General features: G+C 47.9%; 1 protein-coding gene across 1 annotated transcript; it reads right to left on the bottom strand.

Moving 5' to 3' along the window:
* Window positions 1-22,626: 22,626 nt before the first annotated feature.
* C1H1orf94 (chromosome 1 C1orf94 homolog) lies at window positions 22,627-58,366 on the bottom strand. The gene is made up of 7 exons (XM_059896740.1): window positions 58,038-58,366; window positions 40,956-41,653; window positions 37,663-37,923; window positions 36,425-36,600; window positions 31,941-32,018; window positions 28,145-28,341; window positions 22,627-22,702 (listed from the first exon to the last, which is right to left on the bottom strand). The coding sequence occupies exons 1-7, from the start codon at window positions 58,364-58,366 to the stop codon at window positions 22,627-22,629; spliced, it is 1,815 nt and encodes a 604-aa protein (XP_059752723.1).
* Between the last annotated feature and the right edge of the window lie 13,476 nt (window positions 58,367-71,842).

The raw sequence follows: 71,842 nt of genomic DNA, 5'->3' as shown, positions 1-71,842 counted from the left end.
GCATAAACATATATATCATCTACGTGCTTATGTATGTGGGAGAACTATAAAGAAAAGCAAGAGAACGACAAACATAAAATGCAATAAACTGGTTACCTCTGGGAGGGTTAGGAAGGAATATGGGTTTGCAGTGCGGCATGAAGAAAAAGTTAGAGGTGTTGGCAATACTCTACTTATGCTGAATGATGGTAACATACATTTTTATTCTTCTTCTTTGGAAACATACATTATAATTATTCTTTTGTATGAATATAATATTTGTGAATATAAAATTTTAAAATCACATAGCATTTCAATGGCAGAACTGGAACTTGAACCCAAACCTCTTGACCCTTGAGACCCCTGAATCTATGGACCCTGAGCAGAATAGATCTTACCATCCTGCTTCCAGGTTGGAGTTGAATTTTGGGGTGGCAGGCAGTGCTGTAGCTGGCTGGGGAAACAGCCTTCACCCTGCCATTTCCATCATCCATGGATATTGTTAATATCATCTGCCTCTTCTCTCCATCAAATATCTCCTCTGAATACTAGGATGTTAGACAATAGATTAGATCCTACACAGGTTAGATCCCTGTCACATGGGGACTTTTCTAGTGCAAGTAATGGACAGTGAAGGTGCTGGCTACCAGCACGTGTTCATTTTATCCTGAGGCAGCTGGGATCTCAGGGGCAAATTCTCCAAAAATGAGGAGCAGTCCACTGGGTTCCTTTCTAAAGCCACAATCAGAAAATCACCTCTGATACAAAGGTGCCATGTGCCACCCATCCTCCTGGATGGCATGAGAGACCCAACATCTATTACTCCTCCAGGGCTGTATCAAAATGCACATCCTTTACCTTGGACAGCCTGTTGGCTCTCTCCCATTAGCACATCTGCACCAATGAGATCAAATCTCTTTAGAGACTGTTCCTTCCTCCACTCATTAGTCCAACATTTATCAAGCACCTACCAATTGTAGGAGCTGTGTCAGTGGATGAGGTGCAAAGATGATGAAGCAGGCAAGGTATCTTCCCATAAAAAGTTTATAAAGATAGAAAAAGATATATCAACATATAATTCCAACACACTAAGCTTGGTGCTAATTGAGTTTTGTATAGAGGGAAAAGTAGCAAAATGTCAGAGGAGATGACATTTGAGATGGGGTTAAAAGGGGTAGGGATTTGCCAGAGAGAAGGGTGGAGGCAGAGACCCTCTGAGAAGGCGTGGAAGGTTCTGGGGTGCCCTGAAGAAACAAAGAGATTCCCACAACTGGAGTTTGGCTGTACATGGGAAGGCAGTGTGCACAAAAGCCTTTTAGGAGAGCTAGAGGGAACAAGAGCTTAGAGTTTAAGTTCTAGGCCAACTGTTTTTATCCTATGAGCCCCCAGAGAACTTTTGGGGGAATCATAAAGTTATGTGGAAGGAGTTCTCAAATTCTTAGGTGCACCAAATATTGCCTGTTGAATGAATAAAGACTGTAAATACATATGCTACTATTTTTAAATGTAAATAAATATTGCCATGATTTTTATAATTCAGAGGCACTTAATGGTCCTAGTATGTTTGGGCACTATGCATTTTCCCTTTTGACAGTGACCAAAAGTACAATCTCTGTCATGGGCTGAGTTGCAGGGAAGTGTTTAGAAACATTTTCTATGTGAAAGGTGGGGAGCGATGGTCCTCCTCATTGAAATCTGGGCATTCTCTGAGGCAATGAGGGGAAATGAGATAGTTTTAAGTAGGGGAAGGACAGAGTCAGGTTTCTGTTTTGGAAAGGTCACATTGGCCACCACAGAGGCAGGATGGATTACAGAAGGGAAGCCCCATTGGAGACAGAGCCATCAGTCTCTGGGGACTCTTGCAGAGATGGGATGAGAGATACAGGTGGTCTGAGCTAGACAGATGGTGGTGAAGATGGCAGAGAGAGGCATATTCAGGAGGCATTCAAAAGTCAGACTTGGGTTGTGGGAGGGATGAATAAGTGGAGCACCAAGGATTTTTAGGGCAGTAAAAATTCTCTGAATGATACCATAGTGATGGATACATGTCATTCTACATCTGTCCAAGTCCATAGAATGTACAACATCAAGAGTGAACTTTAGGTGATTACAATGTGTCAGTGTAGGTTCATCAATTGTAACAAATGCACCACTCTGGTGGGAGACATTAATAATGAAGAGGAGGTAGAGGGGAAATGAGAACTCTCTGTACTTTCCTCGCAATTTTTCTGCTCTTAAAAATTGTCTTAAAAAATTATAAATGTTTGGGGCTTCCCTGGTGGCGCAGTGGTTGAGAATCTGCCTGCTAATGCAGGGGACACGGGTTCGAGCCCTGGTCTGGGAAGATCCCACATGCCGCGGAGCAACTGGGCCCGTGAGCCACAGCTACTGAGCCTGCGCGTCTGGAGCCTGTGCTCCGCAACAAGAGAGGCCACGATAGTGAAGAGACCCGTGCACGGCGATGATGAGTGACCCCCGCTTGCCACAACTGGAGAAAGCCCTTGCACAGAAACGAAGACCCAACACAGCCAAAAATAAATATAAAAATAAAAATAAATAAATAAGATCCGGTGCAACCAAATAAATAAATAAATATTTTAAAAAATATATAAATGTTTAAAAGTCCAAATTGATGGAACTTAGTGACCAGCTGGATGTCAGAGGTGAAGGAAAGGAAGGAGTCCAGGATGGCTCCCTGTTTGCAGCTCTGATAGTTGCCGAGGCCATTCATCCAGGCTGCCTGCAATACCTCCTGTAATCCTATGATTAACCCCATTCTTGAGATGGCCTGGGCTTTGCATTTGGAAATCACAAAACTCTGCATTAAAAAAAAAAAACAAAAAACAGGCATGAAATCTTGACCAAAAGTTTAGTTTGAGACAGAAGGAGGCAAAAGGAATGAAGTATAAAAGTGTAGCTCCTGGGGCTTCCCAGGTGGCGCAGTGGTTGAGAATCTGCCTGCCAATGCAGGGGACACGGGTTCGAGCCCTGGTCTGGGAAGATCCCACATGCCGCGGAGCAACTAGGCCCGTGAGCCACAGCTACTGAGCCTGCGCGTCTGGAGCCTGTGCTCCGCAACAAGAGAGGCCGCGATAGTGAGAGGCCCGCGCACCGCGATGAAGAGTGGCCCCCGCTTGCCGCAACTAGAGAAAGCCCTCGCACAGAAACTAAGACCCAACACAGCCAAAAATAAATAAATAAATATATTTATTAAAAAAAAAAAAAAAAGTGTAGCTCCTGACAAATCCTTCAGGGAGAGAAGAGACTGAATGACACAAGTTACTAAATACAGGTGAGTAGTCATTATCTGGGTCATGGCCCAACCAATAGAAAACATTCTGAGCCTAGAGGACAAGGCTTGTCTGTTAATCACTCCTGTTTGCTCATGGGAATGAATGCGCGGCTGCAGGGGAACAAGGAAGTAAGTGTTGAAGCTGGAACTTAGACTAAATCACGTGCATGAGGTTTCACAGCTGGCACCTGGTAGGGAGAGGATTCAAATAATAGTATCTAACATACACGGAATGCTTACTAGGTGTCCAAAACTGTTCTCAGTTCTTAATATGTATGAATTCATTTCATAAACCCCTCAGCTCCCAGAGGTAGGTAACATTTTTATCCCCATTTTACAGATGAGAAAACTGAGGCTCACAGATGTGAGCTAACCTATCCAAGATAGCACACTGATTTTATTTTTATGGTGGTAAGTGGGGGAAGCTAGGAATTAGACCCCAGCAACCTGGCACCAAAGCTTGCTCTCTTAGCCACTACTCAAAACGCTAGGTCTGTCTGTCCAACGCCAGATACTGGTTGAGACGCTATGCTTAACTACTGAGCCGCACTGCCCTGACACGGGAGAGAGTCCAGGTGTCAGAGGAGATGGTGATGCCAGTCCAAGTTCCAGGCAGTCAGAGGCCAGGAGGGGTGGGGTGGCACACGGGAGGTGCCTTTGCTCAGTGAGGTGGGTCTGGTGGACCTCTGGACCCAGAGGGCCTAGGATGGGGAGGGGGCAGCAGCAGGACTGATGGCCCCAGCCCACCCTGGACAAAGGCAGGTGAGGGATGGAGAGACTGCAAATTTCCACGGAGGCTGGAGCAAAGGCACAGTGGTGGGAGGGGCTAGGAGACCGGAGATGTCTAAGCTTGTTGAGATTCTGTGAGGGCACTTCACAAGAATCAGGCTTTCTGGGTCTTGTGAAATTGATTTTATTTTTATGTCTTAAGTTTGTGCCAGGATGTTATTTCTCAGTTGAATTCCTTTGACTACTTCTATCTCCAAATTACACTCTCATCTTCCTCCTGTGCATTCATTTCCACGTGCAGACAGGGATGGCAAGCCGACAAGCCTTGCTTCCTGTAGGCGAAGCATGTTGTCTGCCTTTTGGCCATGACCCAGGAAAGGAGCGCTCCTGAGTCTAGTAACCTGTGTTAAGTCAGACTTCCTCCCTTAACCATCAGTCACCGGTTTTGCTTTTTCTTTCTTTCCTTTTTTTTTAAATTCCTATTTGCCTCATTAACCCTTCACTCCACGGTCCCTCTTTTTTTTTAACGGTAGTTCAGTGACTATGAAAGTTTCAAAGTACACAGAGCACATGCCTTTGCTTCCTGCCTTTGGCCTCAGCTAACAGGCTCCATCTAAACTTCAGTGCCCTTGGGCAAGGCTACGTCCTACTTAAGACTCCACTGTCCCTGGAGGCTCCTTCTGACAGAAGCAGCCTCAGGAACAAGCAGAGGGCAAAGGGGGTGGAGATGCACATTTACTGAGCCCCAGTTTTGTACCTGCTGCACATAGTGGGCATTCTCCAATTTAATACTCACATTTACTAGGTGCTGGACTCCATGCTAAGTGCGATGCAAAAACCACAGTGGTCTTTAAAAACACAAATCTAGGCCTGCCACCCTCCTCCTCAAAATCAGTCAAGGATTTCCCATTGCCCTTCGGATGGAGCTCAAAATGGAATTCTTACCAAAGTCTACAAGGCATCTGCAGTCTGGTCCCTGAGGACATCTGTAGCCTCGTCACATTGCCCCCTCCTCCCTCATCTGCTATCTTTAACTCTGCTAGTCATCGTTCAGCTCTCAGCTCAAAAGCCACAGTATATGGGAGAGAGGGGAGTACAGTGGTTTGGGGCATGACCTCTGCAGTGATGGGATGAGAGATACAGGTGGTCTGAGGATGGTCTGATGGCCTGGGCTTTGCATTTGGAAATCACAAAACTCTGCATTAAAAAAAACCCAAAAAACAGGCATGAAATCTTGACCAAAAGTTTGAGACAGAAGGAGGCAAAAGGAATGAAGTATAAAAGTGTAGCTCCTGACAAATCCTTCAGGGAGAGAAGAGACTGAATGACACAAGTTACTAAGTACTGGTGAGTAGTCATTATCTGGGTCATGGCCCAACCAGTAGGCCAAACTGCCTGGTTTCAAATCCCAGCTCTGGGCCTGATTGGCCCGGTTTGGATCAAGTGTCCATCTATAAGCCAATCAATGGTCAAGGTGATGGAACACCCAGTGCTGTTCCCTGGGACCCAGGAATGAAATCAATTTTCCTGAGAGCATGGTGGTCTGAGAGTAGGGGAGAGATGATTCACCAGAGGAAATCAAGAACTGTTGCCCCAAGAAGGGAAAGCAGATGCAGGAATAGAAATTGTCACTCAGTTGTCATGCTATGTTTGCCAGAATTTGATCACTGTGTTCCTCCCTGATACTTGCCATATTCCTGTACCGCTTGCGCTATTATTTAATTTGCATTATCACCACTCCCTTTTTGGACTCTCAGCCTTATTTTTAAATAAATTTATTTATATCACTGCTGCAAATGAAAAACGAGTATTACTTACCATAAATAGGAGGTAATCTTAAACTTTTTTTTACAGTGAAAACAAAACAATGTTATTAAATTCCAACTAGAGACTGTGGCCTGCTAAAATGCTTTGAGATTGTGGCCTTGTTCTCTCTTTGTTAAAAAGAGAGATTATCAAGTCTTAGAGAGGTGTAAAGACATACTAACACCAAACTGAGCCTTTCTCCCTGATGTAATCAAAAAGCCTAAGAAAGCATTGAAAAGGAAATTACTTTCTCACTCTGTGATTCAATGTGATGTGATGCCATATCCATATAGCATTGAAAAGTCATTTTCCGTGCCACTTACAAACATCTGGTAAACCTCTAATGCTCCCTGCCTGACACTTTAAGGAGCACTGTCTTGGAGTGTTTGAACTTGGTCAAAATTGTTGAATGAATGGCCAAAGAGAGTGAGATTGAGGACAAGTTGGCTAGTGGAGGGATTGGGAGGCAAAACAGCACATTTTATTAACAGAAAATTACCTCTTGGTCTGCTTGGTCCTTTCCAATGAGATATGAAAGGAGTTAGTTCAAGTCATCTTGTTTCTCTCCTTGCTTCCTGCAGAGCTGCCTCTCCCCTGTGTCAGACACTGTCCTTCTAGGCTGGTGCCTACACCATCTTTTCAATGAACAACCCCTCCTTCTGCCAACCTCCATCCTGTACACCCCCTGTTCACTCATCCCCTTCACCATGACAGTTTCCCCCACATATTCAGTCATTTCCACCTCCTAAATATTTCCTCATATCTGTCCATTTCCATTCTTCCCCACTGCAATCACCACAGTTCAGACCACCATTACCTCCATTCTGGGCGAATACAGTCGCCTCCTAACTCTCATTGTGCTTCTCCTTTGGCCCTAATTCCCCAATCCATTTTCCTATCATCTAGAGGGCTCTTTTTAGAAAGTGAATTGGAACACTCATTCCCCTGCCTTAAGACTTCAATGGCTTATTGAGGTTCGAATAAAAGCTGTAGCAAGGCTTACCTGACTGGCACGTGGACCTGAGTCCACCTCACAGCTCACCTCATTCTCCTCACCTCCTCCATCCCTGCTTTGGAGATTTCTCATTTTTCCTAAGGTCCTGAATAAGAGGTTCCCTCTCCCTGGAGCCCTCTTCCCCACACTCTGCCCCTACTCCTCTCGCTGTTTCCTTTTCATCCTTCAGGAATGCCTTCTCTAGCCCCCAGTACAAACTATATCCCCTCATCATAGGGCTCCATTCTTTGCCCTTAAAGCACTATTCACCATTTTAACTCTACATATTTGTGTGTGTGTTTGCTTAATGTCATTCTCCTCCATCAGACTAAAAGCTTCATAAGAGGAGGGAACAGGTCTGTCTTTCTTATTCACCGATACATCCCCAACCATTAGCCCAGAGCCTGGCACTCATTCAAGTTTGTTAAAAAGCATAAGTAAATACTTTCCATAAAGCAAATAATGTCCTTAATGTCTAAAATTGGCTAAGAGGGAAATGCATGGCATTAGAAGAAGAGAATTTGTAGGTTAAGCATTAAGTGTATTGAATACATTTAGTAAGAGGTTTGGTAGTGGATAAGGTATAATTATGTGGCTAAATATGCTTAGGGATGATTTGTGTTTTGTGTTTAGCTTGTGGAAAATTTTAAAATCTGTTAAGACAGGGAATTCAAGAAAACATGAAGATTTCACTAAGGCATTGGACAAAACAGGCAGGTTAATTCAGAGGATGCTGTGTTTACCTCCTTGAGACCACAGGAGTGAAGTGAGCCACAGACATGGCTGGATTCCAAATAAGTAGAAAAAAGGACCTCAAAGCAAAGGCTCAACAATGTGGCCACCACTCCACTTGCTCTGCTCCTCCTGCTAATTACAACAGAAATGGAAAATCCTCCTTCAAATGGGACCGCTACAACAAGAAGTCAAGCTAGCTTCACCCTGAAGAGGAATTGGGTGGAAATAGGAGGGGTTTAGGGAGAGGATGAAACATGACAGCATATGGGGATGACACTGAGGGGTGATTAATAAAAGAATATACTGAGCCTTGAAATTGTCTTGAGGAGGTAAATTCTTGCATGTTTCTCCTGCAAGAATGTGGCAGCCAGTGTTAATATATTAAGGACTTGGGAAGCCACATTTCCTCCTCTGTCCTGCTCACCACTACTGCTGCCTGGAAGAGAACCCCACAGGGAGCCGGGCAAGGAAAAGCCAAGAGTCTCCACCAGTTTAAAACAAAAGTCAGATATCTTCTTCTTCTTATGCTGATAAGGCCAACAGGACCGGCAGACATGAAATGGTGAGAGGATGGGCTCCTATGTGGTCATTACATTCACACTGTCTGTGTATAGTCAGTGTATGATCCCCAGAACTCAGACATAAGATAACTCTTCATGAGTGCATCTGTTGAAAGTGTTAATTAGAGAGTAAGCTTTACTATCAGCACAGGGCCCTAAATAGGTAAAGCAGAGATGTGCTACAACCAGCCCATACCAGCTTCCAAAAGTCAACTGTTACATTTTCTGGAATTTTGTGAACCAGTTGCTAAGCACAGACATTGTTAAAAATTCAATTCTCTAAACCTACAATTAAGTACATTTTATTAAAAACAAAGATAACAAATACTCAGGACTCATATACTTCCCAATTATTTTGCATTTTACTACCATCTATTCTTTTAAAGTTACTTACTTCTATTATACCTGTATGGTGGAAATACCATATAAATGTGTGCGATTACGATCTCTTCCCAATTCAGTGACATCACTTTGATGGCTTGACATCGGCCAAGGTGGGAGTATTTACACCCATGTAAATCAGAAAATGCTACAAATCAGGACTTGATTTATTGTTCTGTTGATTGGACTTAAGAAAGTGATGAAGAAAATGTCAATAATGCAGATTAAACTTAAAAGCCTGTCATGTCTGTAAATGTTGCATTGTGAATGGCATAAAAATGGAGGAAATATTCTTCCAGTATTTGAAAATGATTATCTGGTTCAGCAAAGCAGTCGGTCACATCGTTGATGAACGAATGGCGTTCCAGCATGCCCTTGTAGTTTCACTTTCATCTCACTCGTTAATGTAAAAGAAAATATCAGCCAGTATTCATGTCAGAACTACACCCATTCACCAAAGCTTCCTTAGGTTGGCTATAGACACAAGTGTTCAGCAAAAACGATGAAAGCATTCTACGAGAATCAATTGGCCCTATGGAATTTATGATAACTAGTGTTGTATATTAAATTATTTGCAAATTGTGTGAAACACATCCTTTATATCAGTAGAATTTTAATAAATGTATGTACATATGTACAGTATATGTGTATCTTTTTGAGAGCTGGTTGTCAAATATTGACCAGTATACCACTTGGTACCTCCCAAATCAAAGCTGGAGACTGAGCATAACAGCACAAGAGGTCCACTGGGTTCTAATCAATGACATTGATAGTATTGCAAGAAATGCCAGTGGAAGGAAGCTGAACTTCACAAAGCCCCGAGAGGATCCAGCAAAGGGGAATTTCACTGTTGATCCTATCTTGTCCAAGCGAGAGGATACAGGCATTAGAATAACAAGCATTAGAGAATTGTTTTCTGCTGGGAAGAGCAAAGGTTTCATCAGCTCTCACCATTGTTTAGATCATGGTTTCTCAGCCTTGGCACTGTTTTGGACCAGATAATTCTTAGTTGTGGAGGGCTGTCCTGTGCATTGCAGGATGTTTAGCAACATCCCTGACCTCCTCCCACTAGGTGCCAGTAACACCTCCCTAGTTGTGGCAACGAAAAATGTCTACAGACATTGGTCCCTTGTTGAAAATCACCTGCTGGGGTGAAATATCATTTTAATTCCATTCAACTCAACAAAGAGTTATTATCACCGGCTAAGCGCAAGGCACTCTTCTAGGCACTGGGTTACCTCAGTGAACAAAATCTCTGTAAGAGATGCCAATCACCATGCCTCTGATGACCCACTGAGTTGATTTCTCCACCAGACTGCGAGCTCCTTGAGAGCATCATTGTGTGTTATTTATCTCAGGGTCTCCAGTCTGTCTCGGCACAAGACCTGGCACCAAGGTCCTCAGTGTTGTGAACACCTGGGCTGCTTGAACAGACTGCCTACCTCCATAGCCCCACTCCTTTTTCCAGCACTGTGTTTTGGCTGAGCTGAGCTATTTTCTTTCCTCATGGTTCTCATGCCCTCTTTCTCTTCAAGATCTTCCTTAACTTGTTCCCTAGGTGTGTTGGTGTCCTATTGATGCATCACAAATTAATACACACGTAGCAACTTAAGATGGCACCTATTTATCATCTCATGATTTCCGTAGGTCAGAAGTCCAGGCTCTCTGCTCAGGTTCTCGTGAGTCTGAAATCCAAGTGCCAGATGGCTGCATTCTCATCAGACCTCACGGGTCTTCTTCCAAGCTCATTCAGGTGGTTATCAGAGCTCAGTTCCTTGTTGGCTATGCACACAGGGTGTCACACGCAGCTCCAAGAGGCCACTCTCCTGTCCCTGTCACATGGGCAACTCCATCTTCAAAGCCAGCCATGGAGAACTTCTCACACGTCAAACACCTCACGTGCTTCGAATCTCTCTGACTTTGATCTCTTTCTTCACGAAGAGCATTGTCCCTTTGAAGGGCTCATGTGATGAGGTCAGGCTCACTGAGGATAAACTTTCTTTCTCAGTCAACTGTGCCACGTAACATAACCTAATCATGGAAGCAATATCCCATCCTATACACAGGTTCCTCCCACCTCAAGATAGAGGGGATTATACAAGGATGGGGTTCTTTGGGAATCATCTTAGAATTCTGTCCACTGCAGTTGGACTCCCCCAGCTCCCCTTCAACTTTACTACCCCAGCCCTCTTCCCTTTTGGATCTCTTAGCTTAGATGTCGCTATTTGATAACAATAGTCATTTCTTTTTATGGAATTATTTCTAAAATCTGTGCACCACCCTTTCCATATAGTTTTGTATTGAGTTTTCACAACAGCCACATGAAGTACATATTATTTTTATTCTCTGCATTTAGAGTTTCCTCTGCCTCACACTCTTCCAGATAATCTTCATGTTCATTCCTTTACTCCTTTCTGGTTTCCATTCAAACGTCACCTCCTCAGAGATGCCTTCCCTGATGGCTCTACCTAAAAATAGTGCATCGTAGAGTACCAACTAATAAATGCAGAAGAAATGACGGAAGGAGAACATCACCATTTGGCAACCATCGTATTAGTTATTGATTCAGACAAGAATCACCAGTGGAGCTAAAATTAGTGGGTAAAATTTTGTTGAGGAACAGGATAGCTATATAGGCCCAAAGTATCTCCCCACAAAATACTTATTAATTATAAAGGAAAAATTAGAGCTGTTATGATGGAGAAAGCTGGGAAACACCACCTTATCTAAATGACCAGAGTTAATATCACCAGCAGTGGAATAATGCTACTGCACGTGCCTCCTAACATGATGCACTGAGAAGGATATGTTACTTCCGTGGTTTTCCTGTCTTACCAGATAGGCCCCAATGGAGGGACACTAGCCTGGACTCTTCAAAAATGTCAAGACAAAGAAAAGCTGAGCAACTCTTCCCAATTAAAGGAGGTTAAAGAGATATGACAACTAAATGGAACATGTGACCCTGGATTTGGATCCTGGACCAGAAAAAGCACCTTTTTTTTTTTTTTTTTTTTAAGTATAAAGAACATGATTGGTACAACTGTTAAAAACATAATAAGGTCTGCAAAAAAGATAATAGTATTAATTTCCTGATTTCGATAATTGTCTTGTGTGGCTGTGTAAAGAAAATGTGCTTGCTCTTGGAATATATACATTGAAGTATTTAGGGGTAAAAGGGGCTCCATATCTGCAACTTATTGTCAAATGGTTCTGAAAATAAATAATAAAATAAAATAAAATGGTAAAAGGTTAACAGTTAGGAGTCCTGAGGGAAAGGTATACTGGAGCTTCTTGTCAACTATTCTTACAACTTCTATATATTTGAAATAATTTTAAAATAAAGCTTACCAAAAGAAAAGAAAATAGGATAAGAATAACTCACTTCCCCACTCTTCAACCCTTACTCTGTTTTACTTTTCTGCATGGCCCTTATCACCGCTGGTTATAACATGTATTTTATTTAATTTGACAACAACCATATGAAGTATGTACTATTACTGTTCCTTGCCTTTATAATTTCTTCTGCCTGGAAAGCTCTGTTCTCCAGGTCTCTGCATCTTACTCCCTTGCTGCTCTCCACTCAGATGCCTCTGATAAGAGTAGTAAGGTTCATTCCTTCCCTCACTATGCTGTAAACCCCATCAGAGCAGAGACCTGGTTTTTTTCATTGCTGATCCTCATATCTCTCAACAGGTCTTGGCACATGGTAGGTATTCAATAAACGTATGTTGAATAAAACATGTCCCATTTAGAGAAGAGATTTAGGAAGAGACCGTGAGTTTTGAATCCAGGCTTTGAATTCAAGTCAAATGATTCTAGAACTGCTACTAATGACTCTGTTTTCTGATTTCATTGTTCCAGGAAGCTCCCTAGCCTTCGTGTACTCCCCTCCTCTTGAGTGTGGGCTAGACCTTGTAACTCACTTCTAATGAATAGAATATGACAAAATTACAGGCTGCCACTTCCATGATTAGGTTAGTGGACCCTTGCTGGCACTCTTTCTTGCCTTCTTGCTTGCTTTCTGTCTTTGTGAGATGTTCTATGGAAAGGTCCCTGTGGCAAGAAACCAAGGAAACCCCTGCAAGGAATTGAATCTTGCCAACAAACTCATGAATGCTCACTTTGGGGGTGGATCCTCCCCAGCTGAGCCTTCTGGTGAGATTGCAGCCCCAGCAGACACTTGGATTGTAGCCTGTAAGAGACGCTAAAGCAGAGGACTCAGCTAAGCCATGTCCACGTTCCTGACCCACAGAAACTGAGATTATAAGTGTTGTTGTTTTAAGCCACTACATATTGGAGTAATTTGTTGCATAGAAATAGGAAATGAAACTTTGATCCTCTGTATCTCCACAACTACGTTCTACTCTTATAAAAAACATTTTGTGTTATATTTACTTATATCTTCCACCCTCCCCATCACCCACACCATAAGCTCTTCCTTCTTGGGCAGGGACTGTAATTAGTTTACCATTTTATCTAGGATTCATAGCATGGTGCCTGTCTCACATCTGGAGCTCAGTAAGTGATTGTCAAAAATTACTGAGGGGTCTCTCATTAGAAATAAATTTTAGTTGGGTTTATACATCAACCTAGGAATTTGGTCAGATCTAAGGGCCCTGATAATGTTCTTGAATTTGCAAAGCTCAGAAGCAGAGTCTGAACTGTGGGCTCTTCACCATAGCTGTGTCCCCCATGAGGCCCCATCTGGGTGACCAGCTGGTCCCCTAGATGGCAGTTCCATCTCAGCTTCTTTAACATGATAATTCTTGAAACCAGTGTTTGTAACACTAAACCACACTAGAGGACAAAGTGACCTGCCCATCCACCTGTTCTAATGAATATACTTTTAAACCGCTCAAGGAAAACCATTTCTCCTCCTTCCTTTACACCAAACAAAGATTTAGCTATAAAATTTCAGCTTAGAGTAATCACACCCTGAATCAATGGCTTATTTTTTGAGTTAAAAAAAAAGAAAAAGATCCCTCTAGCATGCTCATTTTAATTTTAAAAATCCTCTTTTAAATGGTAGGGAGCCTTTTAATTCTCCACTCTGGCTTATAAAAAAATAATACATAGACAGAAATGTGTTATTAAAGCTATTTTTCTTGGCATTCTGGTAATTTAATAAACTGCTGAAGCTAAGCCTTGAGGCTTTATGAAGCAGAAAGAAGATGACTTGACTGTTGATTAATAGTTCCTGATCATCCCCCAACCAACCCCCCTGCTTCCTGGGGTGATTCTTGAAGGACAATGGGTGATTTCTGAAGAATGAAGATTTGGAGAAACATTGTGCAAAAATGTCTTGTCCAAGGAAGCTTAATCTCTGGGATGACCCTCACATTCTTCTCTAAGACTTGGGGTGCTGGAGAACTGGTTGAGGTGAGTCTCAGAAGATAACTCTTGATGTGGTCACTTCCATATTTGACAACTTCAGAGCATTTCACCAACCTTGAAAAGTTTCCATGTCAAGGTCATTGTAGAATGTCTTAGTCTGCTGGGGCTGCCATAACAAATAATCATAAACTAGGTGGCTTGAACAACAGAAATTTATTTCTCATGGTTCTAGAGTCAGGGACCTCCAAGGTCAAGGTACCAGCCAAGTAGGTTTCATTCTGAGGCCTATTCTCCTGACTTGTAGGGGGCCACCATCTGGCCATATAACCATGTGACCTCTTCTTTGTGTGCTTGTGGAGAGGAAGAGCCAGCTCTCTGATGTCTCTTCTTTTAAGGGCACTAATCCCATCATGAGGGCCCCACCCTCTTGATCGCATCTAACCCTAATTACCTCCCAAAGGCCTCATCTCCAAATACCTTCACATTGAGGACTAGGGATTCAACATATGGATTTGGTGGTTACACAAACATTCAGTCCATAACAGGAGGTGTGTACCAGTTATTAGGCCTTCATTACTTGGCTTCAAATCCACTCCTAATAATCCTTAAACTCTGCAAGCCACATTTCTGCTTTGCCTGCTGGATCTCTGTTTGGCTCTGTCAAGAAGGGGCACTGGAGGGAGACCCAAGGCTGGAGGAGGAAGAAGGGACTTGTTCATTCCTGTTTGGCTCCCATTCTGATCAGCATCACTGTAGCAATGACAATTTTGTTCAATAGCAGCAATTGCAGTCAGTTTACTATTTTTCCAATACTTGCAGAACCAGTCTCACTGTGCCTTCTTAGAATATCAACACCAGTAGTCTGATGCTTCCTCCTTAAAGGTCTGGGCTCCTACCCCCATGGAGCACCTTTTCTGGGCCCAGAGACACCAACACCAATAAAACAGTTCCTGTTCCCCAGATCCTTGTGTCTGAGCTTCAGCTCCTCAAGACTCCTCCTCCAGGCCTCTACATTTTAATAATTCCACCCTCTTCTCTTTGGATGGTAGCTGCATTTTGCAGTTGCTACTTCTGTGTTACCCTTGGAATTCTTTTTTTTTTTTCCCTTTCAGTTTTTCAATATAGATTTAACAATGATTTATTTATATTAAATTATTTCTGTTAAAGTAAGTAATATGGTTCTGTCTCCTCCTGACTGAGAATGGGAACTTGGCCCCTTTCATTTGACAGAAAGATGCAATCCCCCAAAAGTAGATAGGCCACTCTTGCATTCTCTAGGCCTATTTCTCTCCCTGTAAAGTGAAGCGAGTGGTAAATACGTTTCATGGGTGAGACTGACCCCACTAAGCCAATTTTTTCCTTTTCTTTCAGTAGCAGCTGGGCACTATGGTTGTGGAAGGAAAACCTTCCTTGTTGAAAAGCTTTTCTTTATAGGCAGCTCTGTGAGGGCAGAGAATAAGGTTGTCCAACTATGTAACTCAGGACTTAATCCAATGCCTGGTGTAAGAGAGGCATTCAATAAGTGTCTACTAATTGATGAATAAATGGAAAGATGGATGGGTGGATGGATGAGGAATGATGAATGGATGGATGGATAAATGGATTGGTAGATGGAAGGATGATGTTAGCGAATCTCGAGAACGTCTAGTAGTAGAAAGAAGAAGGTCTTCTTGAAGGAATGGTGTTATTTCATTTTTGAGCATGTCACATAGGATTAGGTTTGGTTATGTGTGAAAGAAACCCAAAATAACAGTAGCTTTTCAAAGGCATTTGCTTTCCTCTCATGTCAACAAAGTCCAGGGACAGGAACTCCGGGGCTGGCCTGCCACCACCATGGTCATCAGAGGCTCAGCTTTCTCTCTTGTTGCCCCACCAATTTCATAATGTAGCTCCGATCTCCAGAAATCACACATAACACTTCTGCCTACATCCCATCTGGCCAGAACTAGGTAGACTATTCTGGGTGGTCACATGCCAATCTGAAAATGGGAGTTCTATTACAAGGGGGGGGGAAAGGGAGAAATGTATATTTGATGCCAACTGGAAATCCCTGTCATAGTGAGGAATGAACAACACAGAACTGAAGGAGGGAGCCTTGGAGGAGAACTTGAAGTCCGGGAGGAGTTGCTCCAGAGGACACCCCTTTTCTGTAGTGCTACTTCCCCTCCTAGTCCTCAGCCCCGGCCTCCCACTTCTTCTTCCACCATGGCCTAATGCTGGAAAATGACCTAGAGGTCTTAGCTGCCTGAAAACTTAATAGTCGTTAACCACGTGACGTGTGTCTCAACAAAGTTCATTCACTCTGGGCCGTGTTACTGGAAACAGGGAAGTGGGAGGAAAAAGGGGTAAGAATGTTGATTTTGAGTCACTTACCCCCTGACCTTAAATAAGTTACTTAATCTCCCTGAACCTTAGTTTCTGCATGTGTAATAAATATATATATATCACAGGGTTATTATGAATGTTATTAATTTTTTTAACATCTTTATTGGAGTATAATTGCTTTACAATGGTGTGTTAGTTTCTGCTGTATAACAAAGTGAATCAGCTATGCATATACATATATCCCCATATCTCCTCCCTCTTGCGTCTCCCTCCCACCCTCCCTATCCCACCTCTCTAGGTGGTCACAAAGCACTGAGCTGATCTCCCTGTGCTATGTGGCTGCTTCCCACTAGCTATCTATTTTACATTTGGTAGTGTATATATGTCCATGCCACTCTCTCACTTTGTCCCAGCTTACCCTTCCCCCTCCCTGTGTCCTCAAGTCCATTCTCTACGTTTGCGTCTTTATTCCTGTCCTGCCCCTACATTAGGTAATAAAGGTGATGTTTACAGCATGGTGGCTGTTCCAGCATAAGTGCTCAATGACTAGTAGTTGTTTTTATTTTATTAAGTATTTCTGGGACCCAAAATTTTGCTACTCCTCAGTTTGGTCACTTAAACCACGCATAGACTATCATTAGTTTTAAGATTTGCAAATAAAGTATGTTCTGAGGAAAGAGACTGGGGGTGGGGAGTGGGACTTGAAAACATATCAGATGAGAATTAGCTTCAGAGTCCAGGGAAGTTAAAAGAGCAGACGTCATTCATCTGACAGTCTGAACTGGGGCGGGTGTCCTGCTCTCATATATCCCCTTAATAGACTCCTCACCTTTCGTAGTAACTGTGAGTTAATGTCTCAGCATAAAGTGCAGGCACTATGTCTGTCTTGCTCATTACTGTATCTCTAAGAATAAGTTCCAATGTGAGTGTGCTGAATGGAGGGGAGAGTTGGTTGGAAGGAACACAGAGAAGAGATGGGGATTTTCAATCCCTTCCCAGACTTCAAGATCCCAGTTCTGAGTCCCAGTGCCCACCACTCTCTATCTGTTTCTGGAATTCTCTGAGAGGTGAACAGAGTCAGGAAGTGCAATGTGTTGGAAAGATTTTGGGCTTTAGCTCCAGCCCTCCCCTAAGTTTCCTCCTAAGGAATTTCTTAGGGGGAAAAATTCATAGAGGCTTCTGAGAGTCTGATTCTTAGACATCCCGGGACAGGGGCTTGGAAAGTGAGCTCCAGCTGTGTCCGAATGCAGCTCAGTACAGTTCAACAAACATTTTTGACTCCCACTATGTGCCAGGCACCATACTAGATGGTGATCTGCATGCCCTTTCTCATTTTGAAAACGAATGCTTATTTTTATTAAAGTAATACACACACATTTTATAAGCCAAATAGTGCTATTCACAATAGCCAAAACATGGAAACAACCTAAATGTCCATCCACAGGTGAATGGATAAAGAAGATGTGGTACATATATACAATGGAATAGTACTCAGCCATAAAAAAGAATGAAATAAAGCCATTTGCAGCAAAATAGATGTAACTAGATATTATCATACTAAGTGCAGTAAGTCAGAAAGAGAAAGACAAATACCATATGATATCACTCGTGTGGAATCTAAATTATGGCACAAATGAACCTGTCTGCAAAACAGAAACAGACTCACAGACACAGAGATCAGGCTTGTGGTTGCCAAGGGGGAGGCAGGTGGGGGAGGGAAGGACTGGGAGTTTGGGATTAGCAGATGCAAACTTATAAAGGATGGATAAATGACAAGGTCCTACTGTAGAGCACAGGGAACTATATTCAATATCCCGTGGTAAACCATAATGAAAAAGAAAGTTAAAAAAAAGAATGTCTATATGTGTATAACTGAGTCACTTTGCTGTACAGCAGAGATTGGCACAATGCTGTAAATCAACTATACTTCAAAAAAAAAAAAAAGCCAAATAGTGCTAAAAGAGTCATAAACAGGGCAGCGAACCCCACACCTCCATCCCTCACAAACCAATCTTGCTTCTCATAGATAACTCTTTCAACTTTCTTGGCCCTTTAACTCTGGGATTAACCTCCAGAATTCCAGATAATTATGGGAATTCTGCTATCTCTCAAATCATCCATTTGGGATATCACCTACTGATTTTCTATTATGATAAAAGGATTTTAGCTCTATTCATACCCCTTTCTTCACCTCCATCCTCCCACTATAGTTATCACACTAATTTTGGTTAAAAATCCATATTTGGGCTTTTTACTACTATGATCACATATTGTTCATTGCCAAGTTAATAACAATTGTTTCATTTCTTATTTGAATTTATAGCTAAATCTTCCCTCCCCCACCAACCACTATAAAACAATTCTCAACACAGTTTTCCACACAGTCAACTCTGTCAGAATAATCTATCATTTTCTTTTTCATTAGCCGCTCCCCGCCCCCTGCCCCCAAACACCTTCTATCTGAGGTCTCCAACTTCCTGCTCTATTCTGGACTAGTGGTGGTAGTGGCTTTTCAGGCTTTGCTTCATGGTTCTTGAGCTAAGATCTTTTTTCATCACCCCAAGAGTTTCCTCGGCCTCCCCCCAACTGATGATACCTATTTTCTATATTCCATGTCTTCTGTCTTTGTTTATCCGCTTGTCTCCGTGGGGCACAGAGCTTCCTGACAAAGGTGCAAGGAGGCAAATTTTTTGAGACTCTGCACATCTGAAAACATCTTCATTCTACCTTCACAGATAAGAGTTTAGTTTTCGAATTTTCCATTAAAAGCCATTTCCACTCAAAGCTGTGACAGCTTTGTCCCAGGATCTTCTAGGTTCCAGTGTTACTGTTGAGAAATCTAATGCCATCCTCATTCATGAACATTTGTATCTGAGTGGGATTTTCTGAAAACCTTAGAATCTTGCCTTTATCCCTGATACGCTGTAATTTCATAATGATATGCCTTGATGGAGATCTTTTTCATTCATTTCTCTGAGCACGGGTCTGGACCACTCAATCTGGGGAATTTTCTTATGTTTTTCTATTGATACTTCCCTCCCCTCTCTTTTCACTGTTCTGCCTAGAACTCCTATTAGCCAGATATTTGGTCTCCTGGACTAAGCTTCTCATTTTCTTACCTTTTATCTCCTATAATCCATCCCTGTGTCTTTTAAAAATTCTCCTTTCCAGAAGATCGCTTTGATGTTAGCTTCCAACCCTTTCCACTGAAAAAATTAAATCAGCTATCACTGTTTTAATTTCAAAAGCACTTTTCTGTTCTGATTTTTAAAAATAATCATAAGGCATATTGTCTTATTTTTAAAATAGAGTGGCTTCTCTTAGCTCCCTGAGAATGTTATGCTCTCTCTTTTTAGTTCTTTTTTTACCTTTGTCTTCTGTTTTTGTCTTTTGGCCACGCTGAGGGGCTTGCAGGATCTCAGTTCCCTGGCCAGGGACTGAACCCAGGCCACAGCAGTGAAAGCCCAGAATCCTAATCATTAGGCCACCAGCGAACTCCCTTACCTTTGTTTTGATCTGTGCCTTTCTTGTTGGAGATTGTCCATTTCCATTAAACATTAAGTCTTTTTTTTTTTTTTTTTTTTTTTTTTAGAAAGCAATTCAGCAACCTAGCCTTTTCTTTTTTTTTTTTTAATTTATTTATTTTATTTTTATTTTTGGCTGTGTTGGGTCTTCGTTTCTGTGTGAGGGCTTTCTCTAGTTGTGGCAAGCGGGGGCCACTCTTCATCTCTGTGCGTGGGCCTCTCACTATCGCGGCCTCTCTTGTTGCGGAGCATAGGCTCCAGACGCGCAGGCTCAGTAGTTGTGGCTCACGGGCCTAGCTGCTCCGTGGCATGTGGGATCTTCCCAGACCAGAGCTCGAACCCGTGTCCCCTGCATTAGCAGGCAGATTCTCAACCACTGCGCCACCAGGGAAGCCCTAAGTCTTTAAAAGTTGATTGGAAGCTCTTTGTGAAAGGGCATAATCGTAGGGTAATTTTCATTGGTACCTCCAAGTGCCTTTGGGGCATTTCATTTTCTTCAGGGAACCCTCCAAATTCCTGCCTCTTGTGTAAAGTCTAGCTGCTGGCCTTGGGTGTGGATGTGTATTTCACTTAATGCCCATTTTCCATCAGTACCCTCATCTCCACAATCCTTATGCATGGTCTGTATGTTTCTCCAGAGAAAGTACCTCCTATCTCCTATAGAACTGCCTGTGGCCCCTGGCTTTGTGAGGCCAGGGTAGGAGATACTTCTTGTAACAGCCCCTTGTTTTCATCTCTCTTCAGCCCCATCTTCCCTCCTCAGCATCTGGCACCCCCTGAGGACTTCAGGCTCTGCAGGGGAAAATGGTTTGCTTCTTGTTGATTGGCAGGCATTTCAACGTGATCTTCCCCTCCTCTGCTAAGGCATTACCATTCCTCCACCACACTTCTGCCCTTTTATATAGCAGATGAAATTGCTGGCTTCTCCTAATTTCATTGAGAATGGAGTTCGTGTAGATGTTTTTACTCTCCTTCTTACTTGGGGGTAAATTTCAAGAGAAAAGGGGCAGAAACATCTTCACCATCTTGAAACCACAAGTGTACATGAAGTATACATTAAGTCTCTATTAAGACTACATTATCCTTTAATCCTCAGAACTATTAACATTACCATTAGTAGAACTGAGGTTCAGAGAGGTTAAATTCTCTGCCCAACATCAGAGTTGGAAAGCGGCTAAGAACCCTTGTCTGGACAAGGGCAACTCCCTTGTTCTCTCCTGCCCCCAAGCACTCTGAGATCCAGAGAGGGTGGTAAACTATGGCCCAGCCTGGGTTAATACCTAGAGGTACAACGTGAGGAAGTCCTTTGGGGAACAAAAGAGCTCTTGCATTGGTGAGAACTTCTAACCAGTGTCTCTCAGTCAGTGGAGAGTCTAGACTGTTAACCAAGGATATCAACAAGAAACACGATGTGCTAGAAGTGGGGTGAGCCTTGGGGAAAGGGGTTGAAGAACTCAGGGGAAAATCTTAGACTTAGACCATGGAGAAAGGAGAAGGCATAAGTCCTAAGAGAACTTGGGAGAGAAATTGGTTTCCAGGGACCCAGGAAGAAAGGCCAATTGTGTCACACTGTGAAGGCAAGAGAAATGCTCTTGTGAGCCCAGGACTTAAGCTCATCCCAAGACACTGGTGACTTACAGAGCCCTAGCCTCTCACTGCAATCAAGATTGGGCTCCTAACATTCCCCAGACCTAGCCCTCACTGGCCTCAGCCAGGGTGGGCCCGAGCTTTCATGTGAGTAACAGGACTGGTAATACAGCAACTTAGAACTGACAATGTTGGCCCATCTGTATGTGCATGGCTCATTTTTTAGACCCAAGAGGAGGTCCTTACATTAAACCTCTGTTTAATTTCATCTTATGATGGTTTGCCAGAGGATAGCACAAGAGTTTCATTTCATAGACTGTCCCTGATCAGTGATGGCTGCCTGGACCACCACAGGGAGAATGATTCTGTGACTTTGTCCAGGCTCAGGGGATCAGCTGCTTAATGATGCCTGCCATGGGTGTCGAATAGGAGAATTACGGTATATGTGTATCACTGACTCAGGCCATCTCCTCTTCCCAGATTTGTGTCCTCCATTAATGTGATCAAGATGCTCTCAATGTCCTCATTAAAGTCACTGATAAAAGCTGATTGAGAATGATCCAGGGACAGTGCCATTGGGGGGGCAGTTCTGAGATTGACCTCTAGCTTGGCATGGATCTACAATGACTGGCTATAGTCTATCACATTCAGGATTATTTTTAGAATTGATTTTCAGGCCACTTTTTCCCATCTCATGTCCAAGAGAGACTTTTTCTGTAACCGCCACCTGGATAGGGCAGAACAGGATGCACTTCTTTTACATCAATTCCAGAGATGCATAAACTGGGCTATTGAGAAGTGAGTGGATCACAGAAGAGAAGAGGTAAGCCCTCAAGTGTATAATCCCTGGGATCCCTTATTTACAGAGCAGCCCTTGGAGGACTGTAGCCCGTGGTGTCTCTTCATGTCCTCAGTAAACTTGGAGCCTCATGGGGGAAAAAGGAGCAGTGAAGATCACGCGGAACATTGCAGAAAGTAACAGGCACACTCCATTTCAAGCAGCTCATACTTTTATCAGAAAATACAAACTTTCTAAATTAAGTGTCTTACATCTATTTTACCAACAACAACGAAAGCAAAAATCACTCATGTTAGCTAAATACAGATGCATACGTGGATGAGCAAGTGAGTATGAATCCGAGGGGGGTGTGTGCAGCCTGTGCTGTGTGTGAGGGCGGGCTGTGTGTGTGTGTGTGTGTGTGTGTGTGTGTGTGTGAGTGTTGGTCCATGGATGCGTCTGGCCTTGCTGTTTTCTGTCTGTGACCCGGTCGGAACCTTGGCTTTCCAAACTTCATACCAAGCTGTTGCAGAATCCAGAATTCCAGAGCCCTTAGCCCTGCTCCAAGGGCTAAGGTAGGAGGAGGGAGATGAGAAGGAGATCTAAAAATTTATGCCATTCCCACTAGAGGAAAAATAGGGGCTATTCATCAGGGGCCCACCGGATGTCGAGCCGAACCTGGAGGAGAAAGAAAATGACGTTATCATAGAATTCCTGATGTCGGCAGAGATATTAGGGAAAGTAGTATATTAATTTTGGGGCTGTCAAAGACTGGGAAGATCATGACAGGCTTGGAAGCTGAAAGCTTTCGCAATAATGTAAAAAGTTTTGGCTCTGGGAAAATCACATATTGAAATGATACAATTGGAAGATAATAAAGAGTTTCTTCTGCCACTTCCTTAGGTCAGGAAGGCCCTGGCAGCCTGTAGGGGCTCTTTCCACCCAGCCTATGCTCTCTCCATATCCAAGACCAAAGACTAGGGAGCCTCTCTGGATCTAAGCACCTTACCTGTGGGCCTGTAGCCCCTCTACCTGCCTTAGAGGACCCTGTGTGTCCCTCAGGAAATTCCACAACATCAGAGAACTCATAGCCACGTCCTAGGGTGAGATCTCAGAGTCCGGACAATCCCAGGGTTCCTGATCCCCTTCTCAGCACCAAGCTAGATCAGACCCTCCATTTCACACCAATCTGGCAAGTAAGCACTGAGGCATCCCTTACTGCCTGGAACTCTGCTAGACCCTCAGGGAAGGAAGTGCCGAGAAGATTTAAGCATCACCCTCCGAGAGCAGAAAAACACACCCTTCTGCTTTTTCTCCCTGGCACACTGCTAATTCATACTTCAAAAGAGAGTTCAAAAGCCATCTCCTCTGTGAAGCCTTCCCCAACCTCTCCAGATGGAATCATTTACTCACACTTGGGATCCTACTGCAATTTTCTTTCCCCATCTGCTAGGATACTTTGAATGAATGGAACAGAGCTCAAGACAAATTGCAGCAGAGCAAATGGCTAGATATAGCCTAATCCAGGGATTCTCAGTCACTTTTCAGCTGGGCCGAAGCATATTACAGAAGATGCTCATGTTCGTGGCGCCCTCCCATGAATTGATGAAACAAAAAAAGAGGGGGAGGGGGAGAAGCGATGGGAACGAACCAGTGCATTAATTTGTAATCCCTCAGCTGGTACGTGTATCTGTTGCTCACTGTGAGCAGTCACGGACAAGCGAGGCTTTGGGTTGTTTGATCCCTTCTCACAAAAATAAACTTCATGAGAGCAGGGACACTGTTCGGACTGTTCACCATTTGACACTCAGCACTCAGGCCAGGACCTGGCACCAGGTAGGTGCCCAATAAGCCATTAATGTCAGTGGTAACCCCACCTCTTTTTCTCTTTTTCAAAAATCATATTGGAAAAGAAATGATTAAAAGTGATGTTATTATAAGGACACTCTGAATTCTACTCTGATTTATAAAATAAAGGCTGTAACCCATACTTGAGTATTTAATAATTACCGGTAACAAATTACTCATGACACACACCTTGTATCTGATTGCCACACCCCACACATCTGAGCCCTTCATGATGAGAAATTCTGATCAGATCAACTGCCAAGGGCATGGTCTAGACAGGATGTAAACTAGAGGGCCAGGAAGAGAGGTAATCCATGTGGACTACAGTTATCCAGGAATGCTTCCTGGAGGAAGAGGAGGGGCTTAAACTGCCTCATGAGCATGGTGAACAGTCCTGGTTTGCCTGGGACAGTTTCTACGCTGTCCAGTGATAATTCCAGTGTAATTATCATTTGTGTTCTTTTTAACTCTCAGATTTATTGTTCTTTGGAAGGTACATGGTATTGTTATCCTGCCCTGATGGATGTATGCAAATGGACTTGGCAGAGGGCAGGAAGGGCTCCCCTCCTCCTTCCCTGAGAACACGGAGGCTACCTACTCCTTCCTCTCCCACCTCATACAGTTTAGTCTCTTGGTTCCTGACCCAGAGGAAGCACTGAGGTCCCTGGTCTCCCAGACTAAAAACTCTCCACCTATGTATGCCCTTGTACCCCTCCCCGACCCAGGCAGCCTCTCCTGGACCTTGTTGCATCCAGCACAGCTGGTAAACCTCAACACCACCCCTGTGCCCAGTGTTCTCTACATTCCAACCTACAGTGCCCAGGTTTTCTTGCCATGCTGTCATCCCTCCCTCTCTTCTCCTGGCTCCCTGACTCCACACTCTCCTGCTTTTCCTCCCACCCTTTAGATCCTTTGCTGGTGCCTCCCCATCTCCCCAACCCCTCTACATGTTGGAGACCCAGGGCTCAGTCCTTGGGCCTCCTCTCTTCTCTATGTACCTGTGCTCCCAGGCGATCTCATCCCATCCCATGCCTTTAAATATCATCTATATGCTAATGACTCCCAAATTTATATTATCAGCCACCACCTCTCCCCTGAGCCCCAGACTCAGATATCCACCTGCCTATCAACTGTGCCACGCAAGTGTCTAACGGGCATCTCAGATTTCACATATGCAAAACCAAACTCCTGATCAACAGATCCTTGTTCTCATCATCTGGACCCTGGTATTCTGGCATTGCCAATCATCTGGACACTCCAGTCAAAAACCTAGGAATCACACTTGACTCTCCTCTTTTCCTCATTCCACATCCAACCATCATCAATTCCCATCAATCCTACCAAGAAAACAAATGTTCCACATCTTTTCTCTTACCTCCTTCCCATGGTCACTGCCCTAGTCTACGCCACCAGCACCTCTTGCTTGGATAGCTAAAAAGGCTCCCATCCTGGTCCCCTCCATCAGCTCTTACCCGTCAGCCCACTCTTCTTATGTCAGATATGTCGGTCAACACCATCTTCCTTACACGGAGAGTTAGAACATTCATGGCCTCCCGCTGTTCTTCCTTCCCTCGCCTCCCAGGCCCTCTCTAGTCCGGCCCTGCCACCCCTCCGATTTCAATTCTGCCCACTCTCTCTCCTCCACTCACTGTGCTCCAGCTACATTTCCCACCGCGGGGCCACTGCACTTTCGATTCTTTCTGCCCAGAGCGCTCATCACCCATATATACACATGGCTCATTCTCTCGTTTATTCAGATCTCGGCTCAAGAGAGGTCCCTTGTTCCCTCCCCGCTTGCACCTGACATGTATGATGCGTATTTACTTCCGTATTGTCTAGTTCTCCTTCTGGAATGACGGGAGTAAACACTTTGTCTTGTTCACTCCAGTAACCAGTGCCTAGAACAGTGCCGGGCACACAGAAGATGCAACAAACATTTTTTTGAATGAACGAATCATCCCTTTGGGGGACACGGGCCTGCACTCCGCGCCTCGTTTTTCCGACCTCACTTTCCTGGTCTTTCCACCCTCTCAGGCCGCCACTGCACCCTCTCAGGCCGCCATTCCACCCATCACTCCCCTCCTTCGCCCACGGTGTCCCCAGCTGGCTGCAGGCTCTCTCCCACTTCTGAGGCTGCTCCTTCCTCAGTCTCCTGCTCACTCCTTTCCCCCTCCTGCCCCTCTGAAGACAGCCGGAGACCAGGTCCCAGCCCTCGGCTCGCACCGCTCCCAATCAGTGCTTCCCCGACCGCTGACTGCTGAGAACTTGGGACCACGCGGCCTCCGAAGGACAGCAGGTTCTGGCTTCTGCAGTAACTCCCTCTTCCCTCGAGCCCAGAGTCACAGCGTGGAAGGGGGACGTCTGCTGGCCTGCAGGTACGCTGTCTTCCCTCTGCAGTCTCATCTACTCTCACCTCCGGGGAGGTGAGAACCTCTCTTACAGACCCTGCAGTCACCTCCAGACTATGCCCTCTCTTCCCTCCTGTTTCTCTCCCCTCCGGCCCATCAATTCACGCCAACGTTCACAAATCTGCATGGGATCCCCAGGCCTACCAGTCAGAGCCTTTAATAATCCAAGCCCAGCCCCCCTTTTCCTATTTTCCACCTTGTTCAGGGATAAATCTAATACCTCAGCCAGATGCCTTTATTCCGCAGGCCTCAAACCCACCACGCACCTTCCCACCTGAGGGCCCTGTTCCCCCAGTCGCTGCTCACTGGACCCTCCCCATCCTGCAGCTCTCATTGTCCACCCAGCAGGGATCCTCCCTCCGTCCTCGGGACACTTGGATGGTCTTCACTTTGTCACGGCATTAACATCGTTGTGCCCCCTCTCATCCACTCTCATCTCTGAAGGGAGGAACCATGTCCTATTCATGGACGGTGCCCCACAGGCTAAATTCACCATAACTATGTGAACTGACACAGCGCTTTCCAGGCTGCATTGGCGGAACACACCATGATATGCTCTACAAGAAGAGGGAAAAAAGGAGAGGAAGGAGGGAGGGAGGGAGGAAGGGAGGGGTGGAGGGAGGGAGGGAAGGAAAGAAGGGAGGGAGGGAAGGAAAGAAAGAAGGGAGGGAGGGGTTGAGGGAGGGAGGGAAGGAAAGAAGGGAGGGAGGGAGGGAAGGAAGGAAGGAAAGAAGGGAGGGAGGGATGGAGGAAGGGAAAGAAAAAAAGAAATAAGGGGTCATGGGTTTTATATTCAAATGACACTATCGACCAGCTTCTTGAATGTTCTCCATGAACCCTAGTAAATTAAATAATCTGCAAATTCCAACAGTTAAGAAATCTGTTTATCTTCGTTTCTACCTTTCTTTTCCCAGACAGATCTGACTATGGAAACCTCTTTCCAGCATTTATCCCTCTACCAAGACATTCATGGGAAACACCGATTGAAAGGGTCCGAGTCCAGGACACCCGGCTGACACTACAGTGCAGGGCTGTGATGGGGAGGAAGGGAATCTGTGTCAGGTTGGGGAGTTTGGTCCTAATCCTGTAAAGGGAGGTTCTCAAACTGGAGCACACGTTCCCCGGGATGTGCCTGGGACACCTGGATTCTCAGGACTGACACGGCACCACCCGCCTTGCAGAGCATCAGTAATGAAGGTTTGGTGGGTGGGAATGAGCCGCTGCATGTTGTTACATTGAAACAACAAACACCAATTTCTTGCTGACTGGCTTGAAAAGTCTGTATGGAACTGTCAGCTAAAATGTTGAGCTTGTGTTGGCTGTTGGCTGCTAAGCTCCTCTCCTCTGCTGTTTGGGGTATTTTGGGGGAAAAGTGTGAGCAGCCTGATAAGCAGTGAGAAGACCTTCAGCAGGGCCGGTTGCGAACTCACTGGGCTGTCGGAGGAATTAGCCTGGCAAGGAGCTCAGGAGGCAGTAAGTGGGGGAAAGAGCCGTAAGAAGATTACCTGGCCGTGGCCTGCTGGAAACCAGGCAAATGGGGAAAGGCATACGCGTCCCGCTCCACTACCTGCCACCTGCCATGGGTGGTGCGCTCATCCACTACTGACCATGCAGCTGCATCTCTGCACCAAGCTGAGGACCCCAGCCCCGACTGGGCCTGCCAAAGGGCGCCCCCCCCCAGGCCCAGATCAGGCTCACCTCCACATCCGCTCCACCCGGGACCCACAAGGCACAGGGTCTGCCCTCCCCACAGCCAAGGAATATATGTACCAAGAGAGCAGCAGTGAGGCCCCGCGCGCCCACCTCTCCTCTCTAGCAGCTTTCGGGATACGAGGTGAATTTCCAGTGTGGGCTGAGGACTCACCCATACGCCTGGGGGAAGGGGTACTGCAGCCCATCTCCTGCCATGGGGGGAGGGTCTCGGGGATTTCTGGCCAGCTTCTGAGGTGTCCTCTGAGGGTACGGATAGTTGGACTGGACGAAGGGGACGTAGCTCAGCAGCGGGGTGTAGGAAGAGCGGAAAATCTGCTGTCCCATCTGCTGCGGGTTGTGTGGCGTCACCTGCGGGGCAGAGAGGAGACAGGGGTGCCACTAAACTTCACAGTCCCCCAGCCCTGACCCTAACCTGAGCCCCCACCCCTCAGCCCCTGTGCCCCTCAGTCACTGTGGGGTGCATAGAAGGCAATGTGTCGGACGGGGAAGAAGCACGGGGCTCAGCTTCTATATGTGAGACTGGTAAGTTATTTAATTTATCTGAGTCTCAGTTTCCTTATCCATAGAATGGGCAAATGCTATCTCCATTGTATCTGGACTGAGTCAGCTGATATAAGTAGAGAGACTGGCACATAATAAATAGCAAAGGAATATTATTTCCATTATTTCCATTCTCTTCTCTGTCCCCTGCCTTACCCTCAGTCCATAACCATCTCAAAAGCCCCTGGTTCATTTTTAAGTCTTTTACAATCTCAGTAAAGGTTGTTGGGAATTATACATCCCTGGCTTCTAGCTCAGGATCGCAACAGACCCCAAGTCCAACATAGCTCTGCCCAGTGGAAGTTCCTGTGACGGATGATGGAAATCTCCTGGGTCTGTACCACCCAATATGGTAGCCACCAGACACAAGTGTGGCTATTGAGCACTTGAAATGTGGCTAGTGGGACCTGAATTTCAAATTTTACTTAGTTTTGATTTCAGTGTAAATAGCCTCATGTGGCTGGTGGTTATGGTACTGGGCAGTGTGAGTGAGGAGAAAGGCCAAATGGGGGCACTGGGATTCAGCTCAAACCCTAAGAAAAGTAGGAACTCATTGGGTTTCTGAGACCACCTGGATCAGACCCCCACCAAGAAGCAGGGCTCATACTATCTTGCCCCTGATGAGGCAGGAACCCCACCTGTCTTATTTACTGATTTATCCTTGGCCCTGAGACGGTGCCTGTCACACAGTAGCTGCTCGAAATATACGTTAAATGGATAAGTGCAAGAAAGAGAGAGAGAGGAGGAGGAGGGAGGAAAGAAGAGACTACTAAGTGTCAGCCTGAATATCTAAAATGACAGGGAGCTCATCACATCATGAGCGCTGTATTCCACTACTGACAGCTCCAAATGTCTCGTGTGGAGCCGACATCCATCCTCCTGTGTGTTTCGGTCAAAACTCGGGAAATTTCTGGATTTCCACTTTAATAGCAAGTCTGTAGTCCAAGCTGCTCAGGGGTTCAGCGTACTGACTGCCCTTTCTCACCCTGCACACCCTTATCTAATTTAAAAAGATGACAAAGGCCAGCGCTTATGAAGTGATAACAAGGGTGTGCCAGGCCCTTCATGTGGATTCTCTCATTTAAACGCCAAACAGCCCTGTGAGGTAGGACCATTAGGATCCCCATTCTAGAGAGGAGGAAACAGGTTCAGAGAAGTTAAGCAACTTGCTCAGTAAGTGTTTCAAGCGTCTTGAGTTTTGTTGCGATCCCCAGTGTGGCAAGCCCAGAGCCCATGGCCCTGGAACGCACCGCTATGCGTGCTCCCTCTGGAAGCCTGAGCCCCTCCCTCCGGGCCCTCCCCATCTTTCCCCCAGTGGACAGGTAAGATCTGGTGACACTAGACCTGGGCACCAAACCCCCAAGAGGGTGAGCTGAAGGGCAGAAAGTGCCGAGAGCTCACAGAGAGAACCCAGGAAGGCACCTCCCAAGACAGACACCCGAGGGTCAGCGTGGCAGAAAAAAAAAAACCCTGGTTTTCACAGTGAGGGGACAGTCCTGGACCTGGGAGGAAACTGACGTGAAAGAGAAGATACGGGTCCTAGAGCTTATGCAAGCTTTATGCAAAACTGTATCCTAACTACATGTCACGGATAAAACGCATAAAACAGAGCTGGGTATAGGGCTCTGGAACCATCTCCAAGATGTCCTCTTTGCTGACAAAAGCAATGATAGAGCAGTGTGCCCAGAATGCCACATCTGTATAAAAATGCTTGTATAAATAGATATCACTGGAAGGATACCTAAGAAACCAATCACAGTGATTGCCTCTAAGACTTTAAAAATTTTGTACCAGGTTTTTCTATTACTGTTTCAAATATATGCATTTACATAACTTTGTCTAAAAGCATTCACTTTGGAGCTAGGTGGATGGAATCACTGCTCGTGGGGTGGAGGGGATGAGACTGAGATTCTGTGAGCCTGACTGCCTCATCTCAACTTCACCTCAGAATGCAAAAGCTCCTACTGCTGAAAGAGCAGTCCTGGCCCACGTAAGAAAGTAACCTACACTTATGGGCCCTTCTCTACCTTCTGGAACATTCTAACATCCTTCAGAGGTCAGAGGTGCAGTTTGCAGAGAAAGGGTAGGGCTCCCCGGGGAGAGAGGAGAGGCGGAGGAGTCTGTGGGTTTTATCTCTCCACCTGATTGTGGGGTTGCAAGGCCAGCCTGAGAATGTAGCCGGGCCTCAGCTCCCTTCCTCACACCCCCATCCCTGCCCCTAGATACTCAAAACCTCTGAAAGTGTTGTTTTGTGTTTTGTGTGTGTGTGCGTGGGCCCACACGCATGCAGCTTGGCATGCACGTCTATAACTGCATCTTTATTTGTGTCTGGGTGTGTGTTTGTATTTTTGTCTCTGCTGCTTTATTTTGATACCGTATTTTTGTGTGTCTGTATACAAGAGGCAGTAAGGCACAGTTATTGGGAACATGGACCCTGAAGCCAGGCGGCTCAAGGTCAAACCCCAATCTGCCATTGTGTTACTGTCAAGTAGATATTGACCCCCGGCCTATCCATGGGAGTAGAGGGTGCAGATTCAGCTAACAAAAATATATAACACCCAGTTAAATTTGAATTTCAGATAAACAGCAAGTTTTTGGGTTTTTTTTTAGTATAAGTATGGTCCATGTAGTATTGGGGACATAGCTCTGCTAAGACGTTATTCACCATTTATCTGAAATTTAAATTTAGCTAGGTGTCTGGTATTTTAACTGACAAACTGACATGGAAGGGATATGACTCCCAGCTCCACTGATGCTGGGCAGGCCATATGATTTGCTTTGGCCCGTGGAAGGCAGGTGTACATTGCCACGTCCCAGCTCTGAGCTGAGCCTCTCAGAGACACTGGGCGTTTCTGCTCAGCCCTTCTGCCATCCAGCATGGCAGGAGCAAAAGTGACTGTATCTTCGGCACAGGCCCAAAAGGGGGACACGTGAAACAGGCTTGAACCCAACCCCAGTCCTGCTCAGCCAACCTGTAGACCCGTGGGTAAAAAAGTACATATTTTATTGCTGAAAGCCTCTGAGACCTTGAGGCCATTTGTTGCCACAGTAAAAGCTAACTTACGTGTTAACTGTATAATGTTGGACAAATTAATCTCTCTCAGTTTCCTCATCTCTAATCTATAAGGTAGATTATAGGGTAGTTCTGAAGGTGAAATTAATGCGGGTAAGGCCCTTAGAGAAGGGCCTGGCACACAGTAAGGGCTCTGCAAGTGCCAGCTGGTATTATCACCTGGGGACACTGGTTTGGGTCCACACGCATGTTGGTGTTTCTCTCTGTACTCTGGGGTCAAGCACGGGCCGGAAAGTGTGGCTGGTGACCAGCTAGACAAAGACAAGGGAACAGACATCCTTCTGACCTGAAGGCCTTTGCGGAGCTGAGACAGGCGAGGAGGTCAGCTACTCACCTGACGGGAGTAACACCCGAGCTGGGGGTGCAGGGTCTGCTGGTAGGGCATCCTGGCCGCCCGCTGTGGGTACAGGCCCTGGGGAGAGAAGGGGGAGGCTCAGTGCTGTGGGGCGGTGGGCTCCCAGCCAGAGGACAGCAGCCACTCAACTCAGCTTCCAGCTGCCTTGCCTGGACCTCCACACATGTTCAAGTCCGTCCCACCACACTACTGGCCAGACCCACCAGCTGCCTAGTCCAGCTGGAATCAGGTCGAGCCAGCACGCCTCACACCACCCAGGAAGCCCCTGGTTAGCAGGATTCACAGCCTTTTTGGTGAATATTTAAGGCAAGAGCTTTAGGAACCTGCCTGCCTCTTGAATTCCAGATCTGCCCCTTAGTGTCTGTGTGACCTTGGGCAAGTCACTTCACCTCTCGGAGCCCCTTTTCCCTTGTCTCTAAAATTATGTGTGTTCAAGCCTGCAAAGCCTGTGAAGGTAGCCAGATGATCTTTGTTGCTGTCTATACCCCTTTCCTAAGTGCCTTTTCCCAAACCCCATTCCTGCCCCAAGACGTGAAGTACCCATGCACGTGTGCTAGCTTGCCTCCATGTTTATTTAAGCACATCTACATGTGTGCTTCCATTTGTGACTGCAGCTGTGTGTTTCTGTGTACAAATGTGCAACTATGAACCTAGGTGTATTAGTTTGGTCTCTGCTGCTGTGCATCTCTCTGCCCACACATACACCTGTGTCTGTACCTGATGATGAAGACTGACGTGAAGATAAATGAGTTAATCCATCTAAAGGGCTTAGAACAGTGCAGCACGTAGTAAGGATTCTGCCACCATCTCTCAGTGCCACCCCCTGCCCCTGCTGCTCCCACCACTTGAAGAGGCTGCCTGGCAGTTCAGCCCGATGGGAAGTAGAAACTTTACTCACAACTCTGTCCGGGGTGGCCTTAGGTGTCCACGTGTACACACACACACACACACACACACACACACACACACACACAGCAGAACCGCCACTGTGCATGGGGTCAGCCCATGACCCCTCCAGTCCCAGGCTGCCTCTATCTACCAATCCAGAGTTACCCCCTAAGATGCAGGTCAAAATCCAAAGCACCCCTCAGACCGTATATCTTTCCAGAAGATTCCATGCCCCAAGACGTTGCCTCCATCCTGGGCTCAGCTTGTGCCATCGTCTAAGTGTTGATGGTTGATGCTGCCCTTGACGACTTCCTCAGAGCCCATGGGCTCCTCCTAAAAGGCTCCAAATCCCTGATGTGGGGTCCTGGGGAAGCCCCCCAGCTCTCTCAGCGCCCATCCACCACGTCCCCGAGAGAGCACATCCTTTCAGGGCCCTCCTTGCTCTCTGCTCCCGTGCACCTGCACTTGACTGTGGCCGGGCCTTTCCCACATCCACCAACACCTTCACCTGAAACAGTGCACCTGCTCGCCTTTTCTCCAAGCCCTGCTGCCAGGGCAGCCCCACTCACCACCACGACCAGCCTGTGACCCCAGGCGTGGCCTGAACTGGGACAGAGGTGTCAGCCGGATGGAGCCGCCCTGCCTGTTCCCAGCCCCCAGTGGGCTCCAAGGCCACGTTCTAAGTGTCCCTCCTCTGTTTCACTCTCTCCCCATCAGCGCTCAGCTGGGCTTTCCGCAGCCAGCTCCCCCAGGGCGCCGTCCTCCCCACACCCGCCTAGGTGAGGCTATCCCTAGGATCTGTGACCCGCCTGTCCCTGCTCTGTCCCGGGGCGGATTTTCAGGAGATGATGCCATATTCATCAGTATGAGCCACACTGTATGACTTGAAGGAGATTTCTAGTTGTTCAAATTGCAATTCTGTAAAATCACAAGCAAGGGTAAACACACATTCATTCCTCTTTGCTTGAGGCCACGGCCTCTTCCTACGTGCCCTCCCTCCTTAATTGGGAGCAGAGTTCCTCTGTGTCAAGCAGCCCAGGAGCCTCCGGAGTTCCCGGGTGCTGGGGACTTAGTCTTCCACGGCTCTGCGTCCGTCCACAGTGGAGCTCTGAGTAAATTGGATTTGGGACCTCATTTTTATTCCTAACACCAAGCAGGAAAAGAGGCTAGGATAGACTGTTCCCCATTTCTCCTCTGTGCCTTCTCAAAGTCTGCTGAGCTCCCTGACACTGTTTCCTAGGAAGATCAGGGCTGAAAAGTAATAAAAACCAATATCTATATCATACTTGAGATTTTACAAAGCCCTTTCCCATCCATGGACTCCGTTAACCTGACAACTGACTCAAGTGTTTGCTGCTGCTGCTGTAATTATTATGAGGCCATTTCATAGGTGAGGAGACCAGGGATCAGAGCATTTGGCTAACTTGCCCAAGACCACACAGCTTGGAAGCAGAGCAATTCCCTTAAACCCAAGTCTGACGATTCTAAAACCTGCTTTCTTTTTATCATATCAGGCCCCTTGATCAGCCGGCTTGAAGCCTGATGGCATTATGAGATCACGAGGAGCTGGGAGAAGGTAAATTACCCTGTCCCTGTGACCACCTGGGAGTGTCAATGTGTACAGCCAACTTCAGCTGGGCCTATTCAGTGTCTAAACTGCTGCATAGGACCCAGGGGCCCTACCAGCCAGGGCCCTTCTGCCCAGAGGCCCAGGAAGCTCAGAGTCAGCCCTGTGATGCACACATCAGCATCTCTAAAGACAAAGGACTTCATGCTGGAAAAATACGTCTAAATCTCACCTACTCCGAAAGTCAAGTCAGAAGAAGTTAACGTAGCAGAGAGAAACTATCCCCTCTTTACAAAACAGACCAGACCACTGCAAATTAGCTTTACATGGTGAGCCCTGTGAGTGCATTTGAGAGTGAATCGGTTTACACCAAATAAAATTATGCAATTGTTTCTCTCTCAGGGGTGGGGGGCACACCATGCTGGCTTTTGATTTGTCCCTGACTTGTACTGGACTCTGAACTTCCTAGTCATCTTGGAATCACCTCACCTGAGTCAAGGCCTATACTCAGTGTGAAGCAAGGGTTTTTTTTTTTTTTTAAATTACTTAAATGAATGAGAAAATAAATAAATACAGATGAGTGCATCAGGGATTAGGTGATAAACGACTGCACAGCGAGTGAGCAAGGGTGGAGGGACATCAGTGAAGGAGTTGGTGAATCAATGAGGACGTGAACAGGGCATTTCTCTCGAGCCCTCTGCCAGGACAACATATCATAGACATGGGAGGGACGCACTTGGATTTTCCCGTGGATCACGCTTCCTTATGACGTCTCACCCCAGTGGCGGGGTGTGAGGGGAGTGTGGCCACTTGCTCTGTTTAGCAAACAAGAAAAGGCTTGAAAACAAAACTTTGCAGAAGAAAAGAGAGACCATGCTAAACTCCTTTACTTTAGTTCCTGTTTAAGAATCAGGGGCTAAGCCTGGTGGGCCAGCTGAGAGGGGCTTTACGGGGAACAGAGAAGATCCACCTTCTGCGTAGGATGTCTAAGCTGTGAGGCCTGCCGCTCTGTTGTAAAGGAGGAGATGACACGTGGGACCGGAGGGTCAGGGGGAGGGGGAGGGGCACGGAGACAGGATGAGTCGATTTTCAGGTGGATTTCCTTCTCTCTCTGCCCTCTCCGGGCTTGGCCAGGCCAGGCTGGGGTAGCAGGTTCCCAGGAACCTGGCCGTTTCATACACCTGCACACCATTCTGGAAAGGAGCCACGGAGGAGACAGAAGACTGAGAAATCTTAGACACTGAGCACCTTTCCTGGAGGAAATGAGCCCTACCTGAAGGGACTATTTAAGCTCTTGGTTTAGACTATGTTTTAAACCAGAGTGAACATTTATTTGATTTTTTCTTCTACCTACCCAGTGGGTGGCAGGTCTTAAGGGAGATTAAGTTAAATAGACAAACTAATGAAACTACACTTTCCCTGAATAAGTAAGTCTGTGAGTAAAATTTCCCACCAGGCAAGTGTTTCTCCAAGCCATTGTGTCTGGTCCCTCTTAGCTATGAGCCCAAGACCAAGAATGTGTGTCAAGCCATCTTAGCTGGTAGAAGCTAAGATTGCTGGGTTGTAGTTGAAATAAAATGGCCACATAATTTGTCATCTGCACTAGGACACTTGAGAGTGAAAGGGGGTGCAATTAATAATTATGCTGGGACAAAAGACCTGAACTGGCACTGTCCCAAGTAACCTAGGGCACATGTCATCCAACTGTAAAGGAGGTGGTGGGAAACAAGGACTGTGCTATCATTCTCTCCTGGGAGCCCAAGTACTTCACAGGCCAAAACTAGCCAAGCTCTAGAAGACACAGCACAGAGTGAACGGAAATTCAGACAAAGGAAAATGAGAAATATACACGCACAGGCATGTGCATGTGCGCACACGTGTACTGGGTGGTTGGTCTGATGTGGCCCCGATGAAAAAATTAACTAATGAGTCTATGGCTCTTTGTGAATTAGGCTTCCTGCGAGCCAAGGCTCCTCCGTGGACACAGGCCCAGGACCCGTTCACTCACCTGGTACTGGGGGAAGGTGGAGGGATTCGTGAACACGGGCAGAACTGGATAGTTCATGTTGAGCCAGAGCGGCTGGTTCACGGTCGCTGAGGTCGAGGTGGTGGCAAAGCGTGGGGTGAAGACATTCCCTGTGTACTTGAGGTTGTTCTTGTCGGCCCCCGTCACGGGCGGGTTAACTGTAAGTCACAGGAGGGGTAGAGCGTTTCCGTGACTGAGGAAGGGAGAGGCCAGGACGCCCTCTGCCCCATGACTGCCTGAGGGGTTAGTGTTCTCAGAGGTTAGGTCTTTTAAAAGCTCCCAGAGGGTTCTTCAACTTTTGGATGAATTTCCAACTCTAGGGAAACATCGTTAGTTCACACCTTGCCAATTCGGAAGGGGTGAAAATCCCAGCATGGTCTGGCATGGAGCATCTCTCTCTGTCATTCACTAGTAAGGAGGCAGTTTAGCAAGAGGATGCAATAAACCAGATTGCTGGGGCTGTATCTCACCGACTTACAAAACTACGTTCTTTCAAGTGCTTTCGAAAAATCCAGTTTGGTATAAACAATTGCTATGCCATTGGAAGTCATTCTTATCAAATTATTAAAGCAACCCCCTGAGGACATGTACTTGGCAACAGTGAGGACCTGGTGCAGGTTGTTGTATGTATGTTGGAATCATTTTTTAAAAAATACTTAAAAATATTACATAATTCAGTATGATAGGACCCAAAATTAGTCGGAATGAATGAGATGTGATTGAGTTGTTTTAGGATATGGATCCTGGATTCTTTCCTTCTACAATATGCTCTGTGGGCTAATACAGTCTGAGCTGGGGTGTCAGTTTCCCCTTATTGGCACATTTTTGGGGGGAAAGGCAGTTACACTAAAACAGTTGCAGAAGTACAAGGGAGAGAAAGCCGGCACATGAATAATCTCAATGTAGAAATAATCTCAAAGAACGGAGTTTTCTTTGGTTTGGGCCACTTGAGGGGATATAAGACATGCTGAGTCAAGGCTATATTCAAACTGACCACCAATAATGCCCATGTGACCCCTGAAAGTCAACTGCATTTCTCTAGCAATAGTATTCCCTGTAGAGGACACAGGAAATCATTTCCCCCATTTTATGGGACTAGGGAAAGACAGTAACTTGCCCATGGATGAGACAGCCCTTTGACGGCAGAGCCACTCCAGGGACATTTGAGGGTTTCTGAAATCCCTTCCTCTACAGATTTCCTCTGGGCAGGGTCAGCTTACGTTTCAGCTCCAGCCCGTCCACCTCCACTTTGCTGTGAAGCTCCAGCTGTCTGTTTGGGTTCTTGGTGGCCCCAAGGAACTCACAGAGCAGGTTCTTCTTGGCCGGCCAGGCAGGCTTCTTGGCAGGCAGGGCCATGGACATAGAGCCCATGGGGTCACTGCCACCCTCCTTACCACAGGTCTCCTGCTGTCTCTGGGACCACTGACTGAGAAAGAGGCTCTCTTGACCCTTGGTCAGCTGCTTGGCGCCAGGGTTCCATTCTACAGCAGAAGGGAAACTGAGTCAATGACTCTGGAAGGCCAAGTGCTGGATGCGGGGAGCACTGTCTTGTAGACTAAGTGATGGGTCCTCCAGAGCACATCTGAGGCCCCAACCACTCTGGGCTCTATCTCCCAGCCAAGTTCAATCCAAGTTCAATCCCTGAAGGCTTCACTGACCAATGCCCATTATGGTCTCCCCATCCCATGCACACATGCATGCATTCATCCATTCTTATCTTCTTGCCTTCCATCCACCCATTCTTCCTTCCTTCCATAATTCCTTTCTTCCTTCCTTCCTTTCAAACTTCCTTCCTTCCAGTTACCTCTCTTTTCTTATCTTCTTTTCTTTCTTTTCTTCCTTCCTCCCTCCTTCCCTGACTTCCTCCTTTCTTCCTTCCTTTCCTTCATTTCTTCCTCTTTTCTTTCCTTTCTCCCTCTTTTTTCCCTCCCTTCCTTCCAACCCTCCATAGGTTGGAAGGTTGGAATACAAAGGTAGTTGGAATACAAAGGTCTCAGATACAATGCTGACTTGGACACAGTTCCTGCCTTCAGGGAGCGCCTGGCTTAGTGGGGGGACACAGATTCCTACAGAACACACGTCTGGTCCCTCATCGTGGACTCTCCTCTTGCTAAATCGTCAGGGCGATTTAGCACTCTCGTCAGCGCCAGGCTCTGACCTGAGTCCTGGGGACACTGCGATGAGTCAGAGCCAGACTTGGCCCTGCAGGAGCTCAAAACAAGGAGGAAGAGAGAGACAGACCCAGAAATAGCTCTGGGACAAGGCAGATGGGAACCATGAGGTGACAGAGGGACATCGTGGGAGAAGAAGGTGGCTAAGACAGCTTCTGTCTGAGAGGACCAGAGGGCTTCCAGAAGGAAGGGGGTCTTCAGCAAGGCCTTACACCAGGGGGCTATGGGTGACTGTGGGCAAAGGCACAGAAGCATCGGAGAGACACAGTGAGGCAATGGATGTGGTCAGTGTCAGGCTCAGATCTTTCTCCAAACAGACCGAGTGTCCCCGTAGTGCTAGGACACGGTCTGGACCATCATGGGACCCTCTACAGCAGTGGTTTTCACCCATATTTCCTTTTGAGCAATGGAACTCTTTCTTCCAACAAAATTAAGTATGATGGGGGGAAAATACATATATATATATGTGTGTGTGTGTATATATATATATAACTGCACATAAATAATATATATACACATATAAATTTTTTAAGGCATTGCTTGGTTGAAGCAGGGAAGAGGGCCTTGTTCTCAACATCTTCACACCTTCCCCAGCCAGGAGGTCCTGGTCTCCATGGAGCTTGGTTGGGAAATGGCGCTGGACACACAGCAGGCACCTCGGATCTTTCTGGTAGCGGCAGGACCAGAGGACCTGTGCCCAGTATTACCTGTTGGGAGTGGATGTCATCCCACCCACTCTTGGCCCCATTAGCCCACTGGCCTTGGGGCTGAGTCTGGACAGGACAGGGCCTGACCTCCTAGTGCCATCCCAGCAAAGGAAAGAGCTGCTCTAGCCTGAGCCAATTTAGGAGAAAATGACATTTTTATCAAAACATGTCCCTAGAGTCTCTTCCAAGAGTTTGTCTGGTTGCAAGTGTAGCCCCCAGCCCCCTCCCCAGAGGCCCCACACCTGCCATCACACACATACACACCCAGCTGCCTGCAACATGCTTGCTGCTCGCTCATCTCCAAAGCTCCCTCTTCCAACGTCTGTGTACACAGACCCACGCACATTCCTGCCTGTCGTTCCTTTGGCTCACTCACACGCACACACAACTACACACAGAGAATGGACGCACACAAACACATACACACGGTCACAATCAGACGCACCCACCCTGCATTTCCTCTAACGAATACGCTCACACCTGCAGAGCTCCCCTTGGCACACCTTTGCCCACACGCTTGTACACACATACACACACAAACGGTGGGAGGGTGGAGGGGACAGGACGGCCTCCAGCCCAGCACACTCATCCGACAGAGAGACATCCACGCCTGTCTCCTGCAGAAGGAGGCGGGAGGAACGTCCCCTCCGCCAGGTAGGGCTCCATCCTCTCACGTGTACAGCCCATCGTCCCCAGAGTCCTCGGGCTCCTAGAGGCTGCCCAAGACCCAGAGTCCAGCGTGCTGTCCACAGCTCAGAGCCCTTGGCCTTCCTCCAATGCTCCAGAGCACAGAATGTTCTTTAGGGTGACCGCGTTCCCATTTTCTTAGGAAGATGGATCTGGGCCCTCCCCACACAGGCATCTCTCCATTACCCGTCCATGCTCACAGCTTGGGGGGAGTTTTTCTTTTGGTTTTCTCCTAGTGACTGTTGACAGCAGGCAAATGCCACTGCCATCAGTCTGCCTTCTTGGAACCATCCAGTCTGAGTGGCTGGATCGGAACAGGCACAAAATGCAGAATCCTGGGAGTGGGGCGGGGGAAACTTGGGAGGTGGCTGGATTTCCTGGGGAGGCTGCGAACTCCTCAATTCAGGAGTGGGAATGCACTTTCCTAAAGCCCTGGAGTACCTGGGAACAAATCCCAGCGCCAGCAGTCTGCACCGCACCTGGAGAGTTTACACATTCACCCTCCTGCCCCACAGAGAGGGGACCAAGCCTCACGGTTGGAACAGGAGCTTCCATGAGAAGCCAATCAAATTTCCCTCCTATCCAGCTTAAAGTCCCCACACTGCACTGTCACCCTGGACCCAGCGAGGATAAACGTTCCCTTCAGTGTACTCTGGGTGCCTGCGGATTTAAAAACCCAATCACTTACCAAATGGGCCTCTCCCTCTTCCCAAACCACTTTGGGTTCAGAGCCACTGTATCTGCTTACAGGAGCTGTGTCCTGTATACGGGCATCCAGCAGAGGAGGCCTGTGGGGACTGAAAACAGCCCGTACCGGGGGACTGTGCTCGCCAGCGAGGCCACGTCGCCCTACTTTGCACAAAGACGTTGCAGGTGCCTGATGCAGCCCGGTACGTTGTCTCTTCCCCCGCGGGCCCATTCCCTAGCCCTGCTCCCAGCCCCACTCACCCATCAGCGTGTGCCCCTCCATGGCAGGGTCAGCCTCGGGCTTGGAGCAGATCTTGGCAAACACTGGGAGCTGCTTCCTCTGAGCAGGGAGTTTGGGGGGCTCGTCGAGCTTGTCGGGAGGCGCTGGAGGAGGCGGAGGAGGCAGAAGCAGGAATGGGCCCAGGTCCGCGGGCTCCCCGGGTCCAGGGCCATTGAACATGCTGTTCTGCAGGAAGTCCTTGATGACCCTGTTCTCCTCCAACACCGTCTTGCTGTCGGGGGCCTTGGACGTTTCCGTGGACTTCAGTGGGAACTGAGCCAGGAGCGTGCTGCTCTCCGAGCTGGAGGCCCCCAGGCTGTTGCCCCTGTCCTCTGTCCCCTTGGCACTCTTGACCTTGGCAGTACGCAGAGTGCCCGTGACCGTAGACATGGCAGAATTGCAGTCCTGCCGGCTGCCGATAACGGACACTGCCACCTTTGGCTCCAGAAGCTTGTCACCGGCAATGATGGAGGCTCCTGGGCGTTCATTGCTGCCTGCCACCAGCGAAGGCACAAGAAGGCAGGGAGCCAGCTGCCCGGGCCCCTCGAGGGAGGTGCTGGGCGCCTCCAGCTCCCCTGAGCTCTCCGTGACCAGGATGAGGTGATCTTTGGTGAGGCTCAAGAACTCCTGCTCCACCAGCAAGGAGATCTCATCTTTGCCACTGGTGAGCTCCAGAGGCCTGCAAACAGGTCAGAAAGACAGAAGGCTTTAGTGCCAGCTCCCTGAGGGTGGCCGTGCAGCAGGGCACGGGCCGCAAGGAAAGGGGATGGAGGAAACACGTCTCCAGGTGTGAGAAACCTATTGCTTTTTAAGAGAGAAAATGGACCATCAGTGGACTCCAAGGGGTTTCTACACCACACCAGTGGGCGTAGTACCGAGAGCTTGGTTCTGGGAATCGGGATGCCTGGGTCCTCTCCCAATACTACATCTTGCTGAGTGAGCTGAGCCTTAATTTCTCTCCACCTCTCCCTGTTCAGTCATGCTCAGGACCCGAAGCAATAAAAGACCAGCAGCACAGGGGACAGGACTGAGCCGACAGCTCAGCGTGGCGTCCAGAGTGCTGGGGCTGAGTCTTAGGAAGCCCCCAGATGCACTGTAGCACGGCAGAGAGCAGGGGACCGCAGGGCCTCCCAGCCTGGCTCTGTCACTTCCCAGCTATGTGATCCTGGGCCCCTTGCTCAGCACCTTGGTCTCCTCTCCTGGTGAACACGAATATCACAGAGACACTTCAGACCTTGTCTGGCACAGTAAGGGCAATACCAGTGTCAGCTAGTATGTCGACACTTCCGTCAGCCTGGCTGGGCCCCTGGTCCTGAAATCTGCACAGTGGTCCCGTGGATGCCCGCGTCCACCTTGGCTGGGCATGGCCCTCTGACCAGAGCACAGACTGGGCCCCACTTCCTGGGAGCACCAACAATTTCTTGATCCCTGAACCGATTCACAAGCATCTCCCTGTATCTAAACGCAGGCCTCTACCTGCACCTCAGACCCCGGGGGCTCCAGCCTGCACCCTTGACGGCCAGCACCAGCCTGATGGGGCCTGATGGTCCCATGGACTCTAGGCTCCTGACGGCTGGCTCTCTCCAGGTGTGGGAGAGGGTAGCAATCCTGCTGGCCTGGCTTGTGGCCCAGCCTGCCACACCAGCATCCTTGGCAAGGGGGAAGCTTCCTCCCTGGCACTCCCAGGAGGACCACGGTCACCCAGCTTAGAACCATCTGCTATCCCTCCTGGATGGGTTCCCATGAAGGGTGGATGAGGTGGCCTACGCAGAGCATTCTGGAAACTGCTGGTAGAAGGTGGTGAAAATGGCAAAAAAAGAGGCAGAGGGAAAAACTAAAGCTCCCTGTGAGTGGAGCTTTGGGGAGGCCCTGCGCACATTCCTGTTCTGACAACCCATTCTGTGGGTGGAGTCAGCCCCGAAAATAATGACTAGGGAATGCGCCCAGCAGGGACCGTCCTTCCTGGTAATGCTCTGTGTATGGGCACACGCACGTGGACACACACACACACGTGCAGTGCAGGCACAAGATGACTCAGTCATCACACGCAGAACCAGGGGACAGTCTCCATATCTGACGACCAGCCACTGTCTACTGTGCCGGGCATTAACCCCTTAGTTGCTGGGTCCTGATGAAGCCCAGAGGGTCCTGGAAAAGGTTTTGGGTAGTCAGGGCACTTGGGAAGCACAGGGAAGAGTTTAAAACTTGGGAGTTTGTCACTATTCTAATAACCGAGGCAACCAATGCCTCCTGACCACCAGCCCCCCATGTGGCCTCCCCAGGCCTGGAGGCTGAGAGAGGTGCCAGGAAAAGCAGACTCCGGCCAAACAGACCGAGGTCAGGATCGGGCACCTCTGCGTATTTCACGTCAAATCCTGGAAACTCAGAGACTCCCCTGTGATGAGGGTATGACACCTGTGACATGGGTAGGACACTACAAGTGCCCAGACGCTGGATGGGGTGAGAACTTGGTGCAGTAACCCCTGTGCGGGCTCAGCATGGACACGCACCAAGGAAGCCCTGGGCACACGGTGGCTGTGAGTGGCAGTGGGAGCAGGCTGGCCCTGGAAGCTCCCGGAGGCCATCAAAGCCATGTATGAGACAAGGCGGTCCACTCTGTTCTCCCCCTCTTTGCCTGCCCTCTCTCCTCTTCCCATCCTTTCCTCCTTCTCACTCTAGACTCGGTCTATAAATTGGCCCCCCTCTCCTGCCGTGTCCCTGGGAACACCTGCAATAAAGAGACTGCCAATCCATGGCCCCGAGTTATTGATCCCCTGTCTTCCTCTTCATCTTCACCCTCAAAGGGAGCAGGGGAGTCTCAAGTCACAGAAACCAGATACTTGAGGGACCCGTTTTTGTCTCTCCCGTGCCTGCCCCAAAACTTGCAAAGCAAGTTATGTACCAACAGATCTTCTGAATTAGAAAGACTCACCACAATTATGTTAATTTTTTTTTTTTTTTTTTGCCATGCTGCAGCAAGGCTTGCGGGATCTTAGTTCCCTGACCAGGGATCGAACCCGGGTGCTCGGCAGTGAAAGCGCCCAGTCCTGACCGCTGGACAGCCAGGGAACTCCTCAACTATGTTAATTTTTAAAAATTGGGATAATGGGATTGTGGTTATATTTAAACAACAACAAAAAGGGTCCTTTTATAGATACATACTAAAGTATTTACAGATAACATTATGTCTGGGATTGGCTTTAAACTTAATCTAGCAAGGGGAGGGAAAAGATGGGGGCGGGGGAATAGATAAAATAAGATTGCCCCTATGTTGATCATGGCTAAGGCTGGGTGAGGGGTACATGGGTTCATCACATACTAGTTGTTCTATTTTTGTCTGTGTTTGGTTTCTCGTTTTTTTTTTTTTTTTTTTTTTTCCTAAAATAAAAATGTTCTATAATAGACGTACACACAAAAGTCTCACCACTGAATCCTTTAAAGTATCAGCTCCAAGGAGAAGTCAAAGCAGCTTCTAAAAGACCCACAGGGCCCGAGGTCCCTGTACCAAAAGCCACCCCGCAGGCAGTCCCTTCTCAGCACCTGAGAGGACACTCCTCCCCCTCCCCCACGCGGGAACCAGGCTGGCAGAGAGGACCCAGCAAGGGCTGAGTGTGAGCCCCGTTCATATTCCCCGGTCATTCGCCTCTGGACACATCACGGGCGTCACTGGGCCTCTTAGGAAGCTGGCATTCCCAGAAGGGGCAGGGCAGTGCCAAGAACAGAGGGGCCCACCCTGGCTGTGCGTCCCCCACGTGTCCCTGAAAGGCTGGCCCGGAGCACCCGGCCCTCCCCGAGACAGCCCCTACAAACTCCTATTATTTCCTTTGAATCTGCCATGAATCCACTACAGGCCAGACTGGAAGCCAGGCATCCACATATATGCTTGCATTTTAATCCTCTCCACGTCCCTGGGCAATAGACAATATCATTCTCACTTTACAGGTGGGAAGAGTGAGCCTGAAAGAGGTGAAGGACCTTGTCGCTGAGAAAAGTGAAGAGACTGGTGTGAGGATGCTGCCGGGTCCGGCTGACTTCCTGACCTCCTCCTACCCCAACCCGGCTTCTTTTCCAGGGATCGTTCTCCAGCGAGGTCCACCCGGCCCCTGCTCCGTGGCTGGGCTTTGGTCCCCAATCTGAATGCAATCAGGGATATTGCTAGGATCATCCCACCACTCCAGCCTGCGGAGGATCATCACGGTGAATCCTGAGCCTGTCATCCGTGGCATTAGCTGTCCCTGACAGCTCTGTGTCAGCTGCATGTCTGATGAGCACGCCTTCTGGGTCCCCCACCAATTTATGGACAGAAATGTTGAAGGGGAGAGAGTCCAGGGCTGAGCCTTAGGGCCATTGCTGGAAACCCTCCCCCTCCCAGTCTGACAGTAATCCTGGATCAACAGTTTGGGGTAATAAATCAATCCAGTCACTATCATCCCATCTCCACTTCTCCAAGACAGCCTTTATCAAATACCTTGCTGCAATCAAGATTCAGCACACAATTACAAGTCTCTGAGCAAGGGTCTCGCCTACCTGCCCTCTCCACCCCCAAGAAAACAAGATTTGTTTGCTCTTTTCTGTTCTAGAAAACTGCATGCCTGCAGAGCTCAGACATTCTTAGAACTTAGATCAAACCATTCCCCCACTTAAACCCTTATGTGAATTCTCACTACACATAGACTGAAAATCCAAACTCCTTTCTGACCCCCCAGGGCACCCCACAAAGTGGCCCTGTTATCCCCTCCTGCTTTGACTCCTCTTCTTCCAGCCACTCTGGTCTTATAAATATGCCTTGGCATGTCAAGTTCATTCCAACCCCAGGGCCTTTGCACCTCCTTTGGATGCTAGATCATCCCTTGACTGACTCTTACTAGGCACTCTACGCTCCATCAATCTGTTTATTTTCTTCCTAGTGTTTATCATCACCATCATGTAGTATTTTCTTATGTCTTCACTCCCTACAACAACTCATCCTCCCTGAGGGCAGACACTGTATCTTGTTCACCATGGAGGCCTCAGGACCTCGAGCAGTGCTGGGCACATACCTCCAGCTCATTAAGGATTTGTTGAATAAATGAATAAACTGGCTCACGAACTTGTCTTTACCCTTGTCCGTTTCTTGAAACTCTTGAAATCAAGAGCTGTGTTGCCAAAGACTGCCCAACTCCTTCAATGGTTGCAACCTGCCTGGATTTGATTCTATTTCTGGCCTTCCATCTCATGTCCCACCTTGGGCCTGGCACCCCTGTGAGGTGACCGGATGACACTGACCAGCCTGCTTGGCAAGGTCCTAAGAACTCTCAACCCCTGTAAGTCAGTCCCACGGCAGAACCCACACAGACCCTGCCCAGCTCTTAGCGACCACTTTGGGGCTCACAGGTTTTTCCCTCTTCCAACAACTTTGCTGGGTTCCACGTCGAGCCTGCCCGCCTGCATTTCCTGGTATCTATCTTTTTTCCTCTCTTCTTAAGAAGTTTTGCCGATGCTGGCACCTCTCCCGTGCTATTTGCTTTCTGCTTTGAGTTGGTAAAAAGCATAAAATCTGCCACAGACTCTATCACAGTGAATCATTCAGGGCCGTTAACCCAACTCCCGGGCGCTGACAAAGGAAGCTAGTCAGAATTGGTGCTGGGGCTCCAGCTGCTGCCACTACCTCTGCTTTGCCCACCTCCAGAAATGATAGGTGTCTGATGGTGACTCTGTACACGGGCACCACACATCATTTCTGCATTTGCAGTGTATAGAGTCGTATAAAAATAAAGGCTATTGACTGGCTGGCACCCCTTCCCAGAATAATGACTAAGCAAGCATGCTGTTAGCTCCCCGACCGCAGTTCTGTGTTCACGATAACACCGAGAAAAGATGAAAACTGCTATTCGTCTGAGCCAAACAACAGAAAAATGCAAGCAGAGAATTGTTAGTGCTGGAAGAGGACACCAAAACAACTATTTTCTTCCCACTATGGCATTTCAGATTGATGACAAACACGGTACCCAGGCCAGGTGCCCAGGCAACATGGGTGGTTGAAGATCGAAGCAAGAGAAGGGCTCTGGCTCCATCGGGAGACTGACCTCCCGGCTGGGGGTGAGGTCGACTTCACGTGTCTGCGTGGGTGGGGCAGCAGAGCAGAGCGGCTAAAAAGCTCCGCGCCTGGAAGGAGGCAGAAACTGGATTCAAATTCCCACTGCTTAATGGAGGCCAGCCCTCAAGCAAGCTGCCTAATATGTCTAAACCTCAGGTTCTAGTTCACAAAATCAGAAGGATGAGCATTTATGGAGAATGAACTAACCAGCCAGGCACTGTGCTAAATGCTTCCCATGCAAAACTCTCATTTTAATTCCCACAACAGCCCCAGTGGGGTGCTGTGAGGACCGATTACGGTTTTGACCCTATGGTAGTTCCCACCCACCTTGGTTCAGTAACAAAGCAGAGATTTGGAAAGTGATTGAGCATCAGGGTTTAACCTCTTGTTTCTCTTGGGACTCAGCAACCTCCACATGGACGAACCCAGGAAAGTCTGCTGGAGGATAACACATCCCGTGGAGAAAAACCCCAAGGTCCTCAGCTGACTAGCCAGACCTGGGTGACTACAGACACTGCAGATGTGTGGGTGGGCACGAGGCACGTCCCGCCAAGCTCACCCAAGCCTCTCCCAGAAGAACAACCCAGCGGAACCCAGCCCAGACTGCTCAACTACGGAAATGGGAGCTAAGTAGGAAGCTGTGGTGCTGAGCTGCTAAACTCTGAGGTGGTTTGTTACACAGTCGGCCCTTCGTATTCACAGGTTCGACACTGGTGGCTTCAACTGACCGTGGATGGAAAATACTGGGAAAAAAAACTCCAGAAAGTTCCAGAAAGCAAAACTTGAATTTGCTGCACACTGGCAACTACTTACATAGCATTTACATTGTATTGTACAACTCTTTACATAGCATTTACGTTGTATGAGGTACTATAAGTAATCAGGAGATGATTTAAAGTATACGGGAGGATGTGTGTAGGTTATATCCAAATACGACACCATTTTATGTAAGGAACTTGAGCATCCGCAGATTTTGATATCCATGAACATTCTGAAACCAATTCCCTGTAGATACCAAGGGACTATTGTTTATCAAAAGCTAACAGGCACAGAGAGATACAGTTATCGCAGTTTTTAAATGAAGAAGCTAAAGTCACCATCCCCCGATTGGCCCCCATCCTCACTTGACCAAGGCTGGTGGACATTTCTGGGTCTTCCTATCTGCATGGGGAACAGGGACCCATCTTCAATGCCCCTGGTGCATATGTCACAGCACCCAGGGTGGCGCCTGCCCAATGTGGAGGGAAGGGACACAGCCACCTCTGTCAAAGCTACCTGGTGTCTTCATCTTTCCTCTCCTCCAGAGCCAGGATTCACTGAACTGCCCTGGGTACACACACCATACCATGCACACACATACGCACCAACTTATGTGTGCACACACAGCAGTCACGTACATGCACATATCCCAATGTGCACACACACACCCATGCACACACACATACCACAGCTGTGCACACACACACACTAACGCATATGCATGCACACATAAAGCAAGCCATGTACACACACACACCAATGCACATACACACACCCAGGCACACAGCTGTGCTACAGCCACACACACCTGTGTGCACACACACACACGCTACAACCATGCCCACACACATACCACAGACGTGCACACACCCACACACGCAAACAACCGCAGCATGTACACACACCTCACAACCGTGCACATACACCCAGGCACACACGCACACACCACCACCACCATAGCTTTGTAGAAACCCAGCAGGAAGAAAGAAAGGGGGAAGGAGGGCAGATTCCCCTATCTTCCAGCCTGAGGGGCCTGGGCAGACTGTTTTCAGTCTACGGGGGGAAGGGGGCAGTTGAGAGAAACTGCAGATTCAGTTGCCATCCCAGGGCCTGCGCACCTGCATCCCAAAGGTACCTGGAAAGCCACTGAGTTCCACCTGCTGGCCTTTCTCTGGTGGGGGTGTGGTGGGCAGCGGGCCTTCAGAAAACCCTGATTCCCACCCCGCCGCTCCTCCGCTCTCCAGGCTGCGTGAGGATTAAGTGAGATGATGAATATGAAAGCGCGCGGTAAACTGTAACGGGCGCTGTGCAAATGTTAGCGGCTCTGACGGAGAGACGTGCGGTGCCCAGAGGCCCGCTGACCCTTCGCAGCCCAGGGCCTGGCCGGCTGGGGGTGGGAAGCCGGGAAGTGGCTGAAGGTGCGGTCACCTGCACCGTGGGGATGCTGACGTCGCCGGGGGTTAAGGGAGACGACACTGTGAAATCCCTCAGCTGCCCGAATGCCACGCCTGGGCTAGATGTTCATCTCATTCCTTAGCAAAGGCCTTCACACAGAGTAGAGTCCATTTTTACAATGTCCCTGGCATCCTCTTAGAACCCAAAAACGGTCGATCTCCTTCCTTCATGCTTTTTTTGGAACACCTCTTTCTCAAAGTGGTGTCCCTTTGAAGCCTAAGGTTCCATCATCTTTGACCCCCAAAGTATCAGAGAACCTCCTACAAATATGCACAGGAATCCCCTGTGGTGCTTGTCTCAAATGCAGATTCCCTGGACACTCCTGGGGAAATGGCAGTTCAGTTGGTCAAAAATGGGGCCCAGGCATCTGCATTCTGAGCCAGTATACCTCCTCCACCCTCTGCCCCCAGGCCTGCAGTTCTGGTACAAATGAGGCACCTGAGGACACACATCCAGGTGTGAATTTCCCTTCAGACACTTCAGCTCCCCTCCCCACCCCCGCCTGTCCCTCAGGGCAGGTGGGACAGTCTCCTAAGACAGATTGGCAGGTGGAAGTGAGACCTTCCACTCTGCCCCCTCCCTGACCCTCCATCTGTCTGGAGGGGAGAGAAAGGAGTACACAGAGGCAGGCAGGGGTTGAGCCTCTGACTGGAAGGGTGGGGGGATGAAGGATTCAGTGAGCTGGGGAATGAGACACGAAATACTGGGGAGTAAATACAACAATAAAGGAGCTTCGGCTGGGAGCTACAGAGTGATTCTTATTGTTCAAATTATCTTTAAAACTTTTCATTTGAATCTGTTTAATAAGAAGAGGCTTACCCTAAGGAAGAGGTATTTTTTTAAATGTGACTTGGGAGCTGAATTGGAAAGAACGTTGCAACAAAGATATTAAAAAGGGGATTAAACCAAACCACCGGTGGCCCATCTCTGCAGGCTCCTACAGCCTGCGACACGGCTCCCAAAACCATAAAATTAAATTAAAAAGGGGGACACAGGACGTGGGATGTTAATCATGATTCATCTTCCCTTCACCGCTCATGGCTCCCGGTGTTAAGCAGAAGGAGGAAGGGCTATTCTGAATGGCTCCTGGTGTAGGGAAAGAGCTCTGGTCTTAAAGCTTCACCAGGTCCCTATCCCTATTCTGCCCCCTCCAAGCTGGATGACTCTGGGCAAGTTGCCTAACTTCTCTGAGCCCCAGCTTCCTCATCTGTAAAATGGGAATAATATTGACCATCAACTGGGAAGGGTTGCTAAGACAATGTGATAAACAGAAATTTTAAATACAGAGCCTGGCACATATTAGGTGCTCAAGAAAATGTTAGTTCCCTTCTTAAGCTCAAGGCAGAAGGAGGAAAAGACCTTGCAATGTCTTGGCCTCCTGATATCCCGTCCCTACGTCACTCAATGCTTTCTCTGATGATTGTGACCTCTGGTTTGGATCCTGGCAACCTCTGGGCCTCACTCTCCTTGCAGTGGCATTTTTATGGTTCATCCATCATTCACTTACTCATTCATTCATACACACTGCATTGCCACTGAGTGCCAGGAACTCGGCTGGGCGCTGGGGAGACAATGATGAGCTAGACATGGCCCTTGCCCTTAAGAAGCCGTGGTCAGGTGGGGGAAGAAAGACTGTTGCCACCAGCAGCGTACAATACATGCTAGATGACCACCTCATCAGAAACCCTATGCCAGAATGGCGTTGACACATCCCACTGGGACTTTGTGTCCTCTCCTCTGGCCAACGGTCAACACAAGAGCTGGTTATAAACTGACTCTTCCATTCTATTACCTGCATATAAAGACCCCTACCATTAGGTCCTCAGAGCTAAGGAAGGATTTGTCTCTCCTGATGACCTCTCCTGCTTTCTCTTCTTAGATGATATGAGTTATAGAAACTAACTGGTATATTCCCACTTTTTGCCCCAGCTGCCAAGAGTCTCAAAGCAACATGCTGGCCTCCACTGAACACTTTTCCTTAGCTTAGTTTTTCTGGTATATAAGTCTCCTCGCCCCATACCATTCTTGATTACTTAACCCTTGTCATTTTGTCCTTGATAGTAATGATAATAGGGTGATGATGAAGATGATGAACTTGAAGTCCTTATTTTCTGCCAGATGCTGTATGAACTTTGCACACATTCTTTCATTAACCTCCACAATAGTCCTTTAAGGTGGTCACTATGACTTTTTCCATCTTTCAGATGAGGAGAATGGGGCACAGAAAGTTTGAGCAACTTGGTGACAGCTAGGAAGTATACTGGGATACTCCTTATTTTATTGTTATCTGAGCCACCTTTAAACTCTTAGGAAAGAGAGGGGATATAATTGTTTATTTAAATTTTTAAAAAGGAACGTGGAAGAGGGAGGAAGGAGAAATGTTAAATGGGGTGAGCAGTGAAAAATTTACAGAATGATACACTAATTCCAGGTCTTTAAGGATGGGTAAGATTTCAGTAGACAGAGAGAGATGGAAGAAAGGCATTCCTGGTAGTGAAATAACCTGAGCAAAGGTAAGGGAATGTGCGCCCGCTTGTGGCGCATCTTGGTTTACAGAGAGTCTGGAGAAGAGCAGCCAGGTGTGCACCTAGAGATGTGGGTAGGACCAACTACAGAGACTCTTTTCAAGACCAGGTCAGGGGGTTCAGAAGACAATGAGGAAGCCGTGGAAGATGCCTGAGCAGTGCTGTTAATGTGCTTCAGGAAGACGAAGCTGGTAAAGGGCGAAGGACATCCAAGAGGGAAAGGAACCAGGCACAGTAAGATGAGACGATCTGAAAATGGCAGAAGAGAGACCTGCAAGGAAGCAAGGAATCAAAAACCACCATGAAGGCAACTGACAGATGTGTAAGGAGACTGGAGGAGAGAAGGGTCAAGGGCCTTGAACCTCTATCTGCAGCACTATTTGTGCACTAATTCACTTGACAACCGGGACGGAGGATGCATTGATGTCAACGTGATTGGGGTCATAGTAGTGGCTGAGACCCAGCCCTGGGAAGCTTAAGGGAAGGGGACACTTAAATGTCCATGAGAAAAGACTCCAACCTGGGGCCTGGGGTTTTCTGACATTCTAAAATGTCAAGGGATGTGAGGATGTGTTTCAGGCCAAAGGGTGTATGGCAGCTTCCCTCAGATTCTCAAAGAGAGGTTTGACCCCTACAAGGGGAGAAAATGCTAGTCTGGAGTGAGCATTAGACTCCAAGGGTGTCCAGAACTGGCTTCTGCTCTAGGGCATCAGTCCGAGTTTCCACGTGTGAGTCTTGTCCTCATCACTCCCAACACTTGGTTTCAAGCTTTAAAAAAAATAATTTTTTTAATAAATAAAAGTGAGGATGTAGTCCAAGCAACTTTTCCAGAAAAGTAGGATTCATCCCATTTTTCCTGAGCTGGGTCTTGAGAAGAAAGCCTCCAGAAAGAGTTCTATAAGCGCAGGGAAGGACGGGAAGCTCCCTAGGGTGATGGGAAATCGCGTGGGGGTGGATGAGAGCGGAAAGGTGGCTCTCTTACTGTTTTAATAACTGTAGCAACAAAGGACTGGTTTGTTGGGAGAACAGTTCAAACAAGGCAGCACGTTGGGTTCCAAGTCGCAGTGGCTCTCCTGCCTGGAGGACTGGCCAATGGGTGCAAACAGTGAAAATTTACTGGAGCAAGTGCAAAACAGCCCTCTTCCTTCATGAGACAGATAATACCTCAGAAGGCTGCCAGTCAGGAAATCATTTCTGTTTTTTAAATGCTTAAATGGATTTCCTTTCTTTCTGTAGACTTATCCTCCTAGTTGGGTCTGGCTCAGGAAGACCTTCCAGCTCGCCTCCCCCAGCCTCCTCCAGAAAGCCTTCCCTGAACTCCAAGCCCAGGTCACGTGTCCCCTCGGTGTGCTCCCACAACACTGGCACTTCATCCGGACATTTATCCTAATACGTTGTGATCTGCCCTCCTCAAGACACTGAAGGTCCAGGTAGGAGCTCAGAGACTGTCCCCATCTTTTTCACCACTGTATTGCTTTCACACTTTGCCAGGCATGCACAATAAATATTTGCTGAACATCATTGCTGTCACATGGATCTGTGTCCGTCCCACCCACTAGACTGGTAGCTCTCAGAGAGACGGGCTTCTGTCCTACTTATCTCTGTATCCCTGGGACCCAGCACAGGGCCTGCCACCCAGAAGGCAACTGTGAATGTCTGTTGAATGAATCCATAAATGAGGGAATGAACAAATGTCATTTCACAGTCAGGGCAATGGAGTCAACAGCAAATCCAAAATCCCCATTCTAAGGCTGTGACGTTTTAGCAACAGGGGGATTGAATGAATAGGTAATCCTAGAATATGAGTCAGTAAGTGGCTTTCCACAATTCTCTCAGCCCAAATTTAAGACTAATTAAAAGATAACTGAACAAGAGTCTGGAGTTTAATTGACACTAGACAGAACTACTGATTTCTCCCCCATAGCCCATTTCTCCCCATTTCTTCCCCACCTCAACAAATGCACCACCGTCCAGCCAGCGCTTAAGCCAAAAACCTCAATTCAGCTGTGATGTCTCTATCTGTGTGCCCCAAACCATCTGCAGGCTCTTTTGACTTCTCTCAAAATACACGCCGAATCCCCCCCTTTTTCCATTTTCACTGCAATCACTCTGGTCTAGCCACCATCACCATCGTGCTCATCTGGACTATTGCAGCATCTTCCCAGAGGTCTCCCAACTTGCTCTCTCACCTGTCTAACAAACCATCTCCACACAGCAGCTGGAGACATCTTTAAAAACTAGTGAATGTGATCGTGTTACACCCCCTTCCTAAAAACCTCCAAAGGTCTCCCATAACATGGAGAATCAAATGTGAACTCCCTACTGTGGTCCTCCAGGCCTTCTGAGACCTTGCCTGACTGTCTCTGGTATCACCCTGTGCCACGTCGCATCACTCACTACACCCCAGCCGTGTTGTCCCTCTCCAAGCCCACTCACATCTCAGAGTCTCTGTGGTTTCTCTCCTTTCTGCCTGGACATCCTTCCTTAGATCTTCACCTGACTGGCTCCTTCTTGGGGTCCAGGTCTCAGCTCAAATGACCGCCCCTACTCAGAGAGTCCTTCCCTGACCACCCCATCTAAAGGAGGTCCCCCTAGTACTTTAGTCAGTTTTATTTCCATCAGAGCACTCTCTGCTAGCTGAAATTATTTGGTTTATTTTTATGTGTTTATTATTGGTTTCTTCCAACTAGAATACCAGTTCTTTTCCCATTCTAAAGTTATCATACTCTTCTATTTACTTATTTTCTGTTTCTCTCCCCTACTTGAATGTAAGCTCTAGGAAGGCAGGACCTCATCTGGTTTACAGCTCTATTCCACTAGCTCTTAGCACAGAGCCAGGCACATAGTAGATGCTTAATAAATACTTGTTGAATGAATAACTGAAGGAATGAATGTATGAATGAACTCAAAATGTGTCCATAGGCTGAAGTTGGCTTGTGGAGAAAAGTGAATGTGGTGTTAATTGCCATTAACTGGAATACAGAATATCAATGGGGAGAATCCAATCTGCTTGGATTGGATCATACCTGGATTATTGTACTTGGTTCTGGTTGCTGCACTGCCCCAGGGACCAGCAGTGTGGGCAAGAAACTGACCAAGTTGGTACCTGAAGGGAAACTTAGAAAAACAGAGATACTCAGCTTGTGAAAACAAGAAATCCTTGGAGGAGTGTTGTTGCCATCTTTTAATATCTAAAGGGTTATTGAGAGGAAGGCGGGGATAGATTTGGTTTGGAGCCCTAAGGACAGAATCCAGATCAATGGGTATTAGTTTGATAGAGACAGATTTCAGCACAGGAAGAAAATGGTTTTTTGACAGTCAGGGTTCATAGCAAAGGAAGGAGCTACCTTAGGAAGTGGTGAGCTCTGCATCTAAGAAAGTGTACAAGTGGATAACCACTTGGCAAGGATATCGAGGAAGGGATTCAAGCAGCAGAAGATAGCCTTCAAGATCCCTTTCAAACTTGAAATGTCTGGGTTTCTACGATATATGGGGACAAAGTAAAAAAAAAAAAAATCTGGCTAACAAGAGTTCTAGAGCTTACTTATCTACCTGCCCTGATAGCAGTTAGCAACTCCAAAACCCAAACTGGGTTTACAAAATTAAACAGTAGGCAGATTAGCTGAGAGGTTATCTTGTGGGCCTGAAGCCATCCCACAAATATGCTGGACAGCTCCCTGGATTTGAAATCTGTTATCTATGTGTGATCACTCAGAACATGGGACTGCCGAATATTTTGACTCTCCAAAAAAATGCCTTAATTTCTAGGAGAAGGCAGCCAACTCTATCACGTAGTAGCTAAGATGGTCCTGGGTTTGTTTCCTGAAACTACACCACTTCCTAACTGTAGGACCTCGGACAAAGAAATGAACCCCACCAAACCTGTTACCTCATCTGTAAAAAGGATCTGATTGAAAAATAGGGGAGGGAGGAATTGAAACAAGAATGACCCAAAGTTAATAATTAATGAAGCTGATTGACAGACATTCATTATACTATTTTATGTGTTTGAACATTTGCATAACAAACAGTAAAAAGAGGGGGAGTTTAAAATAGTACCCACTTCATGTAATAATTGTAGGGCTTAAGGAAATCATCATCATCATTATTACAAGGAATTTTTACAAATCCTAGTTATTACCGGGAATGTTTAAATATCCCATTTAATCATCCCAACAACCCGATGAAATGCGTAGTAATCATCTCCACTTGGCAGATGAGGAAACTGAAGCTCACATAAATTAAACAAATCCCGCAGCTGGCACAGGGCTGAAATGCGATCTGAAACCAGAGTTATCTGATTCCACCACTGCAGCTGCCTTTATTTCAAGAACAGCTCACTGTGTTCTACTTGGTTGATATCTGCACGATTATGATATCATTTATTCATCTAAGGCAATGGTTTCCTAGCTCTTTTCTCATAGCAGAACCCTTTTTTCAGATACAGCCTTTACTCAGAACTTCAGTAAGTAAAAACCCATAAAAGCCGAACAGCTCTGGCTGATGTGGGGATCGGGACGCAGCAACCAGGACACTTGACTCCAGGGTTGCCCCTGAAGCACCCTAAGGTCTATGAGCATCATGTGAAAACCCCAGATTGAAGGCAACAAAAACAACCACCAAAACCCCTGAACCCTGAGAATTGCATTTAGAGACAGCCTCACGGGAATAATGTAGCTTTCAGTTTCCTGTCCCCATTACATTTGATCCTCATTATCAACTCTGAGATGGACAAGGCAGGGCATATCATTCTCCATTTGCAGATGAGAAAATTAAGGCCAAATGGAGTTAAGCGACTGGCCAAAGGTGTGCCAGTTCAGTTTTCGGCCAAGTGCAGACTGGAAGTAGAGTCTGTTTCCATTAACTCCGTGTGACCTGGCAGAGAGGGTGCAATCTACTGGAAATTGCCACTGACCCTTGGTCCACAAAGTGGCCAATCAGCTCCTTGGCCACTGAGAGCTGAGCAGAGCCCCCCAGGCCCCCTCCAAGGCCCTGTCCCAGAGCAGATGGCAGTGGGCAGGGGAGAGGGTCTCAGTGCCACCGGAGGGCAGGACAGCAGGATTTTGGCTGTAGACGGGCCATTCCCATCCCAGCCGTATACTGCTGAGCAGGGGGCAGGGTAGGCAATAACAGCCAAAGTGCCTTTCGCCTTCATGTGTAGCAAGTAAATAAGCCCAAAAAGGGTCAGCATGGAGTGCAGAACTGGGGAGCAGTTACGCTTTGCCTTTCTTAGCTCTTGCGTAGAAATCCCTGAAACCAGACTCAGCTCATAATTGCCTGAAGGGTTCCCCCACTCCAGAACATCTCTGAGCTGAGCTGGAGCATGTGTTGGAAGAGGCAACACTTAATTATCACTTAGTCTTTAATTAGCACTTAATTATTAACACTTAATCCATCTGTAAAATGGGGACGCGAATACCTGCCTCACAGGGACTCTGGGAGGATTAATTAATGTTTGCAGCCCACTTTGAAGATGCAAAGCAGTAAACAAGTGTTCAATGGTGGCATTAATAACTCACCGGATTTACTCGCTTTTCCTAACGAGGTTCTTTCTTCTTCTCTGTTCCTCCCTCTCCTTTCTAATATCCGTCCCCAGCAACATCTACCCAACTTTGCCCTCCTGGAGAAACTTTTAGCTCTGTGTTTCCCAGACACAGAATTTCCCATCCAGGAAATGGGCTATTTACAGCCATCTTCCTGCACTTTAATTTTCTATTATGTCCTCTGAATATGTCAGTGCCTTCCCAGTAAATATTTTGATGTGCGCTCTCGCAGCGGCTTCCGTGGAGGCTGAATGGGACAGCTGCTCCCTGTATTAGGGAATTCCAGATGTGGTTTAAAACCATCAGACTCATCTGTGCCAATGCCTAGCCTTTGAGGCCGGCAGGGGAGAAGGATCTTCTAGTTGCCTCTGGGGAAAGCCACGGACTTCTAGCCTTCAGCCCTGGCTAGGGTGGTTTTTCAAGGTCCTCAGATCTACATTGGAGTTGCCAATGCCTTTAGACAAGAAATATCCCCTGAGTGGGCTGGTACAGAGGCAGTAGAAATACAGCCCTGGTCTGGCCCTTCACTCAGGTAACTTCAGGATCCCAATCAACGCTCCTACTGGACAGAGGACCATGGTGGGTGGAGGAAAAGTACACAGCCTTTAGGGTTTAGCCAGACTGAACAACAGGTCAAAACACTCCCCCAGAGGGTTAGACCTCATCTCCTCCCCCCTCCCTTGGGTCATGTAAGGGGACACTCACTCTTCTTGGAAGCTGAGGCCATTGTCTCTTGGGGTGCCAGCCATGGGGGCAGAGAGCTGCTCCTTGGAGGTCCTGGGCTGCAAGGCCTCGGGCAGGCCCTGAACTCTCTTCCAGATTTCATGGCAAGTCTTGTCTAAGCTGTCTTGGGGTGTGTCCTGGTGGATCCAGATGTACCTGGGGAACGGGCCCAGGGCGGAGGGGCGCTTGGCCACCAGGGCTGAGGACAAAGCCAGCCCATTCCCACTGGCCATCCTCTTCCTCTCTTTCCGGAAGCCCCTTTGTCCACCCAGGGCTCGAAGACAGGGGGACTGTCCGCCACCACCCCTCATTCACCAAAAAGGGAGATGAGGATGGGGCAGAAGGAGGTCAGTTCTGTCTAGCTGTTGGTCCAGCAAGGTGACTATGTTCAGAGGCCTTCGATTTGTGCGTAAGTGATGGATGGAGGACAGCTTTCTTTTGGGGAGGGGGTACTTATTTTGATTTGTTTTTATTTGCTCTTTCTTGACTTTTGCGCCCCTCCCCTTCTCCCTTAGAAGAAAATATTTAAAAGTCAACAAAAACCAGTAGCTTAGTAACCGTGGAATCCCCCTGAGCTCAGGAACCAGGCACCTGGGGGGGCAGAATGACATCTGGGAACAACTGGAAGGGGAGGGCTGGCTCTCCCCCCAGTCCCTGGCACTCTCCCGTTGCCACCGGCCCCTGACTCCTGGCAGCGCCCGGGGCTCAGCCCATCATCGCTCGCTAAGCCTGGGGGATGACCTGGTGAGGGCCTGGCACACTGCTAGGCACCGGGCTCCGGGATCCTGCCATCGGTTTCTCACTGGGCCTTCCCAGGGACCCCGAGCCCACCGAGGGCCAAGGGCCCCCGCCCGGCCGAGCCCCGCCCTGCTCGCCCCAACTCCCCCTCCAGTCCCCCTCTCCTGGCCGCTCCACCGCCCACAGGAACGGTCCCGAGTGCCCAGCGCCCGCCCCGGCGCCCCCAGCAGACACCGGCCACGGTCCCCTCCCTGGGCTGCGGGGTGGACTGGGGAAGGGTCCCAACGCCTTAAAAGGGCGCTGTCTCCGCGGGGGGCTGGGGCCGATTTGCAGGGCCGGTGGCTCCCACCCGCTTCCCGTCCAGCGCTGGAATTTCTCGCTGGGTTTCAAACGCAACGGCTCGGTGCGCGCGGAGCCCTGCGTTCGGTCTGTGCCCCAGGCCCTCCGGTGGGGTGGGGGCGGGGACCAGAGGACCCCAGAGCGCTTTCCCCCATTAGAGGTCAAGGGCACCGTGCCCCGGCTCGCCTCGCCACCGCGGGCTCCTCGTACCCACCTGGACGCCTGCCGGTCCCTGCCCGGGTATCACTGATTTCACCCCTAACTGCCCTTTGACCAGGCGCTTACCATGTGCCAAGCGCTCGGCTTTAAAGTTGATACCGTTATGTATTATTGTTCTACATTTGAGGAAACCGAGTCTCAAAGTCCTAAAGGGGTGTGTTCAAGGCCCACTAGGAAGCGGGGAGCTGGGGTTCAAACCCAGGCACCCCAGGCTACTGATACAGACTGGTTTCTCCAGCGCTGGGCTCAGCGGTCCCCAGGGTGGGCGGAGGTGCCGAGAGAGGGTCTAAGCTAACCGCTTGCTGCTCGGTGGGCTCCGCCCCACTCTGGAGGGGCTTCCTTAAACTCGGAACCAACATGGGACCTCCCTCTGCCCGGGGCTCTCTGGCCCCAGGAGTCAATGGTTGTTCCTCCAGTGTTTCCCCAGTAAAGGATTATCAAGAGGACGGACGGGAAAGAAGAAAGAAGCCTGGACGCGAATAGACGAGATGGCAGCCTGTTCATGTAGGGTTGAACCCTGACACTACCCCTTACTAGCTGTGTGACCCTAACAACTGTCTTCACTTCTCCCATCCTTCATTCACTCCCCAGATACTGATGAGCCCTCCTCTGTGCCGGTGAGTTGCGGGACAGTGAGAAAGCATGAAGGTGAACGAAACTGGCATGGTCCCTGCTCTCATGGACCCTATATTCTCTCGTGGAGGGGGATAGATCGCCAACTAGCAGAGCAAGTAAATAAGTAATAATTACAGATGAAATAAGGGCTCTGATGGAAACTAGCCAACAAAGTGAGGCAATGGGGAGAGAAGAGGTGGCAGCATCAGACGACCATGCAGGCAGGCCACTTAGAGTAGGTAAGGTAACATTGGAGATGAAGCAGAAGGATGAGAGGGGTCCTTTTTTGTAAAATGGTGTTAAAAATTATTAGGAAGGGGCTTCCCTGGTGGCGCAGTGGTTGAGAATCTGCCTGCCAATGCAGGGGACACGGGTTCGAGCCCTGGTCTGGGAAGATCCCACATGCCGCGGAGCAACTGGGCCCGTGAGCCACAACTACTGAGCCTGCGCGTCTGGAGCCTGTGCTCCGCAACAAGAGAGGCCGCGATAGTGAGAGGCCCGCGCACCACGGTGAAGAGTGGCCCCCACTTGCCGCAACTAGAGAAAGCCCTCACACAGAAACGAAGACCCAACATAGCCATAAATAAATAAACAAATAAATAAAAAATTTAAAAAAAAATTATTAGGAAGATCACATTTCCGGTACATAGTAGGCACTTCATAAATCGGTGTGGGATGAATTCATGGCATACTGCATGCAGTGCCTGGCATACCACAGGTGCCCAATACACAGCCTGGCTCTTTACAGAGGGCCTGGGTTCCTGGAAATGTTGACTCTAAATTGTGAAATCCGAGCTTGATTCCCCTTTGATTTTCATTATAAAATTGAAGATGTGTTCCTTTGGGGAAAATTCTGAGGACCTAGACTGAATAAAATTATAGTTAAGAATGTAGAAAACCTTTTAAGATAGTGCATTTAAAAGGAAAAGTGATCACTTCTGATGAAATATTAATAGTTCTGAAAATGTCACTCAGTGTTTGTGCTGCTTGGCATTTGGTTGGCTAACACCTATGCTTAGAGCAGAACACCAACGACCCTGTACTGCCCAGGCCACAGGATTCTGGAAAGTTAGCCAGCTCACTCGTTCCTTCTGTTCCTTCTCCCGTTCGGCAGGAGACTAGGCAACAGGGGCCAAGGACTGCAAAACAAAACAAAACAAAACACGAAATACACCAGGGATAGAGAACAAAGATAGGGGTGTGTTTCTTGGAACACAGAGCTGAGGTGTCTAGAAGAGTCTGCAAAAAACTTAAGTGGCAAACAGTATAGAGGTGTTTCAAAAAACTAAAAATAGAACTACCATATGACCCAGCAAGTCCACTCCTGGATATATATCCAAAAAAACAAAAACGCTAATTCAAAAAGATACATGCACCCTAATGTTCATAGCAGTAGTATTTACAATTGCCAAGATATGGAAGCATCCTAGGTGTCCATCAACAGATGAATGGATAAAGAAGATATATATATATATATATATATATATATATATATATATATATATATATATATATATATATACATACAATGGAATACTACTCAGCCATAAAAAAGAATGAAAATTTTGCCATTTGCAGTAACATGGATGGACTTGGAAGGCAATTTGCTAAGTGAAATAAGTCAGAGAAAGAAAAATACTGTATGATATCTCTTATATGTGGAATCTAAAAAGCACAAATACAATGAACTAGTGAATATAACAAAAAAGAAACAAACTCAAAGATATAGAGAACAAACTAGTGGTTACCAGTGGGGAGATGGAAGGGGGGAGGGGCATTATAGGGGTAGAGGATTAAGAGATACAAACTATTAGGTATAAAATAAGCTATAATGGTCTATTATACAACACAGTGAATATAGCAAATACTTTATAATAACTATAAATGGAGTATAACTTTTAAAAATTGTGAATCACTATATTGTACTCCTGTAACTTATATAATATTATACATCAACTATGCTTTAATGAAAAAATATGTAAGTGGAGTACTTAGAGCCAGTATAAACAAACCATATCTAATCTGGTAGCCACTAGCCACATGTGGCTATTTTAATTTTAATGTAAGTTATATTAAAATTTCAGTTCCTTAGCTACATTAGCCACATTTCAAGAACCACGTGTGGCTTGTGGCTACCATTTTGGACAGCACAGAGAACACTTTCATTACTGAAAAACACATAGACTCTAGAACCAGACTACCTGGGTTCAAATTCTGAGTTCATGTTTCCTGGCAATGTATCCTTAGGCAAGTTACTCTATGCCTTGGTGTATTAGCTTTCTAGAGCTGCCACAACCAAGTACCACAGACTGGGTGGCTTACTCAACAGAAATTTATTTCCTCACAGTTCTGGAGGCTAGAAGTCCAAGATCAAGGTGTTGGCAGGGTTGGTTCCTCCTGAGGTTCTCTCGTTGGCTTATATACGGCTATCTTCTCCCTGTGTCTTCATACGGTCTTTGCTCTGTGCATGTCTACGTCCTGATCTCCTCTTCTTATAAGAACACCAGTCATGTTGGGTTAGGACTCACCCTAAAGACCCGATTTTTACCTTAACCACTCTTTAAATGTCCTATCTCCAAAGAGTACTTCACATTCTGAGGCACTAGGGGTTAAGACTTCAACATCTGAATTCGGAGGGACACCATGCAGCTCATAACACTTGGTCTCCTCATCTGTAAAATGGGATGACAATAAAGAATATCTATTTTGTAGAATTATTGTAAATGTCCTATTACTACTTAATTATTTAACAAACGGAAAGCCCCTAAAACAACACCTGGCACACAAGAGACACCTAAAAGTGCTGTATATTAGTTTCATTGTTGATTACATTGAAGTGCATGCCACTGGAGTGTCTCAATAACAGCTTCTGTGCTACGTGTAGGGAGGGAGAACTTTAGCTGTACTGGGGAAATTTGCTTTGTGGTGGAGGAATGGACTCGAATCATCAACTAAGCCTTTCTAGGCTTTGTCCATTTTTTAGCACCAACCGTGGCCAAAATTGTGCAAGGCACAGGGCTAGGAGATGAATAACACCTCTAGCCTACACATTGTCACAGGAAGGGAGCAAAGCATTCCAGAAGTGCCTGCTACACAGCAGGTGTGGGAAAAACTGATACACTCTGTGCCCAGCACGTGAAATGGTGTCCAGGACCATTGACTGCTTCGCTTCAAGCTCTAAAATAGGCAGGCACCGGGTTTCACTATTCTATCTTCAGCACCTTGAACAGTGGGTTCAATTTGTGAACCCCTATTACCCTGAGCAGGTTGTTTCACCTCTTTATGCCTCAGTTTACTCATCTGTGAAATAGGGATAATAAAATACTGACCTCATAGAGTTGTTTTGTGGCAACTGAGATAATACATGAGCTGTGCTTTAGAATAGTGAGTCTGGCACATGCATCGTACCCAATGAATGTTAGCTATCATTATTTACGATTCTGGGATTCTTGCTTTTCTATTTGAAACCAGGAAAGCCTCAAGAGGAGGCAACTCTCCCTACCTGTTCTCCAGCCGAAGCCTCTCCTCACGTGGCTTCCATCACAGACACAAACACGGCTAGGATGGAGAACTCAGAAAGGTGGGCACGGCCTACATTCTCTGGTGATTCACAGCTTACTCGTGGAGGCCCTGCCCGTCCTCTAACATAGTTTCAACACCCGGCTCTCACCATAAATATCTCTTTCTAGCTGTAGAAGAAAATTGAAAGGTTTTTTTTTGCCATTTTCCTTTTGCAAATTTTTGACCATTAATAATTTATTTAATTTATGGTCAGCTATGATTTCTCACCAATCTTGGTGCCTACCTGGGAAATCTTGTGCGGTGAGAAAACTCCAACCTACGAATTTTTATCAGATGTAATGAAATTTTTATGACTACTAAATTCAACAGCTAATGAAGTTGACATAATGGTACATTTAGCATTTAATTAAATATTTACTGATTTCAATGTTGCAGTTTTCTTCTTTGTCTTGTGGAGCTAATAACACTTTCAGACCTCAGACTTTTTGCAGGACCCTGAAAAGTACAGTGACATGATGCCTAAAGCAACATGTTGCCTAGAGTGGATTATGCCTAAAGGGTCAAACCGCCCAGAGGGGGCCCCATGCATAAGGAGACTGCAGGCAGGCTTCTTAAGGGACAAACCCCGGAACGGGAGGAAGAGAGGAGGGTGCAGCCATCTGTCACGTGAATGGGCCTCCCTTGGACGTTGTCCCAGGAACTGAACCTGACTTCAGAGCAGCCAGCCTTGGGAATTCCCTGGTGGTCCAGTGGTTAGGATTCTGGGCTTTCAGTGCCCAGGGTCTGGGTTCGATACCTGGTTGGGGAACTAAGATCCTGGAAGCCAAGCATCGAGGCCAAAAAAGAAAAAACAAAACAAAAACTAGAGTAGCCAACCCTTTCCAGGACTTTGGAAAGGACACCAGAGGATTCTAGAAGCAAAGCTGTGGCTCTGGGATTCCTCTTTCCTGGCAGCACCATCAGCAATCCCTACCATTTCCACAGGGGATTTCATCCCTTATTATTGCCTCCAATCCTTGCCCATTTGTGAGGAGATTGTTAAGAGCTTGGGCGGTGGCAGCAGATACACTTGAATTTGAATTCCTGCTCTGCTACTTACTGAAGGGTGGCTTTGCACATGCTCAGCTTCTCTGGCATTCCATCATCGGCAAAGGGATGGGAACACTAGACAGGTATGGAGGGGGAGAGTTTCAAAGGGGGACATCTATGGACGTTCTCAGCACACTGCCTGGTGCACGGTGTGCCCTCCATAAAAGATACCGATTATTGTTGTTGTTATTAGCTATTAATGTAAAAATGGGGGCTGCGAAGACCCAACACAGCCAAAAATAAATAAATAAATAAAAAATTTAAAAAAATGCTTATGTCTAATTCCCACAGACAGGGATTCTGATTTAATTGGCCTAGACTAGACCTGCTCAAGAATATTTTTAAAAAATAAAAAAATAAATTTAAAAAATGGGGGCTGATGAGATCTCCATTTAAAGTTAGGGGAAAGGAAAGCCATAGTTGGCGGAGGGAAAGAATATGACTTGTCAGCGGTGGCCCAGTAAGGTGGCACGAGAGTTGGAATGCAATTGGTCTTCCGCTTCTGCCTTGGCCTTCCTGCCAGACCCCTGTCATGATAGGAGCCCCAAGAATCCCTGGAGAGGCTCTGTACGCGGTCCCTCTCAACTAGAAGCTTGGTGTTCTGCCCTTCCTTCCCTAACTTCCAGGCCTGGATGTTGGCCACCAGTATGCATTCATTTAAGAGTTATACTAGAGATGATTTGAGGCAGCTTTCAGATTAAAAAGTAAAAATTACAGCATCGAAGGATAAAGCAAGAACTGACTCCATCTAAAGAAAGCAGAAAGAGTTGCTGCTTTCAGGTCCCTGAATTGGTCAGGGTGCATGGAGGTAATAAGGTAATAAAACTGGGTATCCCTGTTTGTCAGCTAAAGCAAAAACGGAAACACGTCGGAAGGCAGAGTTTTTATTTTCTGACAGCAGAAAATACACATCTTCATCTGCAGAGACAAGATGCTTCCTGGAAATAACCCCAAGCATGAATTTATCATGAGTCCTTATATAATGGACACTGAGTGACATAGTGGGCAATATATTCAATTCTGTTTTCATAAAGACAGAAATGCCATTAAGTTGGTCAGTTTCTCACATCAGGTTTCTCTGAAGACAGAGAACATAACATTAAATCATAACCCAGAGAAGGCATTTCTTTAAGGAATTCAGATAATGGAGTCTAGGAGAGACACCTTTGGGTCCATTCCACAAACATTACCGAGCACCTACTCAACCATCCATCCATCCATCCATCCATCCATCCATCCATCCATCCAGCAAACATCTACTGAAGGCCCACCATGTACCAAGCACTCTGAATGGCACTGGTGAAGATTGCTTGTAAGAGCTGACGCCTGGACTGAGTTTTGAAGGACAAATAGGAGAACGCCAGACACAGAAGGAGGGGAGAGCGTTCCAGGCTGAGGGAGCAGCGTGCACAAAGGCCCAGGGGGAAGGGAGAGAGAAAGCACGGCTCATTTCAGGAGTGCAGGGGCCTCAGAATGGCTGGAGCGAGCGTGGTGGGTGGACAGTAGGGAGACAGGGGGCACAGGAGAGAGGGGCAGCCAGGGGCAGGAAGGGAGGGTCTAGCAGAGAACTTGGATTTCACTCTGTAGGCCATGGAGAAACATCCGGGGAAGGCAGGGAAGCTGTGAAATCAGGTTAGTGTTTTAAAAGAAAAGTGGCACAAAGGAAGACATGTTGGATGGGACAAGAGCGGAGTTGGGGGCACCTGTTATGCGGCTGCTGTCAGAAACCCAGAAGAGAGATGTAGGGACCTGGCTAGGACCTGGGAGATGTGAAGGAGGTAGAATTTAGAGGACTTGGGAGCTGCCTGGATGTGGGGGCTGAGTGAGAGGGGAGGCCAGAATGATCCCCCAGGTTTCTGGCTCAGGAACTGGGTGGATGTGGAAACTGGCTCCTGAGATGGGGGACCGAGCAGAGGGGCAGGTTGTGGTGCCGGATCAGAAGTAGGTGAGTTCAGTTGTGAGCAGGCTGGGGCAGAGCATCCTGCAGGACATCCAAGAGCAGAGAATACCAGACACCACACAGGCACTAGGGACTCAGGAGACCTCCAGGAGAACATTTCTGCCGTAGGGAACTCCCCAGTCCACTGCGGGGGCGGGGAGCAAAAGAGAAAGCTGTCAATTACAGAGAGACTGGGGAATCGCAGAGCAGAGGTACGGTGCCCCTCCTGCCTGCCCTCCAGCACCCTGGACCGCTGTGAGCACTGCAGATTCTTCTTGCTGGGTCTACCTCCCTGCATTTGCCCACACTGCTTTCTTCCTGGAAGGTGCCACTTCCTACCTGCCCCTCTCCCCAGGCTGAGCTAGAAGCCCTTCTCATTTTCATAACATCCGGTAATTCTCCCAGAGTCATTATGCTTTGCTGTTTAACTCTTTTCTCAATAAACTATCCATAGCCTGAGGGCAAGGACCAATGGTCATGTCTTATTCTTGTTTATATTTGTTCCCTCAGCACCTAGCACAGAGCCTGGTGTGCAGATTAATGTTTGTGGCTGCACAAATAAAAGAATGAGTGAGGAGTAAGCAAATGATACTGCAGAAAAAGCATGGAGGGGTGTACGACGGTGTTGCTAGCTGCTGTAACACACCTCAATATTTTGGTGTCTTTTTGCTGTTAAAAGTCGCTTCTCACCTAACAGTCCAATTCAAGTGTCCCAAACTGGTGGGTGACTTTTCTCTACAGGGTGATTTGGGATCCAGGCTTCTTCCATCTCATGGCTCTGCCATCCCCTAGGGACCCCAAATGCTCTGTATCCAGCCAGCAAATGGAGGAATAAGGGTGGGAGGATTTTATGGGGTAAGCCTTTAAGTGACACACACATCACTTCTGCTTACATTCCTTGGGCAAGAACCCTTGTCTTATGACTGCACCCAACTGCAAAGGGGGCTGGAAAGTGTAGTCCTGGCTAGGCAGCAACTTCTCAGTGATAAATCGGCACTATTGACATTTTTGGCCAAATAAACCTTTGGGGTGGAGGGGGGCTTCCCTGGGCATGTAAGGTGTTTAGCACCATCTCTACCCCCTAGATGCCAATAGCACCCTCCAGTGGTGACAACCAAAAATGTCTGTGGACACTGCCCAATGGCCCGTGGGGGCCAAATCACCCCTGGTGGAGAACCATTGCTCGATACAATGGAAGGGGAGGCGTACCTTTCTGATGTCCAGCTAGCTGGCCGTGCTGCAAAGGGCATCTAACTAAGCAGAGGGTGTGTGTTGCGGGTGCTGGTTAGGAGAAGCTACCTGAAGGAGGTGACACTTGAACTGAGTGATTAGGAGTCATCTCCTCTGCACAGTGAGAGAAGGAATGGTATCGCACTCAGTGGAAGCAGCGTGAGTGAAGGCGTAGGGGCTACGATAGCACAGCTGATTGGAGGAACTTCAAGTAGAGATGAGAGCCGAGCATAGCCCCTCTCCTGTGGATTATGGCCTCTGACAAGCAGAGGAAACATTTGACCTCTTTTGCCACTGACTCGAGTTCTGTCCCTTTCTTTGTTTCACAAACACAGGATTTTCTGCAGGAAATGCTAGAATTCGATGGTCCCAGCATTTGGTAGCACTGGAGGAATGGCCCAGACTGTGGGCCCTTCTCACATCCCCCTCCTGGTTGTGGGGCTCCCACAGCCTCCCCCCCAAGTTTGTCCTGGGCTTTTTCTTCCTGAACCGTTTCTGTCACCTTTCCTTGGGAAGCAGATCACTGTCATCTCTACGGTGACAGCCTTGCTCTTGGGAAATACTAGCTTCTGTCCCATCGCGTTCATCATTTTAAAATCCCCACCCTCCACTCAGACCCCAGGCTTTTCCTCTGAGCCCTCGCCTTTGCTCTGTAGCCCTTCTCTGCCGTGCTACTCAGCCCTCAGCTTCCATTTCTGCCCTCGTTACTAGAGCATCCATTTGCCGGCTCATTTTCTCTCTCTCGGCTTCAGCAGGTTCTTTTATTTTCTTCTTAGGTCAGAATGAAACTTTCAGGGCATCAAGAGTGCAGCCCCTACTTGAATCAGGCCAAGTTCTCCAGAGCACCAGGCCTTGTTTTCTTTCTAAAACCAACTCTGATCTTATCTGGGTATTAGGCTTATCTTGGCCAGTCACCACACCACATTGGGCTTTTTGCAATGTGATACTGTGGAGAGACCTTGACCCATGGCTGCCTCTTGCTCCTGGGGAGACAGGAGTGGGTAGGCAGGGAGCCAGCCCTGGGGGCTGGGCTGAGAGTCACACTCTCCTAGGCTAGAGAGGGGAGGGCTATTATTATCTCTTGGACCCCTGCCTCTCCCTTGGCCTGCAAATGTTCAGGGTCCCCATCTCTGGTCTTCAGAGCCGTGCACCTTTTCAGACTACTTCTTGATAAAGCAATCACACTCCACGCAGCCTGATGGACATCTCTTTAAATCTATTTTCTGACTGTCATGCATTTCTTCTCTCTCTTCCCTCCATCTGTAAAGACCTCTCCTCCTGTTATGTGCTGAATTCTGTCCCTCCCTATGTCGAAGTCCTAACCTCTAGGACCTCAGAATGTGACTATATTTGGAGACAGGGCTTTAAAGAGGTAATTAAGTTAAAACTAAATCTGTAAGGTGAGGTCTAACCCAGTATGACTGGTGTCCTTATAAGAAGAGGAAATTTGGACACAGACATGTACAGGGGGAAGACAATGTAAAGATGTAGGGAAAAGACATGCCATCTACGAGTCAAGGAGAGCAAACTCAGAAGGAGCCAACCTTGTAGACACCTTGATCTCGGACTTCTAGCTTCCAGAACCTTGAGACAATACATTTCTGTTGTTTCAGCCACACATGTATGTGGTACTTTGTTATTTGTTATGGCGGCAGCCCTAGCAAATGAATACACCTTGTACTTCCCCCTTTTTAAGACTAAAATCCAATCTCCTCATCAGCCCCTAAAAGACCCTGCATGATCTGGCTCTGGTCCCATCCCCTCCCTCATCTCTTAGGGGTCCCCTCTTATTCACCTTGACCCAGACCCAGCCGCCTATCCCAGACCCCCTCCCTTTTCAGGGCTTTGCCCTTCCTTTTCCCAACTCTTTGCGTGGCTGTTTAGCTTAATTTTCAATCCCACCTTCAAGGTCACCACCTCAGAGAGGCCTCCCCAGACCACCTATTTAAGGTATGCCCCGTGTAGCCCTTCTCACAGCAACTATGAACTTTTTCTTTATAGCATCTTTGATGAGTTACTTTATATATAATTGTTTATTTATCACCTGCCTTCATCAAGCCAGGGACAGTTCACTCAAGTGTGTTTATCTAGCACAGTGGCTGGCATGTAATGATGCTCAATTACTATTTGCTGAGTAAATCAATCTTCACCTCGTCAACGTATCCAGGCTTCAGGGTCCAGCCCAAATCTTACTTCCCTCCTTAAATTGGCCTTATGATCCCCCAAGTCCAAGAAAAGCTTCCTGTCTTGATGTGCCTTTGTTACTGTCTGTAACATGCCTTTTCCGTCCTGGCGATCAGATCAGCACTGCCTGGGCTGTGGGGGGGTTTCCATCTGTGCCCCGCATCCTCCCATGCAGGACCGCACACTGTGCATCTCTTCATTGCCCACAGCACAGGCTGGCACAGGGCCCAGAACTCAGGAGGCCTCAGTAAGTATATGTGGACACAGATAGATCAGAGGGAGGGAGGAATGGTGGAGGAAGTGAGTAGCTGGGCCAGTGTCAGGAATTAAAAGGGTGTCCCTGCCCTCCACGGCCCCCAGGGAGAAGGATGACAAATGTCCCATTGCCGGGGAGGGTTCCGGGGTAAACATCAGCTGTGGGTTGCAGCCACAGAGCAAAGTGCTGGGGCTGAGGAGGGAGTGGGGGAAGCCCACTGGCCTGGAGCCCCAGAATTACAGAGCAGCCCAGACTCCCTCCTGCCCAGCTGTGGGCTGCAGGGGAGGGCTCTGCCCGCTGGAGCTCGACGACCCCTCTGGCAGGAGAGGGGAGAGGCCCAAGCTCATGAGCCAGGGCTTTCCCCCAGGGAAGATCCCACCAACAGCACCCCCAAGGCTGCCACCCACCAATGGCCCAGCCAGCCCCTCCCTTCTCTCCAGCGCTGGCGGGAAGGCCAAGGCTTGGCTGGCTGAGCCCTCTCTTTTGGGGGCTGGGCCTGGACAATGGGAAGCGGCAAGCCCCCTCCTCGCTGCTCCGGGGACATAAAGCAGGCCTTTCACTGTGGAGTTCTGGCCGTTTCGGTCGGTTCTTGGCACCCAGCGAGGCGGCGTCGGGAGGGGCGAGAAAGGCGGCCTGTTGGGGGTGGGGAAGGGGCCCGGCGATTCTGAGGACGCTCACCGGCCCGGGGCTACCGGGCTGGCGCCCCAGCTGCGGGATGAGCTCATACTGGGAAACCGGAACAACTTGAGGTGGAGGAGGGAGCCGGGCATCAAGGGAGCTGGGAGATCGGGAGATCGCGGCTCCGCACAGCAAGTTTTTCTTGGGGGGCAAGGACAAGCATCCACTCCTCCGGCCCTGTCCGCCGCCTTCCCCACTCCGGTCGTCAGCCCCATAGCCCTTTCCACGCTCTTTCCCGGAATATTCCCACCGACCGCGGGCCATTGCCCCCCTGGGCTCGCAGACACTAGAGCTCCGGCTTGCCAACCCCCCTACGCCCCTAGCGCAGCCTCTCCCGGGTGCCTCGGGCAAAGGGGGAGGGTGTTCACCGGCTAGTGCCTTTCCACCCCGCGCGCCGGGGGGGACCTCCTCCCCAGGCCCTACCCCTCCTGGTCCCCCCCCCCCCCCCCCGTAGCGTCTGTTCCCTCTCGCGGAGAGTTTGGCGTAGACAGCTAAGGAGCCATCGTGACTGACGGAGGAGCCTAGGAGAGACGAGACAGAGACGGCGACCGAGTGGGGGTGGGGGATCGGGTGGGGACCGGCGCAGAGCCCTTGGGGCCTGGCGGCAGCGGCGGCGGGAAAGAAGTGGGAAGGGGCTCTCGCCATTGGGAGAAACTCGTCTGGTTTGGGGCCAGGGCTGGGAGGAGGAGGGTAAGGATGAGAAGAAGCCGGGTCCGGTTATTTAATTTTGAGGATAAATTGCACAAGTAACTCTTGCACCGTTCCTCTACCAACCTCACTTCCCCTCCCCCACCGCAACGGACACAAGCACGCCTCCCTCCATCCCGAGATTTTGCCTTAGGGTAGGGGAAGGACAGAACAGAGCCAAACCCGCGGGTTCCCCCACCTCCGCCCCTCCCTCCCTCCCTCCAATTCTTAATCCTGGGTCTACGCACACACACCCTTCTCCTGGGATGGGGTAGGAGGCTGCTGCCACTG

The sequence above is a fragment of the Balaenoptera ricei genome, chromosome 1, assembly GCF_028023285.1.
Source record: "Balaenoptera ricei isolate mBalRic1 chromosome 1, mBalRic1.hap2, whole genome shotgun sequence".
Lineage (NCBI taxonomy): Eukaryota > Metazoa > Chordata > Mammalia > Artiodactyla > Balaenopteridae > Balaenoptera > Balaenoptera ricei.
The sequence above is the reverse complement of the archived record's forward strand: the minus strand, read 5'-3'. Positions and strand labels throughout refer to the sequence as shown.

Excerpts from the sequence above, each read along its gene's own strand:
- C1H1orf94 (XM_059896740.1), bottom strand. The coding sequence starts at position 58,366 with ATGAGGGGTGGTGGCGGACAGTCCCCCTGTCTTCGAGCCCTGGGTGGA. Across the intron at positions 37,924-40,955 it reads GGAGGGGCACACGCTGATGG|AATGGAACCCTGGCGCCAAG; the intron begins GTGAGTGGGGCT and ends CTTCTGCTGTAG. Across the intron at positions 36,601-37,662 it reads GGACGGGCTGGAGCTGAAAC|TTAACCCGCCCGTGACGGGG; the intron begins GTAAGCTGACCC and ends TGTGACTTACAG.